Source organism: Lolium perenne, chromosome 3 (genome assembly GCF_019359855.2).
Source record: "Lolium perenne isolate Kyuss_39 chromosome 3, Kyuss_2.0, whole genome shotgun sequence".
Taxonomy (NCBI): Eukaryota; Viridiplantae; Streptophyta; class Magnoliopsida; order Poales; family Poaceae; genus Lolium; species Lolium perenne.
In genome coordinates, this window is record NC_067246.2 from 307,456,943 (window position 1) to 307,529,031 (window position 72,089).

The 72,089-nt window shown below is 41.3% G+C and overlaps 2 protein-coding genes and 1 pseudogene across 2 annotated transcripts; all 3 read left to right on the forward strand.

The window, feature by feature from the left end:
• Window positions 1-41,351: 41,351 nt before the first annotated feature.
• On the forward strand, window positions 41,352-42,220 carry LOC139838243 (uncharacterized; annotated as a pseudogene).
• Window positions 42,221-45,956: 3,736 nt separating this feature from the next.
• Window positions 45,957-51,947, forward strand: LOC127345365 (E3 ubiquitin-protein ligase complex slx8-rfp subunit slx8-like). Its single transcript, XM_051371843.2, has 5 exons — window positions 45,957-46,398; window positions 46,672-47,036; window positions 47,152-47,230; window positions 51,204-51,328; window positions 51,414-51,947. The coding sequence occupies exons 2-5, from the start codon at window positions 46,719-46,721 to the stop codon at window positions 51,648-51,650; spliced, it is 759 nt and encodes a 252-aa protein (XP_051227803.1). The 5' UTR covers window positions 45,957-46,398; window positions 46,672-46,718; the 3' UTR covers window positions 51,651-51,947.
• Window positions 51,948-53,703: 1,756 nt separating this feature from the next.
• Window positions 53,704-54,994, forward strand: LOC127340242 (probable histone acetyltransferase HAC-like 1). Its single transcript, XM_051366015.2, has 4 exons — window positions 53,704-53,846; window positions 54,081-54,186; window positions 54,307-54,556; window positions 54,768-54,994. Exons 1-4 carry the CDS (start codon window positions 53,704-53,706, stop codon window positions 54,992-54,994), a joined length of 726 nt encoding a protein of 241 aa, XP_051221975.2.
• The last annotated feature ends 17,095 nt before the right edge of the window (window positions 54,995-72,089 follow it).

A 72,089-nucleotide genomic window follows, 5' to 3' on the forward strand; every position in this document is an offset into this window, starting at 1 on the left:
AATTTGAACCCAATGAGTGCTGCAAATTTGTATTGTGATGATGAAATTACTCCTAATCAGCATGATGAACTCACTTTATTTTTGTGTTGTGAAGAGTTATCAAGGAAAATTTCTTTGTTAGATATTAATGATCTTGATATTGATGATGTCCTGCATGGGTGTTTTTCTTATTGCATTGATAATAGCCATACAAATACTTACATACAAAATATTTTAGAAGATGACACCTTGCCAAAATATGATAGGACCGCTGTGTGTTTTGAACTAATTAATGAAAAGGAGGAATCCTCCCAAGTTTCTTCTATTGTTTCTGAAAGTAAATCAGGTTATGCGGACAAGCCACCCTTCAAGCCTCTTCCTCCTAAAGAAGGGAATAAGGAGAAGGGAACGAAGAAGAAGAAGGAGAATAAAAAGAAAGAGGTAACGACATATCCCCGCGTGAATGAGATAACGCTAGGTAACCGTAAGTATGTTGCTCCTAATGATTATTATGATAATGAATCTGAATACGATGATCTTCCTATGCTCTTTACATACATTAGTGATCATGATTTGAATGAGCACACTACTTTTGATATTGCAAATCTCTGGGAAACTAATTCTGAAAATGAGGATGATAATAATTGCCATAGTATCAGTGCTATCTATGCTTCCTCCCATAATGATATAGAAAGCTCTAAGCTTGGGGAAAAGGTGTTTGAAAATCCTTTTGCTACTGATCATTATGTGTTTGATACATCTCCTTCTAATAACAATGATGGTATGGTCAAAGATAAACCGACTGTGAAAGATAACTATTCTATTTCTTATGATGACACTGTGCCTCCGACCTTTGATGATTATTATAAAGAATGCTATGATATAGGTTATAACTATCCTTATGAAACTTGTCATAGTCATGATTGGATTACCAAAAACAATTCCCTTAATATGCAACTTGTTTACCATGTTCAAATTCTTGATAATAATCTTGCTCCAATTACTATTAACGAGAAGAACTCTTCTTATGCTAAAATTAATGATACTTCTATGCATATGAACCATGATAAGAATGTTTTAAGTGATGGGTATATTGTGGATTTCATCAATGATGCTACTGAAAGTTATTATGAGAGAGGGAAACATGGTTATATGCATCTTAATAATATTAAGTTTCCCCTCTTTATGTTGAGAATCTTGAAGTTACTCGTGTTTTATCCTCTTATGCTTGTCACTTTGTTCTTCATGAATTCATTTGTGTACAAGATTCCTTTTCATAGGAAGCATGTTAGGCTTAAATTTGTTTTGAATTTGCCTCTTGATGCTCTCTTTTGCTTCAAATACTATTTCTTGCGAGTGCATCATTAAAACTATTGAGCCCATCTTAATGACTATAAAGAAAGAACTTCTTGGGAGATAACCCATGTGTTTAATTTGCTACAGTATTTTGTTTTATATTTGTGTCTTGGAAGTTGTTACTACTGTAACAACCTCTCCTTATCTTTATTTTGTTGCATTGTTGTGCCAAGTAAAGTCTTTGATAGAAAGGTTGATACTAGATTTGGATTACTGCGCAGAAACAGATTTCTGTCTGTCACGAATCTGGGCTGAATTCTCTGTAGGTAACTCAGAAAATTATGGCAATTTACGTGAGTGATCCTCAGATATGTACGCAACTTTCATTCAATTTGAGTATTTTCATTTGAGCAAGTCTGGTGCCTCAATAAAATTCGTCTTTACGGACTGTTCTGTTTTGACAGATTCTGCCTTTTATTTCGCATTGCCTCTTTTGCTATGTGGGATGGATTTCTTTGTTCCATTAACTTCCAATAGCTTTGAGCAATGTCCAGAAGTGTTAAGAATGATTGTGTCACCTCTGAACATGTGAGTTTTTGATTATGCACTAACCCTCTAATGAGTTTGTTTCGAGTTTGGTGTGGAGGAAGTTTTCAAGGGTCAAGAGAGGAGGATGATACAATATGATCAAGAAGAGTGAAAGCTCTAAGCTTGGGGATGCCCCGGTGGTTCATCCCTGCATATTTCAAGAAGACTCAAGCATCTAAGCTTGGGGATGCCCAAGGCATCCCCTTCTTCATCGACAAATTATCAGGTTCCTTCTCTTGAAACTATATTTTTATTCGGTCACATTTTATGTACTTTACTTTGAGCGTCTGTTTTTGTTTTTGTTTGAATAAATGTTTGTGTGGGAGAGAGAAACGCTCCGCTGGTTCATATGAACACATGTGTTCTTAGCTTTTAATGTTCATGGCTAAGGATGAAACTGCTTCGTTAATTGTTGTATGGTTGGAATCGGGAAATGCTACATGTAGTAATTGCTAAAATGTCTTGGATAATGTGATACTTGGCAATTGTTGTGCTCATGTTTAAGCTCTTGCATCATATACTTTGCACCTATTAATGAAGAAATACGTAGAGCTTGCTAAAATTTGGTTTGCATAGTTGGTCTCTCTAAGGTCTAGATAATTTCTAGTATTGAGTTTGAACAACAGGGAAGACGGTGTAGAGTCTTATAATATTTACAATATGTCTTTTATGTGAGTTTTGCTGCACCGGTTCATCCTTGTGTTTGTTTCAAATAAACCTTGCTATCCTAAGCCTTGTATCGAGAGGGAATACTTCTCATGCATCCAAAATCCTTGAGCCAACCACTATGCCATTTGTGTCCACCATACCTACCTACTACATGGTATTTCTCCGCCATTCCAAAGTAAATTTCTTGAGTGCTACCTTTAAACAATTCAAAATTTATTACCTCTGATTTGTGTCAATGTTTTATAGCTCATGAGGAAGTATGTGGTGTTTATCTTTCATTCTTGTTGGGCAACTTTCACCAATGGACTAGTGGCTTCATCCGCTTATCCAATAATTTTACAAAAAGAGCTGGCAATGGGATTCCCAGTCCCAAATTAATTAACAAAAATAGACACTCCTCCATGGTATGTGATTGTTGGACGGCACCCGAAGGATTCGGTTAGCCATGGCTTGAGAAAGCAAAGGTGGGGAGGAGTGTCATCTTAATAAAACTAAAATAAAAAGGCACTCCTTCATGGTATGAGATTGTTGGCAGGCACCCGAGGATTCGGTTAGCCATGGTTTGTGAAAGAAAGGTTGGAAGGAGTGCCACCCAAAAATAAAAATAAAATGGGAGCCGCTCTTTGAAGGTTTGTCTGGCAAGGGGGTTAGAGTGCCCACTACCATTCATTGACAACAACAAACACCTCTCAAAATTTTACTTTTATGCTCTCTATATGTTTTCAAAATCAAAGCTCTAGCACAAATATAGCAATCAATGCTTCCCTCTGCGAAGGGCCTTTCTTCTACTTTTATATTGAGTCAGTTCACCTATTTCTCTCCATCTCAAGAAGCAAACACTTGTGTGAACTGTGCATTGATTCTTACATACTTGCATATTGCACTTGTTATATTGCTTTCCATTGATAACTATCCATGAGATATACATGTTACAAGTTGAAAGCAACCGCCGAAACTTAATCTTCCTTTGTGTTGCTTCAATACCTCTACTATGAATTATTGCTTTATGAGTTAACTCTTATGCAAGACTTATTGATGCTTGTCTTGAAGTACTATTCATGAAAAGTCTTTGCTATATGATTCATTTGTTTACTCATGTCATTTACATTGTTTTGATCGCTGCATTCATTACATATGCTTACAATAGTATGATCAAGGTTATGATGGCATGTCACTCCAGAAATTATCTTTGTTATCGTTTACCTGCTCGGGACGAGCAGAAACTAAGCTTGGGGATGCTGATACGTCTCCGACGTATGGATAATTTCTTATGTTCCATGCCACATTATTGATGATATCTACATGTTTTATGCATACTTTATGTCATATTTATGCGTTTTCCGGAACTAACCTATTGACGAGATGCCGAAGGGCCAGTTGCTGTTTTCTGCTGTTTTTGGTTTCAGAAATCCTAGTAAGGAAATATTCTCGGAATCGGACGAAATCAACGCCCAGCATCTTAGAATCCCCGGAAGCATCCAGAACACCCGAGAGAGGCCAGAGGGGGGCCATAGGCCCACCAGATGGTAGGCCGGCGCGGCCTGGGGGTGGCCCGCGCCCCCCTAGCGTGTCGTCACCTCGTTGACCTTCCGACTCCGCCTCTTGGCCTATATAAAGGTCCCTGACCTAAAACTTCGATACGAAAAAACCACGGTACGAGAAACCTTCCAGAGCCGCTGCCATCGTGAAGCCAAGATCTGGGGGACAGGAGTCTCTGTTCCGGCACGCCGCCGGGATGGGGAAGTGCCCCCGGAAGGCTTCTCCATCGACACCGCTGCCATCTCCACCGCCATCTTCATCAACGCTGCTGTCTCCCATGAGGAGGGAGTAGTTCTCCATCGAGGCTCGGGGCTGTACCAGTAGCTATGTGGTTAATCTCTCTCCTATGTACTTCAATACAATGATCTCATGAGCTGCCTTACATGATTGAGATTCATATGAGTTTTGTATCACAATTCATCTATGTGCTACTCTAGTGATGTTATTAAAGTAGTCTATTCCTCCTGCACGGTGTAATGTTGGCAGTGTGTGCATCGTGTAGTACTTGGCGTATGCTATGATTGTGATCTCTTGTAGATTATGAAGTTAACTATTACTATGATGGTATTGATGTGATCTATTTGGTTATGTTGATCTATCTTGCACTCTAAGGTTATTTAAATATGAACATTGAATATTGTGGAGCTTGTTAACTCCGACATTGAGGGTTCGTGTAATCCTACACAATTAGTGGTGTTCATCATCCAACAAGAGGGTGTAGAGTCTAGCATCTATCTATTTATTCTGTTATGTGATCAATGTTGAGACTGTCCACTAGTGAAAGTATGATCCCTAGGCCTTGTTCCTAAATACTGCTATCGCTGCTTGTTTACTGTTCAACTGCATCTGTACTGCCCGCAATATTACCACCATCAACCACACGCCAGTCCTAGACAGCAAAGCACTTTTCTGGTGCCGTTGCTACTGCTCATATACATTCATACCACATGTATTTCACCATCTCTTCGCCGAACTAGTGCACCTATTAGGTGTGTTGGGGACACAAGAGACTTCTTGCTTTGTGGTTGCAGGGTTGCTTGAGCGGGATATCTTTGACCTCTTCCTCCCTGAGATCGATAAACCTTGGGTGATCCACTTAAGGGAAACTTGCTGCTGTTCTACAAACCTCTGCTCTTGGAGGCCCAACACTGTCTACAAGAATAGAAGCTCCCGTAGACATCAGGAGTCTCTCACACCCAATCTCTTTACTTTGTTCATTGTCTTGCTTTATTTTATTTTCTATCTTGTTTGCTTTCTTATATCAAAAACACAAAAAAAATAGTTACTTGTTTTACTTTATTTAATTCGGTTTTGCTTTATCTATTTTTATTATTGCTAAAATGAGTACTCCTGAGAACACTAAGTTGTGTGACTTCACTAGCACAAATAATAATGATTTCATATGCACTCCTATTGCTCCACCTGCTTCTACAGTAGAATTTTATGAAATTAAACCTGCTTTACTAAATCTTGTTATGAGAGAGCAATTTTCTGGTGTTAGTACTGAAGATGTTGCTGCCCATCTTAATAATTTTGTTGAACTTTGTGAAATGCAAATGTATAAGGATATAGATGGGGATATTATAAAACTGAAATTGTTTCCTTTCTCCTTGAGAGGAAGAGCTAAAGATTGGTTGCTATCTTTGCCTGAAAATAGTATTAGTTCATGGACTAAATGTAAAGATGCTTTCATTGTAAAATATTATCCTCCGGCTAAAATTATATCTTTGAGAAGTAGCATTATGAATTTTAAGCAATTGGATAATGAACATGTTGCCCAAGCATGGGAGAGAATGAAATCTTTGGTAAAGAATTGCCCTACCCATGGACTAACTACTTGGATGATCATCCAAACCTTTTATGCAGGATTAAATTTTTCTTCAAGGAACCTATTGGATTCAGCTGCTGGAGGTACTTTTATGTCCATCACTTTGGGTGCTGCAACAAAGCTTCTTGATGATATGATGATCAACTACTCTGAATGGCACACTGAAAGGACTCCTTAAGGTAAGAAGGTAAATTGTTGAAGAAACCTCTTCCTTGAGTGATAAGCTAGATTGATGTTATTATGTCTATGCTTGTTAATGGTAAATCTCATGTTGATCCTAATAATGTTCATTTAGCTTCATTGGTTGCTCAAGAAGAGCATGTTGATGTGAACTTCATTAAAAATAATAATTTCAACAACAATGATTATAGGAATAATTTTGGTAACAACTATAGGCCATATCCTTCTAATAGTGGTAATTCTTATGGTAGATCTGTTTTGCCTAGTGAGGAAAAGATGCTGGAAATTGAAAGAGCTACTAAGAGCTATATGCAATCACAATATGATAAAAATCAATTGTTTACTAAAACTATGAATGAACAATCTGCCTTGTTGAAAAATATAGGGAATCAACTTGAGAATTTGAATATGGAAATTTCTGGTTTGCAAACTAAGCTTTCAAATGCTGAAAACCGAATTTCATACATGTCTGAGTCACAAGCTTCTTTAATTAATAAAATGGATGCTAAACCTGAGGATAATGATAACAAAATTCTTGCTACAGCAAATGCTATCCAAGTTCGAATTAATGACAGTATTAAAATGATGGCTGAATTGCATGCTAGGTGGGAAAGAGAAGAAAAACTTGCTAAAGAGAATAATATAGCTAGAGTTTGGGCTATTACCACCACTAGTAATGTTGATGCTTCACATGTTGCTAAACCACCTACTATCAATGGTAAAATAATTGGTGTTGGCAATGTTTCTACTTCTACTACAAAGCGTGCAAAATTGCCTAAAACTGCTGAAACTATTTGTGATAAAAGTGCTGAAATTTTTCAAAGTGTTGGGGACAATGGTCCCATTGTTTTAGATCATAATGGTTTTGATTTTGATAATTGTCATATTTCTGAAGTTATTAAGTTCTTGCAAAAACTTGCTAGAAGTCCTAATGCTAGTGCTATAAACTTGGCCTTTACAAAGCATATTACAAATGCTCTCATTAAAGTTAGGGAAGAGGAATTAAAACTTGAAGCTTCTATCCCTAGGAAGTTGGAAGATGGTTGGGAGCCCAACATTAAAATGGAGGTCAATGATTTTGATTGTAATGCTTTATGTGATCTTGGTGCAAGTATTTCTGTTATGCCTAAGAAACTTTATGATATGCTTGACTTGCCACCTTTGGAATGTTGTTATTTGGATGTTAATATTGCTGATAATTCTATAAAGAAACCTTTGGGGAGAATTGACAATATTCACATTACGGTTAACAATAACCTTGTCCCCGTTGATTTTGTTGTTTTGGATATTGAATGCAATGCATCTTGTCCTATTGTTTTGGGAAGACCCTTTCTTCGAACCGTTGGTGCTATTATTGATATGAAAGAAGGAAATATTAAATATCAATTCCCTCTTAAGAAAGGTATGGAACACTTCCCTAGAAAGAGAATGAAGATGCATTTTGATTCTATTATTAGAACAAATTATGATGTTGATGCTTCTTCTCTTGATGTTACTTGATTTTCACTTTCTGCGCCTAGCTGAAAGGCGTTAAAGAAAAGCGCTTATGGGAGACAACCCATTATTTTATTTCTGCAATTTTTGTTTTATATTTGAGTCAAGGCGCTTGTTACTACTGTAGCAATACCTTTGTATCTTTATTTTCTTGCATTGTTGTGCCAAGTAAAGTCTTTGATAGAAAGTTGGTACTAGATTTGGATTTCCGCGCAGAAACAGATTTTTAGCTATCACGGTTTTGAGTTTTTCTCTCTGTAGAAAAATCTAAAAATCCTTAAAAAATTCATGAATAATCCTCAGATATGTACGCAACTTTCATTCAACTGTAGCTTTTCCATCTGAGCATGTTAAGTGCCTCGAAAAAATTTGTCTTTACGGACTGTTCTGTTTTGATAGATTCTGCCTTTTATTTCGCATTGCCTCTTTTACTGTGTTTGAGTGGGTTTCTTTGCTCCATTAAATTTCAGTAACCTTGGGTAATGTCCAGAAGTGTTGGGAATGATTGTTTCCTTGCTGAACATGTGAATTTTTTATTATGCACTAACCCTCTAATGAGATTGCTTTGAGTTTGGTGTGAAGGAAGTTTTCAAGGATCAAGAGAGGAGGATGATATAATATGATCAAGAAGAGTGAAAAGTCTAAGCTTGGGGATGCCCCCGTGGTTCATCCCTGCATATTTCGAGAAGACTCAAGCGTCTAAGCTTGGGGATGCCCAAAGCATCCCCTTCTTCATCAAAAACTTATCAGGTCAGCTCTAGTGAAACTATATTTTAATTCTGTCACATCTTATGTGCTTTACTTGGAGCGTCTGTGTGCTTTTATTTTTGTTTTGTTATCTCAGTTCTCTGAATAAATCGGATCCTAACATACTTGTGTGGGAGAGAGACACGCTCCGCTTTTTCATTTGAACACTGGCGTTCTTCGTTTTACTTTTAATGTTCATGGCAAAAGCTGAAAGCCGCAGCACTTATTGCTATTTGGTTGGAAACAGAAAATGCTTCATGTGGTAGTTGGTATATTGTCTTGAATAATTTGATACTTGGCAATTATTTTGAGCTCTCAAGTAGATCATGTTTAAGCTCTTGCATCATGTAGTTTAAACCTATTAGTGGAGAACTACCGTAGAGCTTGTTGAAATTTGGTTTGCATGATTGGTCTCTCTAAGGTCTAGATATTTTCTGGTAAAAGCGTTTGAGCAACAAGGAAGATAGTGTAGAGTCTTATAATGTTTGCAATATGTTCTTATGTAAGTTTTGCTGTACCGGTTTATACTTGTGTTTGCTTCAAATAACCTTGCTAGCCAAAGCCTTGTACTGAGAGGGAATGCTTCTCGTGCATCGCAAACCTTGAGCCAAAACCTATGCCATTTGTGTCCACCATAACTACCTACTATGTGGTATTTTTCTGCCATTCCAAATAAATACTTCATGTGCTACCTTTAAACAATTCAAAACTTTATTACTCCTTATTTGTGTCAATGTTTTATAGCTCATGAGGAAGTATGTGGTGTTTTATCTTTCAATCTTGTTGGGCAGACTTTCACCAATGGACTAGTGGCATATACATCCGCTTATCCAATAATTTTGAAAAAAGAGCTGGCAACGGGGTGCCCAGCCCCAATTAATTAACTTTCATTAATAATTCTCTTCACATGTTTTGCCCTGATTTATTAGTAAGCAACTTAATTTTGCAATAGACACTCCTCCATGGTATGTGAAATGTTGGAAGGCACCCGAGGATTCGGTTAGCCATGGCTTGTGAAAGCAAAAGGTTGGGAGGAGTGTCATCTATAAATAAAACTAAAATACATGTGAAACAAAAGAGAAGAGGGATGATCTACCTTGCTGGTAGAGATAACGTCCTTCACGGGAGCCGCTCTTTGAAAGTCTGTTTGACAAGGGGGTTAGAGTGCCCACTACCATTCGTTGACAACAACAAACACCTCTCAAAACTTTATTTTTATGCTCTCTATATGATTTCAAAACTTGAAAAGCTCTATCACATGATTTAATCCCTTCTTCCCTCTGCGAAGGGCCTTTCTTTTACTTTATGTTGAGTCAGTTTACCTACTTCTTTCTATCTTAGAAGCAAACACTTGTGTCAACTGTGTGCATTGATTCTTACATGCTTGCTTATTGCACTCATCATATTACTTTGTGTTGATAATTATCCATGAGATATACATGTCGAAAGTTGAAGGCAATTGCTGAAACTTAAATCTTCCTTTGTGTTGCTTCAAGACCTTTTATTAAGAATCTATTGCTTTATGAGTTAACTCTTATGCAAGAATTTTTGATGCTTGTCTTGAAAGTACTATTCATGAAAAGTTTTTTCTATATGATTCAGTTGTTTAGTCATTATCTTTTTGTGAGAAAACTATAGACCATTGCGTTGAGTCACTTCATTCATCTCATATGCCTTACAATAGTATTGATCAAGATTATGTTGGTAGCATGTCACATCAGAAATTGTTCTTTTTATCGTTTACCTACTCGAGGGCGAGTAGGAACTAAGCTTGGGGATGCTTGATACGTCTCCAACGTATCTATAATTTCTTATGTTCCATGCTAGTTTTATGACAATACCTACATGTTTTATTCACACTTTATAATGTTTTTATGCATTTTCTGGGACTAACCTATTAACAAGATGCCACAGTGCCAGTTCTTGTTTTCTGCTGTTTTTTATTTCAGAAAAGTTGGTTTACAAATATTCTCAGAATTGGACGAAACAAAAAGCCACGGCCCTATTTTCCACAGAGTGTTCCAGAAGACCGAAGAAGAGTCAAGGAAGGCCAGCAGGGGGCCCACCCCATAGGGCGGCGCGGCAGTGGGGCCCCCGCGCCGACATGTGGGGAGGGAGCCCCCTGGCTCCCCCGACGCTGCCCCTTCGCCTATTTATTCCTTCGTCTCCGAAAACCCTAGTACCGAGAGCCAAAATACCATAACAGTTCCAGAGACGCCGCCGCCGTCAACCCTATCTCGGGGGGGGGGGGGGTCAGAAGATCTCCTCCGGCACCCTGCCGGAGAGGGGAATCATCACCGGAGGGCTCTACATCACCATGCCCGCCTCCGGACTGATGCGTGAGTAGTTCATCCTTGGACTATGGGTCCATAGCAGTAGCTAGATGGTTGTCTTCTCCTATTATGCCATCATGTTTAGATCTTGTGAGCTGCCTATCATGATCAAGATCATCTATTTGTAATGCTACATGTTGTGTTTCTTGGGATCCGATGAATATGGAATACTATGTCAAGTTGATTATTGATCTATCATATATGTGTTGTTTATGATCTTGCATGCTCTCCGTTGCTAGTAGAGGCTCTGGCCAAGTTGATACTTGTAAATACAAGGGGGGTATTTATTCTAGATAGTGGGTTCATGCCTACATTGAATCTGGGACAGTGACAGAAAGTTCTAAGGTTGTGGATGTGTTGTTGCCACTAGGGATAAAACATCAATGCTTTGTCTAAGGATATTTGTATTGATTACATAACTCACAGTACTTAATGCAATTGTCTGTTGCTTGCAACTTAATACTGGAAGGGGTGCGGATGCTAACCCGAAGGTGGACTTTTTAGGCATAGATGCATGCTGGATGGCGGTCTATGTTCTTTGTCGTAATGCCCTAAGTAAATCTCATAGTAGTCATCATGATATGTATGTGCATTGTTATGCCCTCTCTATTTGTGAATTTCCCAACTGTAATTTGTTTACCCAACATGTTATTTATCTTATTGGAGAGACACCACTAGTGAACTGTGGACCCCGGTCCATTCTTTTACATCTGAAATAAAACCTACTGCAATCATTGTTCTCTTTTGTTTTCTGGAAGCAAACATCATTTTCCACACCATACGTTTAATCCTTTGTTTTCAGCAAGCCAGTGAGATTGACAACCTCACTGTTAAGTTGGGGCAAAGTAGTTTGATTGTGTTGTGCAGGTTCCACGTTGGCACCGGAATCCCTGGTGTTGCGCCGCACTACACTCCTTCACCAACAACCTTCACGTGATCTTCATCTCCTACTAGTTTGATAACCTTGGTTTCTTACTGAGGGAAAACTCGCTGCTGTACTCATCATACCTTCCTCTTGGGGTTCCCAACGGACGTGTGCTTTACCGTCACAAGCAACAGTAACTTTTAAGATTGTAGATGTGCTGTTGCTACTAGGGAGAAAACAACAATGTTTTATCCAAGGGTAATTCTATTGTTTACTTTACACACATTGCTTAGTGCGATAATCTGTTGCTCGCAACTTAATACTGGAAGGGGTTCGGACGATAACCGAAAGGTGTATTATTATTCATAGACGCAGTTGGATTACGGTCTATGTATTATGTTGTAATGCGTAAAAAATCTCCTAGTAATCATCTTGTCATGTATGGTCGATATTCTGTCAATTGCCCAACTGTTATTTGTTTACCCAGCATGATATTTATCTTTATGGAGAGACACCTCTAGTGAACTGTGGACCCCGGTCCTTTCCTTTACATTGATAAATTCAACCACTACAATCCTGCTCTGTTACTTACTGCAAAGCTCTGTTCTCTTTAATTACTGCAAACATCTCCTTCCACTCGATACATTTAATCCTTTGTGTTCAGCAAAACTAGTGAGATTGACAACCTCACTGTAAGTTGGAGCAAAGTATTTTGGTTGTGTTGTGTGTAGATTCCACGTTGTTGCTGACGCCGGTAGTGCGCCTGCCACTAGTCAGCTAGCAGCACCTTCAGAAGTCACGCATTTCTCCGACTGGTCGATTAAACCTTGGTTTCTTACTGAGGGGCAACTTGCTACTGTGCTCATCATACCTTCCTCTTGGGGTTCCCCAACAGTGTGAAGTCGGCGTTACGATAAGGACCATCAAGCTCTTTTTCTAGCGCCGTTGCCGGTGAGAATGAGGATTTCTGCAAGGGGAGTCTCTCATCTCCAATCTCTTTACTTTGTTATTGTTTTGCTTAGTTTATTTTATTTTCTTTTGTTTGCTTCATTATATCAAAAACATAAAAAAATTAGTTTCTTTCATAGTTGTCTTTATATGAAAAACACACAAAAATAGTTTCTATTATAGCTATTATTTATGTTGCTTAGTTTAAATTTTTCTAAAATTATATCCACTAATTATCTTGTCATTGAATGTGTAGTAAAAGGATGAATCACGCTTGGGCGATCACTGCTAAAACTCATGGGAGCAAGGATTGATGTTGGGGAACGTACCATGACTTTCACCTTCCTCACCAGGTACTTCTCATTGTTTGCCTAAGAAAAAGCGTAAAGGTAGGAGGCGCAGGCGCAAGGCTCCCGCCAATTATGATGTTGATGCTTCTTCACTTGATAATACTTGATGATCGCTCCTTTTCTGCGCCTAGTGATACGTCTCAAACGTATCTATAATTTCTTATGTTGCATGCTACTTTTATGACAATACTCACATGTTTTATACACACATTACATCATTATTATGCATTTTCCGGCACTAACCTATTGACAAGATGCCGAAGCGTCAGTTCCTGTTTTGTGATGTTTTTGGTTTCAGAAATCCTACAAAGGAAATATTCTCGGAATTGGACGAAATCAACGCCCAGGGTCTTATTTTTCCACGGAGCTTCCAGAAGACCGAAGAGCATACGAAGTGGGGCCACGAGGCACCCAGACCATAGGGCGGCGCGACCTGCATGGGGCCCGCGCCGGCCTATGGTGTGGGGCCCCTGCGCCGCCTCCAACTCTGCCCTTCCTCCTACTTAAACTCTCCGTCGCGAAAACCCTATCACCGAGAGCCACGATACGGAAAAAGTTCCAGAGACGCCGCCGCCGCCAATCCCATCTCGGGGGATTCAGGAGATCGCCTCCGGCACCCTGCCGGAGAGGGGAATCATCTCCCGGAGGACTCTACATCACCATGATCGCCTCCGGACTGATGTGTGAGTAGTTCATCCTTGGACTATGGGTCTATAGCAGTAGCTAGATGGTTGTCTTCTCCTCGTTGTGCTATCATGTTAAATCTTGTGAGCTGCCTATCATGATCAAGATCATCTATTTGTAATGCTACATGTTGTGTTTGTTGGGATCCGATGAATATGGAATACTATGTCAAGTTGATTATCAATCTATCATATGTGTTGTTTATGATCTTGCATGCTCTCCGTTGCTAGTAGAGGCTCTGGCCAAGTTGATACTTGTGACTCCAAGAGGGAGTATTTATGCTCGATAGTGGGTTCATGCCTCCATTGAATCTGGGACAGTGACAGAAAGTTCTAAGGTTGTGGATGTGCTGTTGCCACTAGGGATAAAACATCAATGCTTTGTCTAAGGATATTTGTGTTGATTACATTACGCACCATACTTAATGCAATTGTCTGTTGTTTGCAACTTAATACTGGAAGGGGTGCGGATGCTAACCCGAAGGTGGACTTTTTAGGCATAGATGCATGCTGGATAGCGGTCTATGTACTTTGTCGTAATGCCCAATTAAATCTCATATTACTCATCATGATATGTATGTGCATTGTTATGCCCTCTCTATTTGTCAATTGCCCAACTGTAATTTGTTCACCCAACATGCTATTTCTTATTGGAGAGACACCACTAGTGAACTGTAGACCCTGGTCCATTCTTTTACATCTGAATACAATCTACTGCAATCATTGTTCTCTACTGTTTTTTGCAAACAAACATCATTTTCCACACCATACATTTAATCCTTTGTTTACAGCAAGCCGGTGAGATTGACAACCTCACTGTTAAGTTGGGGCAAAGTATTTTGATTGTGTTGTGCATGTCCCACGTTGGCGCCGGAATCCCTGGTGTTGCGCCGCACTGCACTCCGCCACCAACAACCTTCACGTGGCCCTTGACTCCTACTGGTTCGATAACCTTGGTTTCTTACTGAGGGAAAACTTGCTGATGTACGCATCACACCTTCCTCTTGGGGTTCCCAACGGGCGTGTGCTTGACGCGTCATCAAGACTGTTTTCTGGCGCCGTTGCCGGGGAGATCAAAACACGCTGCAAGGGGAGTCTCCCACTTCCAATCTCTTTACTTTGTTATTGTCTTGCTTTACTTTATTTTATTTACTGCTTTGTTTGCTTTCTATATCAAAAATACAAAAAAATTAGTTACTTGCATTTACTTTATTTACTGTCTTGTTTGTTTTTTCTATATCAAAAACACAAAAAATTAGTTACTTTTATTTACTTTATTTAGTTTGCTTTATTTACTATTGCTAAAATGGGTACTCCTGAGAATACTAAGTTGTGTGACTTCACAAGCACAAATAATAATGATTTCTTATGCACACTTATTGCTCCACCTGCTGCTACAGCAGAATTTTATGAAATTAAACCTGCTTTACTAAATCTTGTTATGAGAGAGCAATTTTCTGGTGTTAGTTCTGATGATGCTGCTGCCCATCTTAATAATTTTGTTGAACTTTGTGAAATGCAAAAGTATAAGGATGTAGATGGTGACATTATAAAATTGAAATTGTTTCCTTTCTCCTTAAGAGGAAGAGCTAAAGATTGGTTGCTATCTTTGCCTAAGAATAGTATTGATTCATGGACTAAATGTAAGGATGCTTTCATTGGTAGATATTATCCTCCCGCTAAAATTATATCTTTGAGAAGTAGCATAATGAATTTTAAGCAATTGGATAATGAGCATGTTGCTCAAGCATGTGAAAGAATCAAATCTTTGGTTAAGAATTGCCCTACCCATGGACTGACTACTTGGATGATCATCCAAACCTTTTATGCAGGATTGAATTTTTCTTCGCGGAACCTATTGGATTCAGCTGCTGGAGGTACTTTTATGTCCATCACTCTTGGCGCCGCAACAAAGCTTCTTGATAATATGATGATCAACTACTCTGAATGGCACACTGAAAGGGCTCCACAAGGTAAGAAGAAACCTTTGGGGAGGATTGATAATGTTCGCATTACGGTTAACAATAACCTTGTCCCCGTTGATTTTGTTGTCTTGGATATTGAATGCAATGCATCTTGTCCCATTATTTTGGGAAAACCTTTTCTTCAAACTGTTGGTACTATTATTGATATGAAGGAAGGTAATATTAAGTATCAATTTCCTCTCAAGAAAGGTATGGAACACTTCCCTAGAAAGAGAATGAAGTTACCCTATGATTCTATTATTAGAACAAATTATGATGTTGATGCTTCATCTCTTGATAATACTTGATTCACACGTTCTGCGCCTAGCTGAAAGGCGTTAAAGAAAAGCGCTTATGGGAGACAACCCATTATTTTACTTCCGCACTTTTGTTTTATATTTGAGCCTTGGAAGTTGTTACTACTGTAGCAACCTCTCATTATATTTATTTTATTGCATTGTTGTGCCAAGTAAAGTCTTTGATGGTAAGGTTGATACTAGAATTAGATTACTGCGCAGAAACAGATTTCTTGTTGTCACGAATTTGAGCAGCCCCCTCTGTAGGTAACTCAGAAAAATCTGCCAATTTACGTGAATGATCCTCATATATGTACGCAACTTTCATTCAATTTTAGCTTTTTCATCTGAGCAAGTTAAGTGCCCCTAAAAAATTCGTATTTACGTACTGTTCTGTTTTGACAGATTCTTCCTTTTATTTCGCATTGCCTGTTTTGCTATGTTGGATGGATTTCTTTGTTCCATTAACTTTCAGTAGCTTTGTGCAATGTCCAGAAGTGTTAAGAATGATTATGTCACCTCTTAATATGTGAGTTTTTGATTATGCACTAACCCTCTAATGAGTTTGTTTTGAGTTTGGTGTGGAGGAAGTTTTCAAGGATCAAGAGAGGAGGATGATACAATATGATCAAGAAGAGTGAAAACTCTAAGCTTGGGGATACCCCCGTGGTTCATCCCTGCATATTTCAAGAAGACTCAAGCATCTAAGCTTGGGGATGCCCAAGGCATCCCCTTCTTCATCGACAACTTATCAGGTCACCTCTAGTGAAACTATATTTTTATTCCGTCACATCTTATGTGCTTTACTTGGAGCGTATGTATGTTTTTATTTTTGTTTTTGTTTGAATAAAATCGGATCCTAGCATTCTTTGTGTGGGAGCAAGACACGCTCCGCTGTTGCAGATGAATTCTTAGCTTTACTTTTAATGTTCATGGCGAATGTTGAAACTGCTTCGTTCATTGTTATTTGGTTGGAAACAGAAAATGCTTCATGTGGTAATTGGTATATTGTCTTGAATAATTTGATACTTGGCAATTGTTGTTCTCAAATAGATCATGTTTAAGCTCTTGCATCATGTACTTTGCACCTATTAATGAAGAACTACCATAGAGCTTGTTGAAATTTGGTTTGCATGATTGGTCTCTCTAAAGTCTAGATATTTTCTGGTGAGGTGTTTGAACAACAAGGAAGAGAGTGTAGAGTCTTGTAATGCTTGCAATATGTTCTTATGTAAGTTTTGCTGTACCGGTTCATACTTGAGTTTGCTTCAAACAACCTTGCTAGCCTAAAGCCTTGTATTGAGAGGGAATTCTTCTCGTGCATCCAAAACCTTGAGCCAAAAACTATGCCATTTGTGTCCACCATACCTACCTACTACATGGTATTTCTCTGCCATTTCAAAGTAAATTGCTTGAGTGCTACCTTTAAAATTCCATTCCTTGTCTTTGCAATATATAGCTCATGGGAAAATAGCCTTAAAAACTATTGTGGTAAAGAATATGTAGCTTATGTATCTTATTTCTTATAAGTTGCTTGTTGCGCGGTAACCATGTTTCTGGGGACGCCATCAACTATTACACCTTTGTTGAATATCTTGTGAGTTGCCATGCATGTTCGTCTTGTCTGAAGTAAGGGTGATTTATCATGATCAAATGGTTTGAGTATGCATATTGTTAGAGAAGAACATTGGGCCGCTAACTAAAGCCATGAATCATGGTGGAAGTTTCAGTTTGGACATCAATCCTCAATCTCTTATGAGAATATTATCTATTGTTGAATGCTTATGCATTAAAGAGGAGTCCATTATCTGTTTTCTATGTTGTCCCGATATGGATGTCCTAAGTTGAGATGTATCAAAAAAGAGAAATCAAATGCGATTTATCTCCTTGGACCTTTGTACAGGCGGCATAGAGGTACCCCTTTGTGACACTTGGTTGAAACATATGTTATGCAATGATAATCCATGTAAATCCAAGATAATTAGGACAAGGTGTGAGCACTATTGGTATTCTATGCATGAGGCTTGCAACTTATAGGATGTCTTATGCATAACACATATGAATTTTTACTACCGTTGACAAAATTGTTTCCATGTTTTCAAAATAAAAGCTCTAGCACAAATATAGCAATCCATGCTTCCCTCTGCGAAGGGCCTTTCTTTTACTTTATGTTGAGTCAGTTTACCTACTTCTTTCTGTCTTAGAAGCAAACACTTATGTCAACTGTGTGCATTGATTCCTACATACTCGCTTATTTGCATTCATCATATTACTTTGTGTTGACAATTATCCATGAGATATACATGTTGAAGTTGAAAGCAACTGCTGAAACTTATATCTTCCTTTGTGTTGCTTCAAAACTTTCTACTAAGAATTTATTGCTTTATGAGTTAACTCCTATGCAAGTCTTGTTGATGCTTGTCTTGAAAGTACTATTCATGAAAAGTCTTTGTTATATGATTCAGTTGTTTATTCATTATCTTTACCATTGCTTCAAATCACTTTATTCATCTCATACGCTTTACAATAGTATTGATCAAGATTATGATAGCATGTCACTTCATAAATTATCCTTGTTATCGTTTACCTACTCGAGGGCGAGTAGGAACTAAGCTTGGGGATGCTTGATACGTCTCAAACGTATCTATAATTTCTTATGTTCCATGCTACTTTTATGACAATACTCACATGTTTTATACACACATTACATCATTATTATGCATTTTCCGGCACTAACCTATTGACAAGATGCCGAAGCGCCAGTTCCTGTTTTGTGATGTTTTTGTTTTCAGAAATCCTACAAAGGAAATATTCTCGGAATTGGACGAAATCAACGCCCGGGGTCTTATTTTTCCACGGAGCTTCCAGAAGACCGAAGAGCATACGAAGTGGGGCCACGAGGCACCCAGACCATAGGGGGCCTGCATGGGGCCCGCGCCGGCCTATGGTGTGGGGCCCCTGCGCCGCCTCCAACTCTGCCCTTCCGCCTACTTAAACTCTCCGTCGCGAAAACCCTATCACCGAGAGCCACGATACGGAAAAAGTTCCAGAGACGCCGCCGCCGCCAATCCCATCTCGGGGGATTCAGGAGATCGCCTCGGGCACCCTGCCGGAGAGGGGAATCATCTCCCGGAGGACTCTACATCACCATGATCGCCTCCGGACTGATGTGTGAGTAGTTCATCCTTGGACTATGGGTCCATAGCAGTAGCTAGATGGTTGTCTTCTCCTCATTGTGCTATCATCTTAGATCTTGTGAGCTGCCTATCATGATCAAGATCATCTATTTGTAATGCTACATGTTGTGTTTGTTGGGATCCGATGAATATGGAATACTATGTCAAGTTGATTATCAATCTATCATATGTGTTGTTTAGGCCAAGTTGATACTTGTGACTCCAAGAGGGAGTATTTATGCTCGATAGTGGGTTCATGCCTCCATTGAATCTGGGACAGTGACAGAAAGTTCTAAGGTTGTGGATGTGCTATTGCCACTAGGGATAAAACATCAATGCTTTGTCTAAGGATATTTGTGTTGATTACATTACGCACCATACTTAATGTAATTGTCTGTTGTTTGCAACTTAATACTGGAAGGGGTGCGGATGCTAACCCGAAGGTGGAATTTTTAGGCATAGATGCATTATGGATAGCGGTCTATGTACTTTGTCGTAATGCCCAATTAAATCTCATATTACTCATCATGATATGTATGTGCATTGTTATGCCCTCTCTATTTGTCAATTGCCCAACTGTAATTTGTTCACCCAACATGCTATTTCTTATTGGAGAGACACCACTAGTGAACTGTGGCCCCGATCCATTCTTTTACATCTGAATACAATCTACTGCAATCATTGTTCTCTACTGTTCTTCGCAAACAAACATCATTTTCCACACCAGACATTTAATCCTTTGTTTACAGCAAGCCGGTGAGATTGACAACCTCACTGTTAAGTTGGGGCAAAGTATTTTGATTGTGTTGTGCAGGTCCCATGTTGGAGTCGGAATCCCTGGTGTTGCGCCGCACTACACTCCGCCACCAACAACCTTCACGTGGCCCTTGACTCCTACTGGTTCAATAACCTTGGTTTCTTACTGAGGGAAAACTTGCTGCTGTACGCATCACACCTTCCTCTTGGGGTTCCCAACGGGCGTGTGCTTGACGCGTCATCACCTAGCTGAAAGGCATTAAAAAAATCACTCTTGGGAGATAACCCATGTTTATTTTCTGTAATTCTTCTTTTTGTTGAGTCTTGGACGTTATTACCTATGTAATTACGTCTCCTTATCATTTTTATTTCGTTTTTGTGCCAAGAATAGCCTCTAATAGGAAGACAGTAAGATTTGGGGAACTTGTTGTCCTGAAAACAGATTCTTTGCAGTTACCATAAAAATTCATATAAAAGCTATAGCATAATTTTGAGGTATCATTTTTTATGTGTATGCCCCCAGGTTATTATGTAACTTTCGTTAGTTGACCACTTTTCGAGATGACCAACTGAGGATTTTCGAAAAATCGATCTTTACCTGCTGTCTGTTTTGACACATTTCTGCACTATTTGCATTTGCCTCTTAAATGTCTTTATTTTTGAGTTCTTTTGATCAAAGATCTTTTTTAAAGGTTGCTACAGTAGCTAATTCTTTAATAGATGTTTGATATATGTTAGAACTGAACCCAAGTGGATTTGTTTATTTTAATTGTACTAATGCTGCTAATAAAGAATTGTGTAAAGTTTTGTATGAAGGAAGTTTTCAAGTGTAGGGAGAGAAGAATGATGTGATGGGATGAAGAATGGACAAAAGCTCAAGTTTGGGGATGCCCCTGCACCCCAAGAAACATTTAAGAGGTACAAGCATCAAAGCATGGGGATACCTTGGGCATCCCCTCTTCATCAACAAAGCAACATGTCATCTCTCTATGCGCTATATTTTTATTACTTCATACGTTATGTGTTGTTCTTGGAGCATTTTTATTATTGTTTTTAGTTTAGTTTTATTTTGTTTGCTGTAACATATGTTGGATCCCGACACATTAGTTTTGGAGAAAGACCCGCTCCATTTTAATTGCATAAGACGCTGGTAGTGCGCCCTGTCACTAGTCAGCTAGCAACACCTTCAGAAGTCCCGCCTTTCTCCTACTGGTCAATTAAACCATGGTTTTTTACTGAGGGAAACTTGTTACTGTGTTCATCAAAACTTTCTCTTGGGGTTCCCAACAGTGTGAAGTCAGCGTTACGATAAGCACCATCAGTATGCTCCTATGATACCACGGTTGAAACATTTGTTCAAAAACAAAGAGCATGTAAAGTTGTTCAATGGCACAAACAAGACCGTAAGAAAGACGAGATATTGAGACACCCCGCTGATGGGTCAGAGTGGAGAAAAATTGAGAGAGTGTTCCCAGACTTTGCAGATGACGCAAGAAACTTAAGGTTTGGTCTAAGTACAAATGGCATGAATCCTTTCCGGGACCAGAGCTGCAGTCATAGCACATGGCTTGTAACTCTTTGTATATATAACCTTCCTCCTTGGTTGTGCATGAATTGAAAGTTCATTATGATGTCACTGCTCATCCAAGGCTCGAATAAACCCGTAAACGACATTGATGTGTACCTAAGGCAATTAATTGAAGAACTTTTACAGTTGTGGGGCAAAAATGGTGTACGTGTGTGGGATGAGCACAAACAAGAGTCATTTGACCTATGAGGTTGCTTTTCGTAACCATCAATGATTAGCCTTCTCTTAGCAACCTTTCAGGACATACAAACAATGGATACAATGCATGCACACATTGTTTAGATGAGACTGACAATATATATTTGGATAAATCTAGGAAGGTTGTGTATCTTGGGCATCGTCGATTTCTTCCGAACAATCATGCCGTAAGAAAGAAAGGCAAGCATTTCAAAGGTGAGGCAAATCACCGGAACAAGCTTATCGGCCGTACTGGTGATGAGGTATTTGCTATGGTCAAGGATCTAGAAGTAATCTTTGGAAAGGGTCCTGGCGGACAATCTGTTCCGAATGACGATACCGGACACGCGCCCATGTGGAAGAAAAAAAATATATTTTGGGAGCTACCCTATTGGGAAGTACTAGAGACCCGCTCTTCAATCAACGTGATGCACGCAACAAAGAATCTTTGAGTGACCCTGCTAGGCTTCCTGGGCCTGTATGGGAAGAAAAAAGATACATTGGAAGCACGTGATGACCCACAAGTATAGGGGATCGCAGCAGTCTTCGCGGGTAGTATAACCCAATTTATTGATTCGACACAAGGGGAGACAAAGAACACTTGGAATCCTTAACAGCGGAGTTGTCAATTCAGCTGCACTTGGAAACAGACTTGCTCGCAAGAGTTTATCAGTAGTAACAGTTTTATAGCGATAGTGATAGTGAAATAACGAGCAGAGTAACAAAGACAGCAGTAGTGATTTTAGTAAACAGCAGGATTAAAATACTGTAGGCACGGGGACGGATGACGGGCGTTGCATGGATGAGAGAAACTCATGTAACAATCATAGCAGGGCATTTGCAGATAATAATAAAACGGTGTCCAAGTACAAAGCAATCAATAGGCATGTGTTCCAATTATAGTAAATGCGTGCTCGCAATGAGAAACTTGCACAACATCTTTTGTCCTACCAGCCGGTGGCAGCCGGGCCTCAAGGGAAACTACTGGATATTAAGGTACTCCTTTTAATAGAGTACCGGAGCAAAGCATTAACACTCCGTGAACACATGTGATCCTCACATCACTACCATCCCCTCCGGTTGTCCCGATTTCTGTCACTTCGGGGCCATTGGTTCCGGACAGCGACATGTGTATACAACTTGCAGGTAAGATCAATAAACAATGAATATCATGATGAAACAATAACATGTTCAGATCTGAGATCATGGCACTCGGGCCCTAGTGACAAGCATTAAGCATAACAAGTTGCAACAATATCATCAAAGTACCAATTACGGACACTAGGCACTATGCCCTAACAATCTTATGCTATTACATGACCAATCTCATCCAATCCCTACCATCCCCTTCGGCCTACAGCGGGGAAATTACTCACACATGGATGGGGGAAACATGGCTGGTTGATGGAGAGGCGTCGGTGGTGATGATGGCGATGATCTCCTCCAATTCCCCGTCCCGGCGGAGTGCCAGAACGGAGACTTCTGGCTCCCGCGACGGAGTTTCGCGATGTGGCGGCGTTCTGGAGGCTTTCTGGCGACTTCGACTTCTCCCCCGTGCATTTTTAGGTCGAAGGCATTATATAGTCCGAAGGAGGGCGTCGGAGGCCGGCCGAGGGGGCCACACCATAGGGCCGCGCGGGCCCCCCCTAGGCTGCGCCGCCTTATGGTGTGGGGCCCTCGGGCCTCCACCTTACTTGTCCTTCTGGCTCCGTCAGTATTCTGGGAAAATAGGGCCTTCTGCATAAATTCCGAGGATTTTCCCGAAAGTTGGATTTCTGCACAAAAACGAGACACCATAACAGTTCTGCTGAAAACAGCGTTAGTCCGTGTTAGATGCATCCAAAATACACAAATTAGAGGCAAAACAATAGCAAAAGTGTTCGGGAAAGTAGATACGTTTTGGACGTATCAACTCCCCCCAAGCTTAGCTTATTGCTTGTCCTCAAGCAATTCAGTTAACAACTGAGCGATAAAAGAACTTTCACGAACACATTTGCTCATATGATGTATATATTCTCATGATATGGCTAATACTTAAGCAGTTCATAATAAGATACATGCAAATAAGATCATCTAACAGCTATGTCAATCATGAAGAGGTACCAACAATTAATAATAAGCATCATGAATCATGTATATAAGCAGGATTGCAATGTTCATAAGAGAGTATGATAAAGTGGTATCTCGCTTGCCCGTATTTGATCAGCAAAACATAAATGCCCAGGCACCTCCGGAGTTCATAGAAAGACTAGAAGTAGTGATTGTCAAAGATAAAAGCATCAAATTTATACCACAGTCAATCATATTTTGAGACAAGCATATTATACTAAGAATGACAATTGTGCTCTCAAGATAGTGCTCAAAGAAATAATGGAGACACAACATAAAAGTAAAAGATTGACCCTTCGCTGAGGGAAGCAGGGATTAACATGCGCTAGAGCTTTTCATTTTTGAAATCAGGAGTAAAATTATTTTGAGAAGTGTTTGTTGTTGTCAACGAATGGTAATGGGTACACTAACTACCTCGCCAACCGGACTCCCAAGAGCGGCTCCCATGAATTATTTGCATATTTATGTGGCACTCCTTCCAACCTTTCTTACACAAACCATGGCTAACCGAATCCTCGGGTGCCTGCCAACAATCACATACCATGAAGGAGTGCCTTTTTATTTTAGTTTTATTATGATGATGACACTCCCCCAACCTTTGCTTACACAAGCCATGGCTAACCGAATCCTTCGGGTGCCGTCCAACAATCACAAACCATGGAGGAGTGTCTATTTAAGTTAATTAATTTGGGACTGGGAATCCCATTGCCAGCTCTTTTTGCAAAATTATTGGATAAGCGGATGTGCCACTAGTCCATGTGAGAGTCCGTCAAAAGTAAATGACAAGGTTGAAAGCTAAACACCACATACTTCCTCATGAGCTATGAAACATTAACACAAATTGAGAAGCATTTTGAAGGTTTTAAAGGTAGCGCATGAGAATTTACTTGGAATGGTTTGAAATGCCATGCATAGGTATTTATAGTGGACACTTTGGAACAACTTGGTTTTCAGGTGTTTGGAAGCACGAGCAGCGTTCCCGCTCAGTACAAGTGAAGGCTAGCAATAGACTAGGGAGCGACAAATCAAGAGAGCAGTAACTGTCATAATCATGCTTGCGGCAAAATAAATTAACGGAGGCATAAAAGTGATACAAGAACTCTGAAGCAATATAAATCATCGAGGCTTAATTGACCTTGGTTCAGTCATATGCATGCGTGAGCATGTGCCAAGTCGATATAAATGAATTATTCAGAGGAGGATACCACAATGCCATACTTACTTATGAATAAAACAATGCAAGCAAACATCCATGACATGCTACTCATATTAATAAATTGGAGCTAAACATGAGAGATCATGAACTACTAGACTTTCTCAAATAACATATACCTCACATGAACCAACTAAGCATGCTCACATGGATGAGTATATGTACAAAAATGAAAACAAATAGAGTTCATACCAGCCTCTCACCACAATCCAATTGTCGTAGATCGTCATTATTGCCTTTCACTTGTGTAGCTTGGATAATATAAAATGAAAACCACGCTCCAGCCACCGAAGACCATTGAACTCATAATGAACTTTACAAACCAAAGAAGAATAGCAAATATTTTTGGTGTTTTCGAATTGGAAACAAGAACAAAAGGAAACAAGCAAACAAAGCCAAATCTTTTTGGGTTTTCTTATAGCAAACTAGCAATAGCAAATAAAGCGAAACAAATGCAAGAAACCAAAGCAAAAAATGGTGAAGAGAAACAACAGAAATATTTTTGGTATTTTTGTATTTTGGAAAGGAAACAAAGCAAAAACAAGAAACGGCAAACTAGAAAAGTCACATAAACACAAAGCAGCAGAAATTCGTCAAACTTGACAGCAGTACAGTACTCGATTTTTAATAAATTCTTCCACTGCTCAAATCGAAAAGTGTTCAACTAATGAAAGTTAGATAACAACCTGGGGAACATGCACAAAAATTGGCTTCGCAAAATACTGTTCTGGCTATTTTTGGGAATTTTTTCGGTAACAGTTCAGAATCTGTTTTCAGGCAGCACTTCCCCAAATATCATCTTCCTCTCATTAGAAAACCACTCAAACAAATCAAACAAGTATATACAAGTATCCAGCAACCATAATATGCAAAGAATGAGTGATGCCGGTATACCTCCCCCCAAGCTTAGGCTTTTGGCCTAAGTGGAGTTCAACCCCAACGAGGGTCGCTGTTCCTCGCCGGTGGATAATGCATGGCGTAATCATAGTAAGGTTCTTGTGCAGAAGAAAAGCGTGGAGGCTCCACATGTCCAACATGATGATGCGAGGAACTTGCTGCATCGGATGATGAGTCGAGGTGTTCCTTGGCCTCCTCCGTGTTGTCTCTTGCATGATGGCCTCCTCCCTCTATGTGTGCATTCAGTGCACCTTCTGTGACTGACCAATCCTCCCTGGAATCAAGGTTAAACAGAACAGGCGCAGGCAATCTTACTAGTTTCTCAGTTTTCTTAGTTATCCTCCAGACTTTCTTATAAAATGTCATCTTGTAAAACAGGTTACCCAAGTTAGACGAATCAGAAACAAATTCATGTCTAATCATAGAGACTATGTCAAGTTTTTCTATGGAAAGTGGAATGTCAAGATGATGAGGTTCTACATTATGCAAAGCTAGTAAACGAGAGGCGATGAGACCTCCACAAATTCCACCTTTCTCACGGTTAGTAGTAAGTCTATAAGCTATCAATGCCCCTAAATTATAAGTCCTACTACCTTGCAGTGCCGCAGCTAGAAAAGCTAAATCCGGGATAGATAGTTTACCACCAATCTTTCTAGCAAGAACGCATTTAGTAATGAAATAGGCAAAGTAGCGGATAGCCGGGAGCTGAATGCTAGTGATTTTACCACTATCCTCTGAGAAACTCCTTCCATAGCAAATCATCTTGAAGAGGCTTAAGAGTTCTTGCGGCGATCCCCTTATCTTCTCGCATGATCCCCATTGCGGTACTCTAATTGCTGCACAAAAATCACTGAATGGCAAGTTGACAGTTTTATTGTAAATCTTATATTGAACCATGGGGTTAGATCGCGACCAATTAAACTTAAAGTCTTGCACAACAGACATAGTTAGTTTTGCATATTGGCTTGGTTCTCCATCAACAAAATCACTCAGCCCTGCACGAGAAATTAGACTCTGAACATCTTCCAGTATTCCTGCGCTTCTCATGAAATCTGCGCACGGGTAGTAGGAGGGGTATACTCCCTCTTCATGGTTCACTCTCATGACTTGTTGGACCTCCAATTCTTGTTGGTTAAGTTGATATCTATTCCACTCCATTTTTTGAAATTTTCAACAAACAATATAAAATTTGATTTGGTGCATATAATCAAGGGGAACTACTATATATAGGAACTTGCTAGAGTACTAATCATGCATCAAAACTAGTTTATACAACTTAGAACAAGCATGCAAGCTCACTAAACATGTTACCTACAGCAGCAAAATATTCAAGATATACTCAACCAAACAAAATTCTACTTGGATAGGCGGAGGAGTCACATACCGGAGAGCAAATGTGCCAAATTTCAGGCAGAAATCTGGGCTGAGCAAAGAGATCGAAAAATCCTGAGCTCTTGATAAAAAACGCGAGTGAGAGAAAGCTGGTTCGAGTTTTTTCGGGAGAGAGAAGATGCTGGGAGAAAGAGATGAAGTAGTGGGGCAAGGAGGGGCCCACACCACAGGGTGGCGCGCCCCCCTCCTTGGCCGCGCCGGCTGGTGGTGTGGCACCCTGGGGTGCCCCACAGGTCATCCTCTGGTGCTCCCAGGTGCCTCTTCGAAAAATAGGACCAACGGTACAATTTTTGTAAATTTTTGAAAACTTTGAAAAATGCACATTTCTGGGTATTAAGTTTATTATTACTGGCCAGGAAATTTTTTGAAATCTCTAATTAACTAAGGAACTTTGCAAATCAAAAGTGCTACAGCAAATAAGACAAGTGGAGGAAGAAAGAGATGTTGTTTACCGCCTCTATGCATATAAAAGGTATTCATTAACAAGGTTGATCAAGTCTTGCCACCGAATAATTTTTACATAACATAAGAAGAAATAAACCTCAAATCAATCATGTTACCTTGAATTGTATTGATATGGATCCAATCATAAGATTTTGATATCCTTCTTTAGGCTCATATATTGGACAATCGATAGTTCCAACTTTGATAGTTCTCACATTAGAAATAGTATTGACTCCACATACTTTATCAATCTTCTTGGGGAAATAGACAGTATGCTCCTTATCATCAACATTGAAAGTAACCTTTCCTTTATTGCAATCAATAACAGCCCCTGCGGTGTTAATAAAAGGTCTCCCAAGAATAATGTACATATTATCATCTTCAGGCATTTCCAACACAACAAAATCAGTTAATATCAAGCAGTTAGTAGTAACTTGAACAGGAACATCCTCACATATACCAACAGGAATAGCAGTAGATTTATCAGCCATTTGCAAAGATATATCAGTGGGTATCAACTTATCTAAATAAAGTCTCTTATAAAGAGAAAAAGGCATAACACTAACACCGGCTCCCAAGTCACATAGAGCAGTTTTAACATAATTATTCTTGATAGAACAAGGAATAGTAGGTATACCTAGGTCGCCCAACTTCTTCAGCACTTTGCCATTGAAAGAGTAATTAGCAAGCATAGTGGAAATTTCCTCATTGGGGATTTTCCTTTTGTTAGTAACAATATCTTTCATATACTTTGAATAAGGAGGCAATTTAATAGCATCAGTCAAAGGGATTTGCAAGAATAAAGGTTTCATCCAATCGCAAAATTTATTATAGTGTTCTTCTTCCTTTGATTTTAGTTTCTTAGCAGGAAAAGGCATTTGCTTTTGTACCCAAGGTTCCCTTTCATTACCATGTTTCTTAGCAATAAAATCTTCTTTAGTATACTTTTTATTTTTATCATGCTTTTCAGGTTCATCTTCTACCTCTTCTTTATCAGAAGCATCATTCTTATCATTATCATTATCATGCTCATTTCCACTTTCAGTTTCAGCATCGGAAATAGAAATACTATTAGGATCGTTAGCAGGTTCAGAGGATTCTACAACATTTTTATGTTTCTTCTTCTTCTTTTTCTTAGAATGAGCATTAGGTTCAATTCGTTGAGAATCTTGTTCAATTCTTTTGGGATGCCCTTCAGGATATAGGATCCTGGGTAGAGACACCACCTCTAGTTGTTACTTCATAAGCATGTTTCTCTTTAGAATTATTATTTAGCAAGTCATTTTGCACTTTAGTGAGTTGATCAATTTGAGTTTGAATCATTTGAAAATGTTTAACAAGCATCTTAACATCATTGGAGGTTCTCTCCACAATATCATGCAAATTGCTAATAGCTTGAGAATTTTCCATTAGATGATTCTCTACTCTCATATTAAAATTTTCTTGCTTAACAATATAATTATCAAACTCATCTAAGCATTGAGCAGGAGGTTTTGAATACGGAATATCTTCCCTAGTAAAGCGTTGAAGGGAGTTTACCTCAATCATGGATGAAGGGGGAATCATCTCACATATATCTTCTATAGGAGGTAGATTCTTCACATCTTCGGATTTAATACCTTTCTCCTTGAGAGACTTCTTAGCTTCCCGCATATCTTCATTATTCAATTCAATTAAACCCCTCTTCTTCAATATTGGCATTGGAGTTGGTTTAGGTGTATCCCAATCATCATGATTCCAGCTTATTCTAGCCAATAAATCTTCAGCTTCGCCTGGAGTTCTTTTCCTGAAAACACAACCAGCACAACTATCCAAATATGCTCTAGATTCAATGGTTAGTCCACTATAAAATATATCAAGTAGATCATTCTTTTCTAAATCATGTCCAGGTCGAGCTCTGATAAGAGAACAAAATCTTGCCCATGCCGCAGGAAATTTCTCTTCATCTCCCTGATCAAATCTGTAAATTCTCTGTAAAGCAACATGTTGAGCACTAGCAGGAAAGTATTTTCGAAAGAAAACATCACGCAAATCAGATGGACTTTTAATAGAACCAGGAGGCAAATTATTATACCAAGTTTTAGCATCATCCTTTAATGAGAAAGGAAAATTTTTAATGACAAAGTAAGTACGCATCTTGATATCATCAGAAAACAAGCTACTCATAGAAGAAAGTTCATTCATGTGTTCTACAGCACTTTCTTTTTCAGTACCACAAAAGGGTGCTTTCTCTACAATAGCTATATGAGATAGATCAAGAGAAAAATCATAATCTTTATCCTTAATGCATATAGGAGATGTGGCAAATTCAGGATCAGGAGATAGCTTATGTCTAACAGTATATTGTGCGAGAAACTTTTTAATGTTTCTTGCATCAGTAATAGAATTGCATTTATCAATAAAATCATCATTAAGCTCCACATAATCTTCATCAGGATCATCACTAGAATAATCAAGTTCAGGTGAATTAACAGGCGTAGTGGCATTTTCATTAGGAGTTTCAGCATTTTCAATTTGTCTAGACCTAGCAATTGTAGCATCTAGAAAGGATCCCAATGAACCACTATCATCAAGCACAACAGAAACATTATCAATATTATGAGAGTTTTCAGATTCAGCAGACGTACCACCAAGCGAAGCTTGCGGCGGTGAAACAAGTTGACTTATCACAGATGGTGAATCAAGTGTAGCAGAGGTACTCAGAGTTGTACCTTTTCTTGTAGTGGATGGTAATATGGCGACTTTAGAATCGCGAGCTTTACCCATGATGGAGAATTTGCAGCGAACAATATCAATCCAAGTGAACTTCCAAATAAAGCTATGTTCCCCGGCAATGGCGCCAGAAAATAGTCTTGATGACCCACAAGTATAGGGGACCACAAGTATAGGGGATCGCAGCAGTCTTCGCGGGTAGTATAACCCAATTTATTGATTCGACACAAGGGGAGACAAAGAACACTTGGAAGCCTTAACAGCGGAGTTGTCAATTCAGCTGCACCTAGAAACAGACTTGCTCGCAAGAGTTTATCAGTAGTAACAGTTTTATAGCAGTAGCAGTAGTGAAATAACAGCAGCAGAGTAACAAAGACAGCAGTAGTGATTTTAGTAAACAACAGGATTAAAATACTGTAGGCACGGGGACGGATGACGGGCGTTGCATGGATGAGAGAAACTCATGTAACAATCATAGCAGGGAATTTGCAGATAATAATAAAACGGTGTCCAAGTACAAAGCAATCAATAGGCATGTGTTCCAATTATAGTCGTACGTGCTCGCAATGAGAAACTTGCACAACATCTTTTGTCCTACCAGCCGGTGGCAGCCGGGCCTCAAGGGAAACTACTGGATATTAAGGTACTCCTTTTAATAGAGTACCGGAGCAAAGCATTAACACTCCGTGAACACATGTGATCCTCACATCACTACCATCCCCTCCGGTTGTCCCGATTTCTGTCACTTCGGGGCCATTGGTTCCGGACAGCGACATGTGTATACAACTTGCAGGTAAGATCAATAAACAATGAATATCATGATGAAACAATAACATGTTCAGATCTGAGATCATGGCACTCGGGCCCTAGTGACAAGCATTAAGCATAACAAGTTGCAACAATATCATCAAAGTACCAATTACGGACACTAGGCACTATGCCCTAACAATCTTATGCTATTACATGACCAATCTCATCCAATCCCTACCATCCCCTTCGGCCTACAGCGGGGGAATTACTCACACATGGATGGGGGAAACATGGCTGGTTGATGGAGAGGCGTCGGTGGTGATGATGGCGATGATCTCCTCCAATTCCCCGTCCCGGCGGAGTGCCAGAACGGAGACTTCTGGCTCCCGCGACGGAGTTTCGCGATGTGGCGGCGTTCTGGAGGCTTTCTGGCGACTTCGACTTCTCCCCCGTGCATTTTTAGGTTGAAGGCATTATATAGTCCGAAGGAGGGCGTCGGAGGCCGGCCGAGGGGGCCACACCATAGGGCCGCGCGGGCCCCCCTAGGCCGCGCCGCCTTATGGTGTGGGGCCCTCGGGCCTCCACCTTACTTGTCCTTCTGGCTCCGTCAGTATTCTGGGAAAATAGGGCCTTCTGCATAAATTCCGAGGATTTTCCCGAAAGTTGGATTTCTGCACAAAAACGAGACACCATAACAGTTCTGCTGAAAACATCGTTAGTCCGTGTTAGATGCATCCAAAATACACAAATTAGAGGCAAAACAATAGCAAAAGTGTTCGGGAAAGTAGATACGTTTTGGACGTATTAGCACGGCATGACCAATAACGTATGAAAGCACAAGACGGCATGTATCCAGAGAATGATACGGATAAAGGACTTCATTACTCTAGCTACGCTCTTACCAAAGCAGAGAAGGAAATATTTTTTGAATGCCTAAGCAGTATCAAGGTCGCGTCTGGTTTCTCGTCGAATATAAAGGGAATAATAAATATGGCAGAGAAAAAGTTCCAAAACCTAAAGTCCATGACTGCCACATGATTATGACGCAATTGCTTCCGGTTGCATTGAGGGGGCTTCTGCCGGAAAATTTCCGAGTACCCATTGTGAAGTTATGTGCATTCCTCAATGCAATTTCTCAGAAGGTAATCGATCCAGAAAGTTTACCAAGGTTGTAGAATGATGTGGTTCAATGTCTTGTCAGTTTCGATGGTGTTCCCACCGTCCTTCTTCAATATTATGATGCCCCTCCTGGTTCACTTAATCGAAGAGATTAAAGTTCTCGGTCTTGTATTTCCACACAATATGTTCCCTTTCGAGAGGTTCATGAAAGTCTTAAAGAAATATTTCGTAACCTTGCTAGTCCATAAGGAAGCATCTGCAAGGGCTATGGAATAGAGGAGGTCATTGAGTTCTGTGTTGACTTTATTCCTAACCTTAAGCCGATTGGTGTTTCTGAATCGCGGTATGAGGGGAAGAAATTAATGATAAGTATGGACAACAATTCTTTCACTCAAGCACGCTACACTGTTCTCCAAATTTCCACCTTGGATATTGTACGCTCCGAAAACCCAGGGCAGTCAAACGATTGGATTACTGATACGTCTCAAACGTATCTATAATTTCTTATGTTCCATGCTACTTTTATGATGATACTCACATATTTTATACACACTTGATGTCATTATTATGCATTTTCCGGCACTAACCTATTGACGAGATGCCGAAGAGCCGATTCTTGTTTCTGCTGTTTTTGGTTTCAGAAATCCTACAAAGGAAATATTCTCGGAATTGGACGAAATCAACGCCCAGGGTCTTATTTTTCTACGGAGCTTCCAGAAGACCGAAGGGGATACGAAGTGGGGCGACGAGGCACCCAGACCACAGGGCCGCGCGGCCAAGGGTGGGCCCGCGCCGCCCTATGGTGTGGGGCCCTCGTGCCTCCACCGACCTTGCCATTCCGCCTATTTATTCCCTCCGTCGCGAAAACCCTTTTACCGAGAGCCACGATACGGAAAACCTTCCAGAGACGCCGCCGCCGCCAATCCCATCTCGGGGGATTCAGGAGATTGCCTCCGGCACCCTGCCGGAGAGGGGAATCATCTCCCGGAGGACTCTACATCACCATGATCGCCTCCGGACTGATGTGTGAGTAGTTCATCCCTGGACTATGGGTCCATAGCAGTAGCTAGATGGTTGTCTTCTCCTCATTGTGCTATCATGTTAGATCTTGTGAGCTGCCTATCATGATCAAGATCATCTATTTGTAATGCTACATGTTGTGTTTGTTGGGATCCGGTGAATATGGAATACTATGTCAAGTTGATTATCAATCTATCATATATGTGTTGTTTATGATCTTGCATGCTCTCCGTTGCTAGTAGAGGCTCTGGCCAAGTTGATACTTGTAACTCCAAGAGGGAGTATTTATTCTCGATAGTGGGTTCATGCCTCCATTAAATCTGGGACAGTGACAGAAAGTTCTAAGGTTGTGGATGTGCTGTTGCTACTAGGGATAAAACATCGATGCTTTGTCTAAGGATATTTGTGTTGATTACATTACGCACCATACTTAATGCAATTGTCTGCTGTTTGCAACTTAATACTGGAAGGGGTGCAGATGCTAACCCGAAGGTGGACTTTTTAGGCATAGATGCATGCTGGATAGAGGTCTATGTACTTTGTCGTAATGCCCGATTAAATCTCATAGTAGTCATCATGATATGTATGTGCATTGTTATGCCCTCTTTATTTGTCAATTGCCCAACTATAATTTGTTCACCCAACATGCTATTTCTTATTGGAGAGACACCACTAGTGAACTGTGGACCCCGGTCCATTCTTTTACATCTGAATACAATCTACTGCAAACATTGTTCTTTACTGTTCTTCGCAAACAAACATCATTTTCCACACCATACATTTAATCCTTTGTTTACAGCAAGCCGGTGAGATTGACAACCTCACGGTTAAGTTGGGGCAAAGTATTTGGATTGTGTTGTGCAGGTTCCATGTTGGCGCCGAAATCCCTGGTGTTGCGCTGCACTACACTCCGTCACCAACAACCTTCACGTGCTCCTTGACTCCTACTGGTTCGATAACCTTGGTTTCTTACTGAGGGAAAACTTGCTGCTGTATGCATCACACCTTCCTCTTGGGGTTCCCAACGGGCGTGTGCTTTACGTGTCAACAATTACACGTGAAGACATGGCGACTTTCGCTCGTTGGTTGCAAGCACATCTCATGAATGACAACACTGTTGGAGATCAGCTATACATGTTAGCCAGGACACCATCTTCGACTATATTGACTTACCAAGATACGAGATAAATAGGAATATATTTTACACGACCGCCCAAGATAAAAAGAGCACCAACCAAAATAGTGGTGTCTGCATTGATGCAACAAACCATCATGGCCAAAAGGACATGTATTATGGCTACATAGAGGAGATATGTGAACTCGACTATGAACCTTCTTTTAAGGTCCCTTTGTTTTAGTGCAAATGGGTCAAGTTGACAGGAGGCGGGGTTCAGATAGACAAGTTGTACGGAATGACAATAATATGTCTCAACAATTTTGGGTATAGAGACAAACCATTCTTCCTAGCCAAAGATGTGGCTCAGGTTTTCTATGTGAAGGACATGTCTACCAAACCGAGTAAAAGGAAAAATAAGAAAATAGATACATCATACGATGAGCCAAAGAGCCACATAGTTCTTTAAGGGAAAAGAAACATCATGGGAGTGGAGGACAAAACAAACATGTGTGAAGATTACAATATGCTTAATGAAATTCCACCTTTCACAGTGAACAGTGACCCAAGCATCCTGTTAAATAAGGAAGATGCTTCATGGTTACGACGCAGAGGAAAACACCAACACTAGATGGGATGTTGGTGATGTGTAATGTATTATACGTTTTATGTAAGTGTATGTAATGTATTAAACCTTTATACTAGGAGCATGCTTTCCGAGGAAACCACCAAGAAGGCTTCATAACCTTTATGTAACTGTATGTAATGGGAGGAGAACCGACACCCTAAACCTTAAATCCTAACCCTAAAACCTAATCTTCACCACCAACTCTCGCTTCCCCTTCTTCCTCTTTGCCAACTCAGGCAACCCAAATTCAAATTCGAACACTTTTCATGTTATAAGTTTAGTTATATTATAAAAAATGCAAAAGATATGAGTTAATGCATTTTTTACTGAAAATGGAAAAGTAGATAATAGTTTGAATAGTTAGAACAATTATTTTAGAAAACATAAAATGTTTTTGGATTACTTATCCAATGTCAAACACTTTTCATGTTGAAAGTTTTGTAAGATTATAAAATATGCAAAAGATATGATTTAATGCATTTTTAACTGAACATTGAAAAATAGTTAATAGTTTGAATAGTTATAATAACTATTTTAGAAAATAGAAAATGTTTTTTGATTACTTATCCAAATTCAAACACTTTTCATGTTAAAAGTTTTGTCAGATTCAAAAGTATGCATAAGTTATTTAAAAATTCATATACAAAACACTTCTTAAATATTTAAAAGGATGGTAGATAAGAAAATACTAAACCAAAAAAAGTATCTTTGCTTTTGGTTGGTTCCACTAACCGGGACTAAAGGTCTTTTGGCGCGCGAATTGTAGCGGAGGCCGAAAAAGGCCCCATTGCTTTCCACCGCGATCGCAAAAGCATTTGTAAGTCAATATGGAGTTGTTGTCAGGGACAAGATCCCGATAACTGTTCGAGAATGGAATGAGCCATCAAAGCTGGAAGATGGAGTTAGTATTGCCCACATCAGATCTAAAAAAGGCCTTTGGGAATCGCTCATGTCACATTTTACCCTACTGGTCTTGGAGACTGAAGCGCCCACATAAGTCATGAGGTTGAAAGTCAAGGAGTGGACTCTTAAGAAGATTGCCACCCAATTCCAGAACTTCAAGAAAATATTATATCAAAGAAAAAAATCTCCAAAATTCACTGGACCACTAGAGAAGCAACGGGGTCACTGGGACGAATTTGTGAAGTACAAGGAATCGGAAGAAGCTAAGGAACGGTCAGAAAAGAATAAGAAAAATGCTGCGAAAAGGTACTTTACCATAATCTGGGGACAGTTGGCTACAAGACTTCCATTCCTAAGTGGGATGAAGCTAAGGCTACCATGCGCGCTGAAGGGATCACTCCGGCTACAGATGGTTGGTCCAGAGGATAAGAAATTTCCGACTTGCGCATGGGTCATCGTCTGACCCAAAAACAAGGTAGCTTATACACAATAAGGAAACAATTGTTGTAGCAATCAAACAAGTTCAGGAGGGGTTGTTCCATCCTGACAGAGCGAATGCCGAGCTGACAAAGGCCCTGAAGAATAAGGAACACCAGGACGAAAACGAGGCTTTGGACCTTCTGTTCCGTGGAAGATTGGGTTTTCCGGGAACGATGACACTTATAGAAGCCGTTCGAGATCAAAGAAGTAGCAGACAGACTGGCTGCACAAGTTAGAAAGGGATGACTTGGAAATGTATGACATGGTAAAGGAGTTAAAGAAGCACATGGGCAAGCAAGGGGCAACTGTTCAGCTGCAGCAAGATCATGGGTTCGATAGTGCCGGAAACCCATCTCAGCTGAAAAGCAGCGTGGCTTCCACGGGCTCAACGTGATAATGCACATGTTGATGATGCACCGATGTATCGCTATCCCATGGATGATACCTGTGAGAAGACAAATTGTGAGCTACATCGGCCAATGAAGAATATATCCATGAGGGTGGCGACCGGATTTGCTTTAGCTTGTGAACCTTCGGCTTCAGAAATTAATTCCGTTTTCCAAGATACCTCTGGATCTTGAATTGTACATTGTCAATTTATTGACATGTTTCTCTCCTATTTTCCTTGTTTCTTCTTGTCCGTCACTTTCACAGAAGGGCTAAATTTTTTTCATCCTCTATATAAACACTCTGGTTGAGTTGGGGACACAAAACCATTTCTCTTCACATTACATGTTGCTTGTAGAGGATAGGAAGATTAAACCACTTAATTCTCTGAGAGTTCGATCTAAACCCTCAAGTCACTCTTGTGGAAAAAATCACCATTGCTGCATTACTCTGCACTTGGAGTCCCAACACGTTGGTATATATATGTATGCGGTTCCGTTGCAACCAATAGCCTCTCCATACGAAGACGGAGATCTGGTGTGCCAACAAGTTGAAATCTGGTAAACAAATTGGTTTCTTTCTTCATCTCTTTTACTTTCATCACTTATTCAGTTTTGTTTATCTGATATAACTACCATCAGTATTGTACGTCTTGAGGCTCTAGACTTACTCTTCTCTTGTTGACTATATTATTTTTCTCAACATGTTCTTTCTTTACTGCTCTATTTACTCGTTTGAAGACTTAGATTGATCTATGTAGCTCTGTTTTTCCATGGTCATCAATCTTATGGTTTACTCATCATGTTCATACTTTGAATATAAAGTGTCTGCTTGAAGCTTCCGCATTTGTTTATTAATTTGCATATTTTTTTCTCAACTCCTAGTAACCCCCACTACAGTCGTCATATCTGATCTTTCAGTTAAGGTACATGAAGAGAACTCTAAGGATGATCATGTTAATGTGCTTAAGGTATCATTTGTCAACAATCATCAATGAGCATTATACTTTAATATAATTCAACCATCATCAAAGACTTGTCGGTGTAATTTCATTAAAATAGGTGATACTTTATAAAATAAGATCAAAGTATATTAAGTAACAATTGAAATATACATGATGAAATGTTGGTTTTGCGATGCAAATGTGAATATCATGCATTGATACCTGTTAGTATGGACATCATTTTACATCTATATGGATATCTTCTTGGGTAGTCGGCAGTCACCTTTATGGGTATGGATATTACATTGTTCAATTTGTGTGTAACCTGACCTATTGCCATATTTGCACGAGGCTCTACGTTATTTCGCATCGTAGAATTAAACGTTCGGTCAAACCTATAATTAGAAAGATATAATACTCAAACGTTGAGATATATATTTGGCGAGCACATGCGTCGCGCATGAGACTCCAGCATAAGGCATACCGCCCCTCCCCTTTCAGTATAAAACGCGCATCGATGTAGTCCATCGGCTCTCCAACCCCTCCCCCCTCTCAAGAGCTTGATGTTGGTGTACCGCAGTCGTTCAGCCCCCTCTCGGCTCTCCAACCCCTCCCTCCTCCCCCCCGCCCCCACCCACCCTCTCAATAGATTCCTACCGGTCTAGTCAGCCCCCTCCCCTTGCTCCGCACCAGCATCGTTGGCAGCCTTTGCACCTCTCGCATGGACGATCGGTTGCGTTGTTGGCTACCACCATCACCCTGGCGTAAGAGAAAATGGTGAGTCGGCTAGATCTAGAGTTTCACTTTGTTATTTTTGTGCATTTTTAAGTGCTAAGATGAAGTTCAAAATTTCTATACTTGGAATTGGTTTGAATTAAAATCACATGACAAATTTGATGCATAATTGGTTCACGTTAAGTTTAGAGATCTGTAATTATTGTATAAATGTCGCAACTCTTTCATGTTGGAAGAGCTAGTAATAGATGTAACTTGACCAATGGAGAACTGCTCGAGACACGGTCACTACAAGTGGACCCTTTCGTGGCCCCACTTATATTGTTTGATCACCGAAGGATAAGTAGAGGCATACATAATTATATCTTAGTCACCAATATTGCGGAATTAATTCCTGCCAAACAATAGTTTTTAAATCATTTGCTGCCATCACACAATAATGTTGGAAAGTTATTTTCTTACAAACAATGTTGCAGAATTAATTTCACGATATTGTTTGGCATAAAATAATTGTACAACATTACTATTTGGTAGCCTCGGTTGATTTCACAACAATTGTTTGGCAGAAAGTAATTCCGCTCTAAGTGGATAATGATGTGGAATAATCTGTACAAAAAACAAATTGTGAAAATATTTGCTACTGCTGAAAAATAATGTTGCAAAGTTAGTTTCTTCCAAACAATGTTTCATATAAATTGCACAACATTCTTTGGCTGAAAAAATTATGCAAATATATTTTTTGGTAATAGGGAGTAATTTTGCATCTTTTTTTGGTAGTAAGTAATTTCACATCATTATCTTCAAAGAGCGGAATTAATCTGTACCAAAGAATTGTTGTGATATTAATTGCTACTACCAAATAATAATGATGCACAATTATTTTCTACCAAACAATATTACAAATTTTATTTTATAACATTTTTTGGTAGAAAGTAATTGTGCAACACTAATGTTTGATAGCAGAAAATAAATTTGCAAGGGTTATTTGGTAGGAATTAATTTCGCAAAATTAGTGATTAAGAGGTAATTAAGTCTGCATCTACTTATCCTTTGGTGATTAGATTATATAAGTGGGACCACGAGGGCTCCACAATTCGTGACTTTGGGTCGAGGAGTCCGCCATTAGTCAAGTCACATCCTTCCTCCTCCCGACATTTCCACCATCCCAACCCTACCGCCTCTAGATACCAGAGCAGGTGAAGCTGATGGATCAAGTTGGTGGCAGTGACATTGGCCGTGCTGACACTATGCCACTGCAGCATCAGCAGACACACAATGCGGTTGGCCTGGCTGCAGAGTTTGATCATGAGTTCGTGATGTTGCGCCACGATACCCGAGAGAAGATGTAAGCTCTTGTTTCTTTCATGTGCTTCAATTCGTATGAATAGAAGTTCATTAAAAATTGATAGTTTTGAGTGATCGAATGAACATTAGTACAGTAATAAATCATTGGTTAGTGGTTTTAATTACATGCTATAAATATTAGCGGTATCAAGTTTTATTGCTTCGGCATTTCATTCCAAAAATTACGTAAGTGGTCTACATACTATCGAAGTTAATAATAACTCCCATGAAGTTCATTATGGATTACATATGAATTCTGGAAAATGGAGGGTGAACTTCAATTATCTTCTATGTTCCAACATGTTATTTAAGTTGTTTGTCTGAAGGTAATATGAAGTAAGAGGATAATTTTCTAATTTGGTACTTGTTGTTGAATTGATAGATTTGAGTATTTAGGAAGGAGAACAACGGATCCTACGTGGTGGCCAAGACTGCCGGATCTAGCGAGGCGGCTCGAGGAAATCTTGTTTAGAAGATACCCAAACAAGGTGTTGCTCTCTTCCTTCTAGTAGTAATATTTTAGATTCGGTTTTCAAGCAATCAAGTCCCTTCTCTGAGCAAAGTAAATATTTCCGTCTAATCATTTTAGCTATTGATATTTTGTGGTTGTTTGGGCAGAGGGATTACCACAATATGAAGAAGGAATCAAGTGAGCTACACTTTCTGTTTGCTCTCACGATCTTGAGTGCTCAGCACCAAGAAGTTGAAGAAAACCAGCAATTATTAAGGCATATAGCATTTTCCGGTGGGTATGGGACGATGACTCTGACACAAGGTGTCACGCAAGGTGCAAGTGAAAATTCTGGAATGTCTTACGTACCATACAACATGGGTCCTTCAGTTGGTGCAAGCTTGGTTCCACCGAGTACTAACATGGGCACCTCCCAGTCAGGTACGTATGGTTTTACTGAAATTGTGCTTATATCATGTACTTAGGAATGTGTGACTAATCTTGATAATATTTTTGTAGCCATTAAATAGAGCTGTAATCCAATAGCCAGCATAATATTTTCCCTTTTACTAACTTAGTTTCTTTTGCCTTGTTTTCTTTCTACAAGCTCACAATGAGCATGTGAACACAGAGTTATCTTTGGGAATGAACCCTACACATCACAGCTCGAGAGTGTCCAACAACAATCATGTAACAAGAATGGTAGACACATCTGAAACCAACAGAATTTTGGTAAGGACTCTACGCTATATATACATTACCAATACCATATGTAGTGGGTACCAGCCCCCTAAGGCTCCACTTAAAAACTGCAGTCCATGGTGTCGCCGCCACCTCCTGTAACTGTGGAGGAGGTCCCAAACGAACCGAAGTTCATTTGCCCAGTCTGCTTACACGAAATTGTGGACGCTTCATCGACTATCTGTGGCCACATCTTCTGCAAGGAGTGCATTAGGGCCTCCATCAAGGCTCAGAAGAAGTGGAAAATCCTCGGATGAACCGGCTGGCATATGCTCCGGCCAGAACTCGGTCTACCATTGGCTAGCACAAAGATGGGCCTGCCACAGCAGGTTGGAATTTTTACGATGAAGTCAACAATACAGACATGAATACACATAGATGGGACCCATCACAGAGGAGAGAGACGGGTGGGGGGGACTAGTTTTCCCGTACCAGCTAAGGCAATCTCCCTCGCCAGTGACGTCCAACCCGCGGCCATCGGTGTCGGAGATGGCGTTCGAGCCCCAAGATCGGTCGGAGTATGTACAAAGCGGCGGCGACGGCACCGCGGAGGCGCTGGACCGTGCGAATGGAGGCGTGGACCACACACAGTCCTCGCTGGAGCGCGCGACCAGATGCGCTGCCGTCAGCTGGTGCGAGCAGGAGGCCGTGGTGCTCTGCTGCGGCCGCGCCGACCTGCTCGCGCACGCCGTGCGCCACAGCGACTCTCCCCGTCGCTGCGGACCAGGGTGTCGACGACCCTCCGTCTTCAACGACGCCGCCTCCCGTCGCTGAAGCGGGTCCGGCTGCAAAGGCAGCAACAACACCGGTCGTCGTCATCCTCGACGAGGAGGAAGAGGTCGCCGCGGCGCATGCGTCGTCCGTCGTCAAGCACGTTGCTGAATCAAGCCACAGCTCCCAGTCTAGCGACGCCCTGCCGGATTTCTCGTGGCAGGGCATGTCCGCCTTCGACGAGGTCGCGGCGCACCCCACCATCCCCGTCCCAAAATTCGAAGCTGAGCAGGTGGCAGCGCCACGAAGCGGCCAAGGACGAAGGCACGGAGCCACATGACACCGACGTGTTGTTCGACGTTCTCCTCTTCTCTGAGCAGTTCCCCTTCTTCTTCGACGATGGCGCCTACGAATCCCTCGACAGCCTCTTCAGCGAGCGGGGCGCCGGCACGTTGGAGGAGCAGTTGTGCGCGGACGCGCGGGAGGAGAGGCGGCGTGACCTGACCCGATGCGACGCAGAGGAGGCGACCTGCGACGGGCGGCACGAATCGGCTGTGCCAACCACCAGCTCTGGTTTGCAAGATCAATCGGTACATCACTGGAGCATCGACAGGCTGATCTTGCTTCTGCTGCTTTCGAAGCTCAGGGCGGCGAGCAGTAGCCTGATGTAGCTGTTACTGTTACGGCTGTGGAGAAAGACGAGAGCTCGAGGAGAGAGAGAGGTGGGAAGGGGACGTACGGGTGTCACCATTGAATTTCTCGTGCGGGGACCAGGTTGTTGCCCATTTTTTTACACACTCTCTGCCCACAAACAGGGCCCACACTCATGTATTCAGCTCTGATTACTTTCATGGTACACAGAATACCTACCTTTAGTTGTAGACCCCACACATATTTCTGCACCAATCACATAACGACTTGACGCAGGTTCATATGTCGCCAGGTTCTATTCGTCCACTCTCCAGAAGAAGTGCCCTACCTGCAGGACGAAGCTGAACCTGAGAAACATCCACCGGGTCCACCTTCCGACGATGGACTGAACTGATCCAGCCATTCTGGACACAGTGGAGCCTCAGCACCCGGCCCTTTTCCTTGCTGCCATCGTGATGATGTTGTATTGCTATCTGATTTGTTCTCCACAGGGTTATCATCACCTTTTAGTGTCCCCTCAGTAGTATAACAAGCGATGTTGCTGCTAGAAGCTTTGAGACGTTGTTACCATACAAATGCCCGTAGTGTTTTGTTGTGGAAGCCTGTGCTTGCTACTTTGTAATTCGTGCGCAAAGAAATATCCAATATTTTTTCTGATGTTGGGAGTTTGTAAGGACTTTTCTTACATGAGTTTGTAATGCATTTTGTGATGTCAGTTTCCATATATCGTACAGAATTTGGATCGTATGGGTGGTCATGCACCTAAATTCAAGTGAATGTCACACCTTCGCGAGCCTTAATATGCGCAACACTGCCATATGGATCTGTGGATGTCACAACTCACACCTTCATGGGTTTTGAACTAATCACCTAAATCCAGGCTAAATTCTGTTTGGGGCCAATAAAATAAATTATGACTTTATCAAAGGAACCCTAGTACCAATACGGCGTCCATTTGAATCCGAATGGCATATGCAACCTCCCCTTCATACAGAATGAAAACATAATTTGACTATTTCTTAATGCTATCTCTAACAATTAATATTTGTATGCTTTAAAAATATTTGGTGATTAAATAAAACTAGGGAAAAAAATCTAAGAGAAACATCTTGTACGTTGGAGAATATCATATATTTGTTGGTGCTTCTTGAGCACCGAGTCGCGATTTTCAGGATGAAGCCTAAAGTTTGATCTTCATTGGTTGTACCTGACAATGACCTTAGTTATGCCATTGTTTTGGAAACTCGGCCCTTCTTCAGGATAAAAACTCAAGATCTTCGATCAGACGACGATAACGCTTGTGCATCGTAAAAAGATCGTATATAGTACAAAATTATAGAGATAACACGTCACTTGACTAAGAATTAATTAATTCTCATTTGACTGAGAATTATACATACCCTATATAATAGATATTTTTATAATTATCTTTGATAGTTAATACTTTCATTATGTTATGAACCATTGGTACTATTCACTAAGTAAACATGCGGTGAACAATTAAAAAAAAGTATGTTCATCGATGTGAAAATACCATCTAGAGACCGACAAAAAGCATACATCTTTTTTTACCCTCTTTTCCAACAAGAAATTATAAAAGGTGATTTCCGTAAAAAGACTAATATGTGGTAAATAATAAAATGCTAAGAAATATTACCTCCCTTCCGAAACTTAAACCTTATTAGAAATTAGCTTTCAAAAAAGGATTTTATTTCAAAATGGAGGTAGTATGTGGCAAAATGTACTAACTAAAAAAGTGAAAAATTTAAAAATATAAAAGCATCTTTAGTCGCGTCCTCAAAACGAGCCAGCTTCGCTTTCGTCCCCCTTCATCCTCTGGTGCTCGCGTGCCCTCTGCTCCTTCCGAAGCACAAAATCATGCGCCGGGCATTCTAGCACCTCTTCAAGGGAGCCTCTACCGCTCGGCCTCCATGAAGAGGCGACCCCCTCCTCAATAGGCGCCTCTTCGACAGAGATTCCGACGATGCGGTCATCCTGGAGCTTCTTCAATGACTCATGACTAAATGATGGTCTTCTGCTCCGCCGACTGCTCCTCTGGTTCCGGCCCGTCACTCCAGTCATCCAGGTCATCGTCCCCCTCACACTCTTCCTCCTCCACTGCTACATTTTCCTCTGCCACTTGCTCCGCATCAGCCATGAACTGCACGTCGAGGTCGATGATCTCCTCTATGTCAGCTCCGACTCTCCCCCGCATTCGATGTTCGGCAGAGCCGTTTTGCCGACCGTATGATCTCCAAACGACCTCCCAAACGGCCATAAATGGCAATATAAAATCATAGTTTTGCATTAAAAAGTTCAACAAAGGAAGCTGGTAAAATAGTTTTTGAACACATAAAACTAGGCCCCTCCTTTGAGCATCTACAAATGATCCACTAGATCGTCTTGCAGTTGGTGATGAGTAGTTGAGTCTCAGATTTCTTGACGCATGGCAAACGAAGTAGGTGTCGTACTCCCTGGCGGCCAACACAATCTTCATAAACATCCTCCACTTCATCCTGAAACGGCGCCAAATGTCACTTTGTCGTGCAACGGTCATGAGAAAAGTAGTCGGCATACAACATGCCGTAGCCCTCCAGCCTCTGCCTCGGCTTGCTCTTGCGCTGCCCTAGGCTCGAGCCTCTACGCCACGGCTTCAAATCCCGGGCGTACATGGCTAGGAGACAAGAGATAATCTTCATATTGGCCTCTTCCTCCAGCAGAGCGGCGACCATGTCCTCGTCGTCCGAATCCATGCCAAGGCAAAACGCCGAGCACCACACGGGTAGATGACCACGAGGGGCTGGAACTATTGGCAGACTCCTCTAGACAGTGGAACTAGGGCCGATGGTCGGCGAGGAAGTCGGTTGCTCGACGGCCCAGCCTTCTCCAACGGTGGGAAATGGCGGAGGCGAAGATGCGTGGTGCGGGCGGGGATCTGGTGGGGTGGGTGGGGAGAGGGGCGAAATGGAGTTTTTCTCTACCATCGCCGACAACATTGGCCGCCCGCTTTTCTATTCCATCTCCCCACCTTGTGGGTTGGATGCGGCCCGCGAGCCAAAAATAGGCTTTGGGAGAGGCGACTGGACAAAATCGGCTTGGCTCCCCCGTGCACGCCAATTACCCATGCACAACTAGGTTCGGGCTAGTGAGCGAGGGTTGGGTGCGGCCCGCGAGCCGGAAATAGGCTTTGGGAGTGGCGACGGGACAAAATCGGCTTGGCTCCCCCGTCCCCGCAAAGCCGTTTAGGGGGCTTTGGGGTGGGTGTGTGGGTATGTGGGGAGCGAAGATGATCTAATGTTTGAATTATTTATACCCCCTGTGACACAAAGACGATTAACTAAATATATATACGTCTACGTTTTTTTTAATTGATCTTATAACTTAAATAGGTATGCCCAAGAATATTTGTGGTAGACAATAATTTTCACAGTCCGTACCCAATGGATCTAATATCTGATCATGGATATTATTGCTATATGTAATATAACATATGTTCTGAAAAATGTGATATGTCTCGGTCAATTTAGAACTTTTAAAATTCCAGAAATGATTTCGGTTGCACTTTGTTGGCAAAACAATATAATTATACTTATTTGGCTAATCCTAATTTTATCTAACACACTAAGATATGTTTAGATATATTTTATATCAGATAAAGTTGGGATATATCCAGACAGGGTGAGAAAGTAGCAAATCTCACAAATTAGCTGCCCCATTTGGAAGTTTTACCGTGTGAACTAAAAAGGGTCCGGCAGCAGAGCGTGCGGCAACTCCAAAGATTTTCAGGAAATAGGCCACCCTTGGTCAAGTCTCCTCCCTTCTTCCTAGTTCCTCCCGCCTTCCTTCCCCAATTCCCCAACCTCAAGTCCCAACCCTCGCTTACCACCGTCTCCCGCCGCCGTTCGCCGCCGTTCGTTGTCCGCCTTTGGATTCACCCGCTCTCCTCCTCACTCACTAGCCCGAACCTCGTTTCTGGGGTGCCCAGCCCCACTGCCCTCTGGAACCTTCCCTGTGAACGGCCGCCGCGTGGCGTGCCTGTACGGGCGGGGAGGCAAGCGGTACGGATGGATCGTGCCAGCGGCGTTGGCGGCGGCGGCGGCGGGATTACTCCGCTCCAGCAGATGCCTGATGCCGTGGGCCTCGCCGCAGCGGCTGATCCCCAGTTCGTTCTGATGCGCAACACTATGCGCGAGAAGATGTAAGTGGTCATTTCTTTTATCTTCACTAGTTGAACCGAATAGAAACTTACCACCTATAAAACTTACTAGTATATGGAGTGAAATCGTTAATTGTACGCCCTAAACAATAGTACCGAGTATTATTACTGCTTATTGAACCGTTATGTTGTGGTAGATTGGTGGAGCTGGGCCTTTTCAGGAATTATATGACATCTCCTTAATTATTATTCATTAAAAACAGCTGGGATTCTGTCTGTATTTGATCTCTGATTTTTTTTGAAACATACTTACAGGGGGTTCTATTGGCTTTGCTCTAGCCTCTAGCTTTCACTGCAACAGCATGAGCTCCCTTGGTTTCGCAAGGAGGATACCGAAGAGGCGGCGGATTACCAAGACGCCACCGCAGCAGCAAGTGGAGCGACAACTTCTGGACCTGAACTCATTTCCAGCTTTTGAAGGAGCTGGTAATGGGGGTTCAATATCCATCCAGGAGCCTGCCTCACACAGTGGGACCTCTGGTACGGTGGTTGCCGAGACCTCACAGCTCTTGGTGCCACCTGCTGCTGCAGAGTCAAACATTGGCATGAATAGTTTCGCCATCGATGTGGAAGTCATCGATGATGATGTTGTGATTTATTCTTCAAGACCACTTCCTCAAGTATGCTCCACATGCTTGGTTCTAGCTTATGTTTTGCGCTTGCCAATTTCATTTACTTCGTGATTGTATGAGAAGAAGGCCAGCTAATGCTATTTCTGTCTATTTTATGTCTCAGGCTAGGCATCAATCAGCCAGAGAGAGACCTGTCACTGTGATAATAGATGATGATTCTGAAACTCCGGATGGACCAACAGGTATCTCACAAATTGTTTGGCCCATACTGTTGCATTTGGATGTAAACGTGTATGCATATTTTATATGAAATTGATTCATACTATTACGATATCGGCATGCAGCTTTTGATACATGTTGATGCATAGGCGGCGCATGTTTTCATTTGTTCGTAGATGGATTCATGTCTCAACCTTGTGTGACCCGTGAGTTGTAATGGATGTTGGAACGTTAATAAGTTAATATGCATCAGCCGATGCAGAGGCCAGGGGATGTCCCTGTTTCAAAAAAAAATGCAGCTTTTCTTTATCTCATATGAGGTTATCATGATAAATTTGCAAGTCACCAGAATTCGAATGTTTACTGTGCAAAGTAGTGTCCATCATCTCCTGTGGGAAATGAATGATTGTGCTTGGTACAATGTGTCATCTCATATGTTTACTCGTGAAGCCTATATTTAGAGTATCAGCCAAAATGGAGGTAGGATCTTGCAATATGCCAGTATATTCCATATCTAGGGTAGTTTTCATCTGCCTTTAAGGCAGACTCTAGTATTGAGATTGTATTTTACAAACATCTAAAGCGATTGGTCTAAGATTTTACACCTAAGTGAGACAGCTTCTAGCTGTATGACAATTTGCCCTGGGTATCATTAAAAAAGGCCCTCGCTAACTATAACACAGTTACTCCGTTGCGGTGCAATTTTGAAGGCTCAAGTTTTAATTGTGCCTAACAGTAAAAACTAACTAGGTAATATGGGAAATATTTTCCATGTATGCTTCAGTTTGCAGCATAGCACAGCTCCATAATAAAGAAAAACTCAAGTCTTCACATGAGCTCTCTATCTGAGTAAGACTTGAGACCTGACATACACAAGCTTGTGTGTTAGAACATAATTTTGGGCCATCTTAGGCCAAGGAAAGGCCCTGGACGCCGGCTCCACCCGCTACGGCGGTGCAATGGGTGACCTAACACGCACTGGGCCTTTCATGTGAGAACCAGGGCTCGAGCCGTGGTAAGTACCCTCGTGGTATTACCACCGTTCGAGACACGCTTTCTTGATCATAGATAACAAACAAAGAAACAAATCACACAATTAATATTATTTTTAGGGCAAAGTAGTATGTACTATGTAGAGAAATCAATGATGACTTCAAGTTTATGCTGGGAAAACAATCTTGTTTTGGAAAGAATTGGACCCCACCAAGATCACTGGGACTCCTGCTGTATAGAAATTGTCAAAACTACGTCCCAGTTTTATCCAAACCATAGCTTTGCAAACAGAAGACGTGCTTGTTTCTGTCTTGTTACAGAATCTGCTTATAATTTACTAGCTTTGAATGAGGGCAAGAAAAATAATCTAAACTTGGGCAACATGGTCTTCAATCCTAGGCCACCAAAACATGCATATCTTAGCACTAAGATGTGTTCTACTCTTGTTTCAATGGTATTGCCCGATAAATTCATAATCATATAAAAAATACTTTATCAATGCAATTTCGCTACCACCAACCTACGGACATTTCCCTACTTTTGCTAAGACTCATGGAGATTTATTTCCCTGGTGGTCATCACATCCATGGCCGGTCCTGAGATTTTGGGGGCCGGCGAAAGTAGAAAATAGGACCTATAACCATCAAAATAGTTATTTATAGATGTAGGTATGTAATGTTATCAATAATACTGATATCAACTACTCCCTCGATCCATAATAAGTGTTGTGGGTTTATTTCAAATTTAACTAAAAATGAACTAAAACCACGACACTTGTTATGGATCGGAGGGAGTAGTATATATTTGTAGTATCTTAAATTTTTAGATGCAAGGTCACTTATGAGTATGGCAATACGAACCTTACCGATCATCACGTCGACTCTGGCCATGTCCATGGCCATGGTGCGGTCTCCCATTGACCTAATCAGCATGTAGCCCTTGTTATGGAAACTGCTTATAATTTACTAGCTTTGAATGAGGGCAAGAAAATTAATCTAAACTTGGGCAACATGGTCTTCAATCCTTGGCCACTAAAACATGCATATCTTAGCACTAAGATGTCTTCTACTCTTGTTTCAATGGTATTGCCCGATAAATTCATAATCATATAAAAATACTTTATCAATGCAATTTCGCTACCACCAACCTACGGACATTTGCCTACTTTTGCTAAGACTCATGGAGATTTATTTCCCTGGTGGTCATCACATCCATTGCCGGGCCGGTCCTAAGATTTCGGGGGCCGGGGCGAAAGTAGAAAATAGGACCTATAACCATCAAAATAGTTATTTATATATGTAGGTATGTAATGTTATCAATAAACACAAAAGCAATACTGATATCAACTACTCCCTCTGATCCATGATAAGTGTTGTGGGTTTATTTCAAATTTAACTAAAAATGAACTAAAACGATGACACTTATTATGGATCGGAGGGATTACTATATATTTATAGTATCTTAATTAACTTAACAGAAGGGAAAAAAAAGGCCCACGCTAACCAAAGTGGGAAAAGCCAAATAAGAAAGAAAAAAGGAGCAGGTTCAGCCGCCAGAAAACATCGACCGTATCTCTTCGTCCTCGTCCATGTACGAAAGAAAAGCTTCGAAACAGCTCTAATGGCACCGCCGCAGCCACATAAGTTCCGCCGCCGATGCGTATGCCTTGGCTAGTTTGGGTTTGGGGCCCCTTGGCTTCCCAAACTCGCCGATGCGTATGCCTTGGCTAGTTTGGGTTTGGGGCCCCTTGGCTTCCCAAACTTGGCACTACAACCCCCTATGCCTTAAGTTCGACTCCCCACGTTTTCGCATGTTCCTATCCCATGCCATGTTCTATATATAGGAGGTCATCCTACCCAAACTTGGGCACTGCATCCCCTATGTGTTAAGTTTGACTACTGACATCATCTGTTTTCATGTGTTTTTATTGCATCCCACGTTCTATATATATGATAAGTATTATGTTAATCCCCTTTACAATAAAGATGAGTATAGCGCAGCTGGCTAGCAAGCATGCTGCTTTATGGAGGTTACGCGTTCGACTTCACCATATCACATTAGGGGAAGAAATATTTTTCGCCTGTTTCCCCTTCTCTGGTTTACTTACCAGACTGACCGGGCCCAACTGTTGGTTCCTTTTTTGTTAGATTGGTGGTTTTGTGATGTTTCTTAAGCAATGTTTATAACGAACTTATTGCAAAAATTAATATTTTTTCAGTTCCTTATAATGTAAGCTTCCACATCAACAGTCGGTTAGGATCGATATGAAAAGAGCTTGATAGAAAATTATTTACAATTTTTTTTTGCGAATAGTAAATTATTTACAATAATATACATGGAAGCTAACATTCTTCTCTTTTTTGCACGGTTTGCACTTGTCACTGCATTAAATCGATACAGAATGTCAGGAATCCAATGTTCAATAAATTCTATTGAAATCTTTCCTTTTTTTTGGCATATCTTCATAATTTGAGGCATGCCGCCGTGTTAGACAATTCTACTACTCATCTTCATGTTGAACGGCTGTGATATGGGATCATCTGACCTGTTGTACCATAAAAGGGCTCCAAGTATTATACTCCCTCCGATCCATAAAAAGTGTCGGAAACGTAGTACAAAAATTGTACTAACCTTAACCTAGTACCAAATATCCGACACTTACTATGGATCGGAGGGAGTACTTTTTTTTGCCATCGTGGCAATCTTTATTAGTTCTAAGCATTATGCTGCCTGAAAGTCGTAACCTTTGCTTCAGACTTAATGCTGAGTATTCCTTTTGTTTGCTTCAGACTTCTGAGTATCAATTAGATATGTGATATGACAATGTTCAGTTTCACAGCATTTCCCAATAGTGATTTATGAACTTTTCCAAATTAAGATATACTAAAACTATTGCGTCTTAGATGCTGTAGACGGGTGTATATTTTGTTCTTTTATTTCCTAGTTTGCCTTCTTTTCCATGTTTCCCATCTAATAACATGGTATGTACATCTTTTGTTCCAGGGGAAGGGCTTGATGAGCATGTGAACACACTATTGTCTCTGGGGATGAACCCTAGGCACAGTTGCTCGAGAGCACCGAACAGCCTTGTAATAAACATAGAAGACACACCTGAAACCAACATCTTGGTGAGAATCGTACACTGTACTTCACCAGTACCACGAATTATCTAGTAGTTATATCTGTTTTCTAAGGCTTTCTTGAACACTCTAGCCCAAGGCGGTGCAGGCTCTCCCTGAACCTGTGAGGGAGGTCCCAAAGGAGCCAAAGTTCAGCTGCCCAGTCTGCATGAATGAGCTGGTTGAACCATCGTCAACCATCTGTGGTCACATCTTCTGCCAGAAGTGCATCAGGGCTGCCATCCAGGCTAATAAGAAGTGCCCCAACTGCCGGAGGAAGCTGCAAATGAACAACTTCCACCGGGTGTACCTCCCAACGACAGATCATTAGACTGATCCAGCCATCCAGGGAGCATTAGAGCAGGGGTACCTGACCCTTTTTTGGCATCGGCAATTGTGGACTGTATCAGAACTATTCTTCACAGGGTTTATCATCCACACTCAGTTCGCCCCAACAATTTAACAAGTGCTTGAAACGTGGTAACTAATCTGCATCCTTGCTGGTAAAGGACCCATAGTCTTTTAAGTGAAAACCTGTGCTTGGTATCGTGAGCTTCATTAGCTAAGAAATATTTAACACATTTCCTGCTTGTTGGAGTATATTATATTGCGTGGGCACTCTAGAGTATGGCTCTGCTCTGTGTCTGCAATGCCTTGGTAGATTTTAGCTTTACGCTGTCGCCTAAATTTAGGCCCATTGAGACTAAAATCTTGTCACGTACAGCTTCAAAGTCTTATGCTCCTGTTGGGCTCAGAAATCAAGTTATGTGGTCACCCTGGGCCAGTCACTGCCTAGGCAAGAATCTTCCTGGGCGTGATAAGCTGGACATGCACTTAGGTTGTTTTTGGTTTACAACCAATGTCTACCTTGCCAAATAATTGGCTAGCCCACAAAATTTGGCTGTTGTTTTGATGGGTAGAGGATTTTGTCTCGTCCAGCCAACGATGCCCGTGCCTGTGCTAGTCCTGGCCAAATCATTGACCACTTGAGGGCGGTGGAAAATTGGCAGCTTTCCCTAGGTCCAGTTTCAGTCCGTTCTTTCTTTTTCTTTGGCAAGCCAGTCAGTATCCAGCAGGCCTTCTGTGGCTTCGTGTCAAGTTTGAAAACTTCAAAAGAGTAACTGTAGTGCAACACTGGAGTGTACGATAATACTGTATTTTGAATTGTAACACTTTCTGCTATTTTCAGTTTCTTAATAACTTTCTACGTATTTATAACCAAACCATCCAAGACAATCCCACCCAAAAAATTGTTTTTCCACAAAATAGCTCCACAACTGGCGGATAATTCATATCTTTAGGCTTCTACGCGATGGGGGTTCTTTAGGTGTTGCTCTAGGTGTTGAACAGTGCTGGGCTGACATGTTGGTCAGTCCACTGCGCCGTGTATGGGCCGAACACCAGTGGGGGTTGTGTCTGACGACCTTGTCACCTTTGGCGGCCAAGATTCAGACAGTCTGGGTGTTTGAAGAGCCACCATCTGCCATGCCACCTCTTCCTTCACTTCCACACTTATTCACGTGCTTCCTCAACATTCAACCTAACAATGCAATGGCAAGGAGGTTCAAGTAGTATTTAGTCCAAGAGAATAGGAGATGGACACACATAAAGGAGAAGGAGAAGATTCACGTCTGAAGGCCATGTTGTCATGTCACAAGTTGGAGCGCTTGATATGGTAATGTCCAGGAAACCAACCATTTCACATCTCCTCGGTTTAACTCTTCCCTATTTTTTGAAGAGTAAACTATCAAGTTAGGCTCGTGATTGAACCTATGCAAGAATCTTCTTGGGCTTACTTAGATAAGCATGTCATTTGGTACAATGCACGAATATCCTCAGAATGTGTTGTTCTTATGGAAAGAAAGACGCGTTAGAATGCACCAACCGAAATTCATTAACTACATTGCGATAAAGTAGTTGTTGCTCCGTAGATGTGAATGGATCATCTCATACCAACGAGACATCTCTCTCGTTTCCTTGCTCTTTTGTATCATCAGCTATTTAACATAGTTTTGGTTTGAGAGGACAAACGACATACCCGTGGTACATGCTTGAACAAGCACACCACATCTGTTTGCTTACAATATGAAGTTCTTTAGCATGTTGAGCCATGAGACCTTGGTAGGCTTGAGTTTTGACTTTGTAAGAAAATGATTGACCGGTCAAAGTTACGGTTACAAACACGCAATATTGAAACGTTTGTCACGTGCAGAAATTTCGAAAGATTTCTCTGGCTGGAATTAATTCTATCACACTCTTTTGGCCGAACGTAATTGTAGAAAATATGAAAGAGTAGACAATTATTAATGTCCTTAATTATCGTTTCCATCATCTGGCTATATAGTATCTGTGCGATATGCGTTTGGCATCACTTGGCGGCGCAGATGAATCAGGTGAGCTCCAGCGCCATTGGCGGGTCTGATGTGCCGCCACCACCAGAACAGCAACAGATGCTGGATGCGGTAGGCCTCACCATGGGGGTGGATACCGTGTTGGCGATGAGGCGCAGCATTAACCGAGACAGGATGTAAGCATTCATTACTTTTATTCGCTCCGATTGGGATGACTAGAATGTATACTATGTAGTTTATTCACTAACTAATTTAATGGCTAAGGGTTTTGATTGCATACCTGAAACAGTAGTGTTGTATACGAGGCCTTTGCGCAGAAATTATGAAACTTTTGTGATGTAATTGAACCTTCCCCGTTCTTGTCCTCTGCCGCAGATTTTGATCTGATACCTTGTTCTTGAAAATCACAGATCCGAGCATATAGAGAGTAAGAAATACTTGGCTAACTTGCAAGGGATGCTGCCAGACCTTGCGACACAGCTCGAGGAAATATTGTTTAAAGTTCATGGATGCAAGGTGTTGCTCTTTTTTTTTTCCTTTTGTGATTCGATTTTCAAACAATCAAGTTAATCTCCAAGCAAAAAAATATATACTGTTTCACCATTTTAGTTACTGGTATTTATGTTTTTTGGGCAGAGGGAGTACTACAATATGGTGGAGCGACTGTTTGAGCCAGAATTGCAGCTTGCTATCCAGCTCTTGAGTGTCCAGAACCCACAAAATCAAGAACTGTCAAGGAATATCCAAACTTTCCCTGCAAAAGGAACAGATTTTTGGGCACCTGGTAGTATCAAGGGCGAAAGTGGAAATCCTATGATGTATTCTGATGTGACATATAAGATGGGACTTGCTTCTTCATCTCTAACAGGCATGGTGCTTCCACAGAGTGCACATAATTTAACAAAAAATGCTGCTCATACCATATCCTTAGGCGCTTTCAAATATTCAGCTATTGCACTTCAAAATTATGCTCCATATACTATTGGTTCTTACAGATTTATATATGATCCGCACATGTATATTTGTTTTCTTTTTCTAGTTTGTATAATAGACCATGTTTCCCATTTACTAAGTTGCTTGTGCTCCCTTCTTTCCAGGAAAACATCCTAAGGTGATGGAGGCGAAGGAGGTCCCAACGGAACTAAAGTTCAGCTGCCCAGTCTGCATGAACGAGCTGGTGGATGCGTCGTCCACCATATGCGGCCACATCTTCTGCGAGAACTGCATCAAGGCCTCTATCCAGGCTCAGAGAAAGTGCCCTACCTGCCGGAAGAAGCTGACCCTGCGCGGTTTCCACCGGCTCTACCTCCCGGCGACAAACTAGAGCCGCTGCGCCAATCTGAACTTTCTCCCCACCAGCATTTTGGGATTGTATCTGAATTAGTCTTCACAAGGTTATCGTTACCATTTAGTTTTTTCCCAAAAATTTGAGAACCATGTTTCCATGGCACTTGAGACGTCGTTAAAAATAAGTACCTGTAGCTGGTTAAGAATACAGATATCTCAAGACTGTTGTTGCCTTTTCCTTTGGCATGTCAAAGCCCGTGCCTGGTATTGTGAACTCCGTGTGCGATGAAATATTTGATATATATTTTTTCTGTTTCTTAGGGTATATGATGTTGTCTGCAAACTCCAGAATACAGATTTGTTCAGGTCACAGGTTTGAAGATTTGGTTATTTTCAAGGCTAACCCCGCTTTATTAATAATTATATGGAGATTCCTCCTAGCGATCGATGTAGGGTCTACTATCCACCGCTGGTATCACTACTGCCGTTGCAGTGCCACTGGGAAAAGCCCAAATAGGGGAGGGTGGCGGCGGCAGCGTGGCTTTCCTCGGCTCGGTGTGTGAGCTGTCCGACATCAGTGGCTCAATGATGTGGCCTCCGCCACCATTAACGGCTCACCTAGGCAGTGCGGGCCGGATCCTGGCTTTGGCTGTACGCAGGTACTTCCCGGCAGCGGTTCAGACGCTCTAGTGAGGGCATGCTAGCGAGTATGGGTCCGGTGGTTCGGCTGGTAACGGTTGGTGCAAGTATGCCAGCGAAAGCTTATTTTGGCATTGGCCGGGACCGTCGACGACAACACCCACCTGGGAGTATCATCTTTGGAGTCGTATATCGACCGGAGGGTTTAGTGGATGGCTTTGGTAATGGGTACATATCTTTGCTTGCTCTCATGAGGTGGCCAAGGTGTGGAGCGGCGTGGCATCTACCACCACTAGTAGAAAATGGGTCTTTTGTTAGGGGCTGCAAGGAGCATTAGTTCGGGCCATGTTTTGAATTGAGACTATTGCTAAGAATAGTCTCGGTTCCAACGGCTAGGACACACAACTACCTCTAGTCCTGGTTAGATCGGGGCCTTTAGTCCCGGTTGGTGATACCAACCGGGACTAAAGGAAATTCGGTGGGTGCAGCAGGCCGTGATCACCTTTAGTCCCGGTTATATATACCCCAGCCCTGCCCAGGGTTGTGAGCCACACTTAGTTTTTTTTCCTTTCCAAGCACAAGAGGTGTATGTTGGTTTGCTTTCTCTTATTATGCACAAGACCTGTTTGATGAAATGGCTCAAAGCATGTTGCCACTTGGGTTCACACAAAACAAATATGATATGAAGTGCCCGAGCCACACTTAAGGTTCTCCTTCTTTTTTCCTTCTCGATCGAGGTTAACAACTTTATCCTTTCATCCGTTATTGATAAAATCCATGTGTCGATGTACATCGCTTCATTATTCATGATGTTCTGTAAAGGTTTTTGATGTACTTAATTGTATAATGCAGATGAGCCGACAATGGATGTACGTTGACCGACACAGTGACGAGTACATTGAGGGCCTGAAAAGTTTTCTCCGTGTGGCTGTGGAAAACAAACGGGGAGGTTTTATGTGTTGTATGTCAGAATAAGAAGGATTACTCTTCCTCAAACACCCTTCACATCCACCTACTTAAGTCTGGTTTCATGCCCAGCTATAATTGTTGGACCAAACATGGAGAAAGAGGGGTTATGGTGGAAGAAAATGGAGAAGAAGAAGAGGATGATGACACATATCATATGTTCCCTGAATACGGTGATACTGAAATGTGGAAGCAGAAGATCAGGAGACACCAGATGATCCCACTGATGATCTTGGTCGGGCCATTGCTGATGCAAAGAGAGATTGTGAAACTGAAAAGGAGAGGTTGAAGTTCGAGCAGATGTTAGAGGATCACAAGAAATTGTTATACCCAACTTGCGAAGATGGCCAGAAGAAGCTGTACATGTTGGCTAGGACACCATCTTCGAATATATTGACTTACCAAGCGTACGAGATAAATGGGAATACATTTTACGCGATCGCAAGATAAAAAGTGCACCAACCAAAATAGTGGTATCTGCATTGATGCAACAAACGACAATGGCCAAAAGGACACATATTATGGCTACATAGAGGAGATATGGAAACTCGACTATGAACCTTCTTTAGGTCCCTTTGTTTTAGTGTAAATGGGTCAAGCTGACAGGAGGCGGGGTTCAGATAGACTAGCTGTACAGAATGACAACAGTGGATCTCAATAATTTTGGGTACAGAGACGAACCATTCGTCCTAGCCAAAGATGTGGCTCAGGTTTTCTATGTGAAGTACATGTATACCAAACCGAGTAAAAGGAAAAATAAGAAAATATATACATCATACGATGAGCCAAAGAGCCACATAGTTCTTTCAGGGAAAAGAAACATCGTAGGAGTGGAGAACAAAACCATGGGCGGACACACAGGGTGGGCCGGGTGGGCAGTGGCCCACCCTAAAATCTGAGAATTGTTTTACTACCCCAAATAATTTTCTGGTCCAGAGTCGTGAACTCCTTGCTCGTCACCTCCCCTTTCCCAGGTCGCCGCCTCCCTCGATCCCTGTCGCCTTGCCCGTCACCGTCTCCCACTCTCCCAGGTCGCCTCCTTGGCTTGGCCGGCCCCCCACCGGAACCGGCCCACCCAACCTCCCTCCACTCCCACCGTGACGCCGCCCCGCTGGCCTATGGAGATCCAACGGACGGCCCTTCGCCGCTTCGGCTCGGGCGATGACCGCCTCGCTGATCGCTGCACCTTTTCCGCCCAGCCTCTCCCGCCGGTCGCCGCCCAACGCCATATGTCGCCTAGTTCGGTATCTACCAGACTACCACGCCATCACAATATATGTTTCTCTGATTGCCTAGGAATCAGATTCAATTTATACTTGTTGTGTGTTGATTGCAGTGTAGACCATTTTATTTCCTAGAAATAAGATTCAATTGATACTTGATGTAATTTTCTATTTACACTATTCGTCATGCAAGATTTTTTTCATATTTTTTCATATTTGTATTGCAACCTTGCACATTTGATATGTACTCCCTCAATTCTGTTTTAGTTTACATTCTAGAAAAAATCAGATAAATTGGTACTGCATTTATTAGTACTACTTAAATAGGTAAAGAACCAATCTGAACTACATTAAAAATAGTGTCATCCAATAGATAAAGGAGGACTTCTTCGTTTTCCGTGTTCTTGTTAACTAAAAGCTAAAATGTAGAGTATTTGAAAACAAATTTTCAGCCTAAAATGTAGAGTACTTCCGAACGGAGGGAATATTGTAACGAATTTCAATGTCGATAAGCTATTGGCTATATATTACTCATTTGGCAAACTTTTATCAAAATTGGGGAAACACAAAAAATAAATTTTATTGTGTGCCCACCCTCCAATTTTTTTCTGCGTCCGCCAGTGGACAAAACAGACATGTCTGAAGATTACAATATGCTTGATGAAATTCCACCTTTCACAGTGAACAGTGACCCAAGCATCATGTTAAATAAGAAGATGCTTCATGGTTACGGCGCAGAGGAAAACACCAACACTAGATGGGGATGTTGATGATGTGTAATGTATTCTACGGTTTTATGTAACTGTATGTAATATATAAACCTTTATGTCAGGAGCATGCTTTCCGAGCAAACCACCAAGAAGGCTTCATAACCTTTATGTAACTGTATGTAATGGGAGGAGAACTGGCACCCTAAACCTTGAATCCTAACCCTAATCCTAAAACCTAATCTTCACCACCAACTCTCGCTTCCCCTTCTTCCTCTTCGCCAACTCTGGCAACCCAAATTCAAATTCGAACACTTTTCATGTTATAAGTTTAGTTAGATTATAAAAAATGCAAAAGATATGAGTTAATGCATTTTTAACTGAAAATGGAAAAGTAGATAATAGTTTGAATAGTTAGAATAATTATTTTAGAAAACAGAAAATGTTTTTGGATTACTTATCCAAATTCAAATACTTTTCATGTTGAAAGTTTCGTAAGATTATAAAATATGCAAAAGATATGAGTTAATGCATTTTTAACTGAAAATTGAAAAATAGTTAATAGTTTGAATAGTTAGAATAATTATTTTAGAAAATAGAAAATGTTTTTGGATTACTTATCCAAATTCAAACACTTTTCATTTAAAAGTGTTGTCAGATTCAAAAGTATGCAGAAGTTATTTAAATTCATATACAAAACACTTTTTAAATATTTAAAAGGATGCTAGATAAGAAAATAGTAAACAAAAAAAAGTATCTTTGCTTCTGGTTGGTTCCACCAACCGGGACTAAAGGTCTTTTGGCGCGCGAATTATAGCGGCAGCCAAAAAGGCCATTGCTTTCCACCGCGATCGCAAAAGCATTTGTAAGTCAATGTGGAGTTGTTGTTAGAGACAAGATCCCGATAATTGTTCGAGAATGGAATAAGCCATCAAAGCTGGAAGATGGAGTTAGTTTTGCCCACGACAGATCCAAAAAAGGCTTTTAGGAATCTTTCATGTCACATTTTACCGTACTGGTCTTGGAGACTGAAGCGCTCACAGAAGCCATGAGGTTGAAAGTCAAGGAGTGGCCTCTTAAGAAGATTGCCACCCAATTCCAGACCTTCAAGAAAAGATTATATAAAGATTATATCAAAGAGAAAAAAGCTCCATAATTCACTGGACCACTAGAGAAGCAACGGGATCACTGGGACGAGTTTGTGAAGTACAAGGAATCGAAAGAAAGCTAAGGAAAGGTCGGAAAGAATAAGAAAAGTGCAGCAAAAAAGGTACTTTACCATAATCTGGGGACAGTTGGCTACAAGACTGTCATTCCTAAGTGGGATGAAGCTGAGGCTACCATGCGCTCTGAAGGGATCACTCCAACTACATATGGTTGGTCCAGAGGATAAGAAATTTCCTACTTGCGCACGGGTCATCGTATGACCCAAAAATAGGGCTTCTTATACACAATAAGGAAACAATTGTTGTAGCCTACAAAAACCTTGTTGAAGCAATCAAACAGGTTCAAGAGGGGTTGTTCCATCCCGATAGAGAAAATGATGAGCTGACAAAGGCCCTGAAGAATAAGGAACACCATGACGAAAACGAGGCTTTGGACCTTCTGCTCCGTGGAAGACTGGGTTTTCCGAGGTCGATGACACTTATAGAAGCCGTTCGAGATCAAAGAAGCAGCAGGCAGACTGGCTGCACAAGTTAGAAAGGGATGGCTTGGAAATGTATGACATGGTAAAATAGTTAAAGCAACACATGGGCAAGCAAGGGACAACTGTTCAGCTGCAGCAAGATCCTGGGTTCGATAGTGTCAGAAACCCATCTCAGCTGAAAAGCAGCGTGGCTTCCACGGGGGCTCAACGTGATGATGCACATGTTGATGATGCACTGAAGCAGCAGGCAGACTGGCTGCACAAGTTAGAAAGGGATGGCTTGGAAATGTATGACATGGTAAAATAGTTAAAGCAGCACATGGGCAAGCAAGGGACAACTGTTCAGCTGCAGCAAGATCCTGGGTTCGATAGTGTCAGAAACCCATCTCAGCTAAAAAGCAGCGTGGCTTCCACGGGGGCTCAACGTGATGATGCACATGTTGATGATGCACTGATGGATCACTACCCCATGGATGATACAAGTGAGAAGACATCAGCTAATGAAGAATATATCCATGAGGGTGGCGACAAGCTTTGCTTTAGCTTGTGAATCTTCGGCTTCAGAAATTAATTCCATTTTCCAAGATACCTCTGGATCTTGAATTGTACATTGTCAATTTGTAGACATGTTTCTCTCCTATTTTCTTTGTTTCTGTTGCGGTCAAAAACCCACCGGCGAGTATCGACGGGCAACACCGTAGAGCCGGGAGGCTCCCAGGATTGCGGTGGACCCTGGTCCCTCGGGCGACGGCCCGCAATGCCTTCTGGCACACGTCCTGGTGCTTACGAGGGCGTGCCACCTGACCTATACCTGGTCAGGAAGGTGATGGATTGCTTCGACTAGCTTCCTGCATGGCAAACACGTAAACATTAAATACGAGCCCCGATCGGCTCTTAAGTTGTTCTGTGGATTGGCTCAAAGAGCCGATTGCCCCATGGTTCATGTTAGATTTATAAGGACATGGGGATCATGCTTTGTCAATATCAAGCTAAACTAATCTACGATAGTCTAGGGTTTTCACCGTATAATCGGAACATCCCATGCGTAGTTGAGCCTAACAGATACGTAAGATAATGGAAAACCAGCCCTAAAGAGGCCTAAAAACCAACGTGAAGTTGATCCCCGGAACAATCCCTCTAGAGCTTAATAAACCACACCTTACGCACTACCGGATCGTTCAACCCGTTTATAAGGCCTAACCATACGGATATCAAACCAATCCTTGAAGAACAAGGAGCAACTATAACGGATTAGATCTACTAGATAAAGATCAAGCAAGATGCTGCCCTTACACCTAAAATAGGTGTAAGGGCAGCTAGATATCGAGGGGCAGCGTAGCTAAATAAGTACATCGTAAAAGCATCGACGTCAGCCCCAAAACACCTAAGATAAGGGTGTTGCTCGCCATCAAAAAGGCTTCAGCACGAACAACACCAATGACGAATAAACTGATACTGCCTAGATCGTAAGATGCGATCTAGGCAGCATGTTGTTTACCCGGGAGAAACCCTCGAAACAAGGGGTGGCGATGCGCCTAGATTGATTTATTGTGAACGTGATCGTCCTTCTTTCTCAATAACCCTAGATACATATTTATAGTCCGTAGACTTTCTAACTTGGGAATAAACCCAACCGTGTACGAGCTAAACTCTATCTCTTTAATTCTAAACCGACACGTATCCTACTATAATTTACAGATACACGGGCAATCTTGCCCAAACTTCTTGTACAAGGCCGGTTCGGGAATATTTTCCGTGCATATCCTCTAAGCCCATTTAATCACGGCCCATCTCCAGACTTGGTTAAATTCTGGTGATAACACATGCCCCCCTGGTTTTGGCAATGATAATTCCAAAACCACTCCGTTTTTTCTTTCTTCGTAGGGTCACGTCGTGGCAGAGCAGAACCGTCGCAGTATCCTTCATCATGATGCCTTGCCTTCTCAACTTCTCTGCACGATTTGACAGTTCTTTGGCACCACTTCCTCGGAAACTGCTGTAACATTAACTCTCCCCCATACCCCTTTATTTAACCGCGCCGAGCAGTTCGCCTCTTCACCCTCTTGCTCCATACTAGCCATCGGCAAAAAACCCCCTTCCTCTGTAGCCATGTCTTCCTCCTCCTCCTCTGCCTCATCAGGTCTTTCCGACGTATCTTCTCCCTTCCGCGAGCCCACGCTGGAGTGGGACCCGCTGGCGGCGTACAACCTCCGCGCCCCGGAGGAGTGGGACATCGAGTCTCATAATTCCTCTGTTTGGTCCGAGGACGACAAGTCCTTGACCGACGGAGAAGATGACTTCCAGTTCCTCGTCGACGGGGAACTGGAGGCGGCGAGCGAAGACGACCTCCTCTCATGGGAGGCGGACTTCTCCTCCGACGAGGAGGAAGAAGAGGCGGAGGAGACGGACGAAGACTCCTCCTCCGCGGAATACCCACCGGCCAAGCGCTTCCGTGGCTGGGCCTGGTCGGATGATGATGACGACGATGATGACGAGGAGGATGAAGCCCCCGCTGGCGGCTTCATCAGCAGCGACGAGGAGCCCGCCGGCAGCAGCGCCGACGGCAGCTACGACGGCGACGACGAGGGCAGCGACGGCCCTTAGATTAGGAAGTAATGTAGGGCTAGTAGTAGTAGTGCATTTAGGCATCGGATGATCCTTTTGAGAGCCATCAGCTCTTTCTTGTAAAGTCGCTCCTTTGAATCAATGAAAATTGTTCTTCTAATTTGATTCTCCATTTATCCAATTTCAATTCTTCCGATTGCCGCACCAAGAACCGATAGCAACGTATCGGTTTTTTCCCCTCAAACGCCCATAAGGCCAAACTCACACACCAAATCAGACATACATCCAAGCAAACACTCCTCAAATTCAGACTGTAATTTGATATCTGACCATAATACTTTGCAACTCTAAAGTCGATGGCTGTACATCGGCTGTTTTGTTCTCAAGTCGATGTCTGTGCAATGGATGATTTTTTTTACCGGCCGATTTCGTGCATCGGCCTCCATATTTTACTGCTCCAGTTGATGAAAAAAGTTTTTTACTGGCCGATCTAAAAATCGGCCCCCGTATCTCACTGCCCATCATCCCACATACTTGGGAAATACTTCTTGAGATGCTGGCCATTGACGGCCACTGGGAACTTCACACCATCCAACTGCTCGAGTGATGACCCACAAGTATAGGGGATCGCAGCAGTCTTCGCGGGTAGTAAAACCCAATTTATTGATTCGACACAAAGGGAGACAAAGAATACTTGAAAGCCTTAACAGCGGAGTTGTCAATTCAGCTGCACCTGGAAACCGACTTGCTCGCAAGAGTTTATCAGTAGTAACAGTTTTATAGCAGTAGCAGTAGTGAAATAACAAAGAAGAAGTAACAAAGACAGCAGCAGTGATTATAGTAAACAGCAGGATTAAAATACTGTAGGCACGGGGACGGATGAACGGGCGTTGCATGGATGAGAGAAACTCATGTAACAATCAAGCAGGGCATTTGCAGATAATAATAAAACGGTGTCTAAGTACAAAGCAATCAATAGGCATGTGTTCCAATTATAGTCGTACGTGCTCGCAATGAGAAACTTGCACAACATCTTTTGTCCTACCAGCCGGTGGCAGCCGGGCCTCAAGGGAATCTACTGGATATTAAGGTACTCCTTTTAATAGAGTACCGGAGCAAAGCATTAACACTCCGTGAACACATGTGATCCTCACATCACTACCATCCCCTCCGGTTGTCCCGATTTCTGTCACTTCGGGGCCATTGGTTCCGGACAGTGACATGTGTATACAACTTGCAGGTAAGACCATAAACAATGAATATCATGATGAAATAATAACATGTTCAGATCTGAGATCATGGCACTCGGGCCCTAGTGACAAGCATTAAGCATAACAAGTTGCAACAATATCATCAAAGTACCAATTACGGACACTAGGCACTATGCCATAACAATCTTATACTATTACATGACCAATCTCATCCAATCCCTACCATCCCCTTCAGCCTACAGCGGGGGAATTACTCACACATGGATGGGGGAAACATGGCTGGTCGATGGAGAGGCGTCGGTGGTGATGATGGCGATGATCTCCTCCAATTCCCCATCCCGGCGGAGTGCCAGAACGGAGACTTCTGGCTCCTCAGACGGAGTTTCGCGATGTGGCGGCGTTCTGGAGGGTTTCTGGCGACTTCGACTTCCTCCCGTGCGTTTTTAGGTCAAAGGCAATAAGTAGTCCGAAAGAGGGCGTCGGGGGCCAGCCGAGGCCGCCACACACTAGGGCCGCGCGGGCCCCTCCTGGGCCGCGCCGGCCTAGTGTGTGGGGCCCTCGTGCCCCCACCTGGCTTGCCCTTCTGGCTCCGCCAATATTCTGGGAAAATAGGACCTTCTACATAAATTCCGAGGATTTTCCTGAAAGTTGGATTTCTGCACAAAAACGAGACACCAGAACAGTTCTGCTGAAAACAGCGTTAGTCCGTGTTAGTTGTATCCAAAATACACAAATTAGAGGCAAAACAATAGCAAAAATGTTCGGGAAAGTAGATACGTTTTGGACGTATCAACTCCCCCCAAGCTTAGCTTATTGCTTGTCCTCAAGCAATTCAGTTAACAACTGAGCGATAAAAGAACTTTCACGAACACATTTGTTCATATGATGTAAATATTCTCATGCTATGGCTAACACTTAGGCAGTTCATAATAAGATACATGCAAATAAGATCATCCAATAGCTATGTCAATCATGGAAAAGTACCAACAATTAATAATAAGCATCATGAATCATGTATATAAGCAGGATTGCAATGTTCATAAAAGAGTATGATAGAGTGGTATCTCGCTTGCCCATATTTGATCAGCAAAACATAAATGCTCAGGCACCTCTGAAGTTCATAGAAAGACTAGAAATAGTGATTGTCAAAGATAAAAGCATCAAAGTTATACCACAATCAATCATATTTTGAGACAAGCATATTACACTAAGAATGACAGTTGTGCTCTCAAGAAAGTACTCAAAGAAAGGATGGAGACTCAATGTAAAAGTAAAAGATTGACCCTTCGCAGAGGGAAGCAGGGATTAACATGCGCTAGAGCTTTTCATTTTTATAAAGACAGAAGTAAAATGGTTTTGAGAGGTGTTTGTTGTTGTCAACGAATGGTAATGGGCACTCTAACTACCTCATCAACCGGACTTTCAAGAGCGGCTCCCATGAAATTTTATTTTTGGGTGGCACTCCTTCCAACCTTGCTTTCACAAACCATGGCTAACCGAATCCTCGGGTGCCTGTCAACAATCTCATACCATGAAGGAGTGCCTTTTTATTTTAGTTTTATTTAGATGACACTCCTCCCCACCTTTGCTTTCTCAAGCCATGGCTAACCGAATCCTCGGGTGCCTGCCAACAATCTCATACCATGGAGTAGTGTCTATTTGTAAATTTATGAAAGTTAGTTAATTGGGGCTGGGAACCCCGTTGCCAGCTCTTTTTGCAAATTTATTGGATAAGTGGATGTGCCACTAGTCCATTGGTGAAAGTCCGTCCGGAGTAAATGACAAGATCGAAAGATAAACACCACATACTTCCTCATGAGCTATAAAACATTAACACAAATTGAGAAGCATTTTGAAGGGTTTTAAAGGTAGCACATGAGAATTTACTTGGAATGGTTTGAAATGCCATGCATAGGTATTTATGGTGGACACTCTGGAATAACTTGGTTTTCATGTGTTTGGAGGCACGAGCAGTGTTCCCGCTCAGTACAAGTGAAGGCTAGCAAAAGACTAGGGAGCGACAAATCAAGAGAGCAGTAACTGTCATAATCATGCTTGCGGCAAAATAAATTAACTGAGGCATAAGAGTGATACAAGAACTCTGAAGCAATGTAAATCATTGAGGCTTAATTGACTTTTGTTCAGTCATATGCATACGTGAGCATGTGCCAAGTTAATTCAAATGAATTATTCAGAGGAGGATACCACAATATCATACCTATTTATGAATAAAACAATTCAAGCAAACATCCATGACATGCTACTCATATTAATAAATTGGAGCTTAACATGAGAGATCATGAACTACTAGACTTTCTTAAGTGACATATACCTCACATGAACCAACCAAGCATGCTCACATGGATGAGTATATGTACAAAAATGAAAACAAATAGAGTTCATACCAGCCTCTCACCACAATCAGATTGTCGTAGATCGTCATTATTGCCTTTTCACTTGTGTAGCTTGAATAATATGGAATGAAAACCACGCTCCAGCCACCGAAGACCATTGAATTCATAAAGAACTTTACAAAACCAAAGAAGAACATCAAATATTTTTGGTGTTTTCGAATTTGAAACAAGAACAAAAGGAAACAAGCAAACAAAGCAAAATCTTTTTGGGTTTTCTTATAGCAAACTAACGATAGCAAATAAAGCAAAATGAAAGCAAGAAACCAAAATAACAAATGGTAAAGAGAAACAACAGAAATATTTTTGGTCTTTTTGTGTTTTAGGAAATAAACAAAACAAAAACAAGAGAATGAAGACTAGAAGAAACACATAAAAGCAGGATGACAGAAATCTGCCAAAACCTGACAGCAGTACAGAAATCGATTTTTGAAAAAATCTTCCGTAGCTCAGATCGAAAAGTGTTCAAATAATGAAAGTTAGATAACAACCTGGGGAACATGCACAAAAATTGGCAGCTCAAAATAACGTTCTGGGTGTGCGCACGAATTTTTCTAGTAACAGTCCAGAATCTGTTTTCAGGCAGCACCTCCCCAAATATCATCTCCCTCTCATTAGAAAACCACTCAAAGAAACTAAACAAGTATATACAAGTATCCAGCAACCATAATATGCAAAGAATGAGTGATGCCGGTATACCTCCCCCCAAGCTTAGGCTTTTGCCTAAGTGGAGATCAATCCCATGGTGCCCATGAAGTAGCACCTTCGTAGTACGACGAAGATGGATCATATTCCGGGTATGTGCTGGAAGAAGCACCCGGATACGTGACGGTGTAGTTATAAGAGGGCTCGGCATCCTCGGAGTCATGCTACTGGTGGAAGCCTTGTATCTTCAATTGCTCATCCACCTCCTCCTTAGAGCGCGACCATGGTTTCCTGTCAATACTGAACAAATCTGGCTGCGGCAAAAGGATTTCCCTTTCTTCCCCATCAGCAAACAATATTCTATAGACAATGTTATCTAAACTAGAGTCGGCCGTAACAAATTGGTGACTCTTCATAGCAGCAATATCGAGCCTCACAGGGGTTATTTTTACATCAGTAGGGTCAAGAGGAAGCTCTAAATATGCTAAAATGCGCGAAGCAATAATTCCTCCAAATATAGGCCCCTTGTTAGACAAGCGGCGAGCAACAAGAGCACCAAGATGATAAGGTGTGTCCCCAGTCAGTGCAGCAATTAAGAAACCAATGTGATAGCTAGATATGTTACTAGTGTTCTCCCTACCAAGGATGCTAGTGCCAATGTAATAAGCAAAATACTTAATGGCGGGGAGTTGAATGTTTCTTATCTTGCCGCGCTGAATGGTGCGACAGTCATCATTGGTGATCCCTCGATAGAGCTCCAGCAATTCCTTGGGGTTGTCCTCGATCCTCCTTGCTGTACCTACAGGGACAATACCTAATGCAGCACAAAAAATTTCCAACTTCATAGTAATAGGTTTACCATAGATCTTGAATGAAACTGCCGGGTGAAAGTGCTTATTGTTGAACTTGAAGCTCTCCACAAAGATTTTAGTGAGCGTGTAGTATTGCTCACTCTCATCTCCCACATAGGTGGTTAAACCTGCCTTACCGACAAGGGTCAAGAAATCCTCCAACAAACCTGCATTTCTCAAAAAGTCATAACATGGGAAGGATGAAGCATTAGGGACTCCATTGTCCTCCTCGGGTGCGAAGCTTGGTGCGATGAGATCCTTATTGTAGGATTGCCTGAATCGGGTGGATGACCTCGAGGGCCTCCCCGTGCTTGTTGTCTCCCCGTGGAACACTTCTCCAAAGTTAAAGTTGTCCATCCCCCTTTTCTGAAATTTTTCAACAAACAATATAAAATCTGATTTGGTGACATATAATTGAGGGAAACTACCATAGGAACTTGCTAGAGTACTAATCATGCATCAAAACTAGTTTCTATCATTTAGAACAAGCATGCAAGCTCACTAAACATGTTACCTACAGCAGCAAAATATTCAAGATATACTCCACCAAATAAAATTCTACTTGGATAATTGAAGGAGTCACATACCGGAGAGCAAATGTGCCAAATTTCAGACAGAAATCTGGGCTGAGCAAAGAGATCGAGAAATCTGGAGCTCTTGAGCAAAAACGCGAGTGAGAGGAACCTGGTGCGAGTTTTTTCGGGAGAGAGAAGAAAGTGGGAGGAAGGGATGATGAAGTGGGGCAAAGGGGGACCCACACACCAGGGTGGCGCGCCCCCCTTGCTGGCCGCGCCGGCCTGTGGGGTGCCACCCTGAGGTGCCCCACTGGTCATCCCCAGGTGCTCCCAGGTGCCTCGTCGAAAAATAGGACCAACAGTATAATTTTTGTGAATTTTTGAAAACTTTGAAAAATGCACATTTCTGGGTATTAAGTTTATTATTACTGGCTAGGAAATTTTTTGAAATCTCTAACTAACTAAGGAACTTTACAAAACAAGAGTGCTACAGCAAGTAGAACAAGTGGAGGAAGAAAGAGATGTTGTTTACCTCCTCTATGCATATAAAAAGTATTTGTTAACAAGGTTGATCAAGTCTTGCCACCAAATAAATTTTACATAGCATAAGAAGAAATAAACCTCAAATCAATCATGTTACCTTGAATTTTATTGATATGGATCCAATCACAAGAGTTTGATATTCTTCTTTAGGCTCATATATAGGACAATCGATAGTTCCAACTTTGATAGTTCTCACATTTGAAATTGTATTAACTCCACATGCTTTCTCAATCCTCTTGGGAAAATAAACGGTATGCTCCTTGTCATCAACATTGAAAGTAACTTTTCCTTTATTGCAATCAATAACAGCCCCTGCGGTGTTAAGAAAAGGTCTCCCAAGAATAATAGACATATTATCATCTTCAGGCATTTCCAACACAACAAAATCAGTTAATATCAAGCAGTTATTAGTAACTTGAACAGGAACATCCTCACATATACCAATAGGAATAGCAGTAGATTTATCAGCCATTTGCAAAGATATATCAGTAGGTATCAACTTATCTAAGTAAAGTCTCTTATAAAGAGAAAAAGGCATAACACTAACACCGGCTCCCAAGTCACATAGAGCAGTTTTAACATAATTATTCTTAATAGAACAAGGAATAGTCGGAATACCTGGGTCGCCAAGCTTCTTTGGAACCTTACCATTGAAAGAGTAATTAGCAAGCATAGTGGAAATCTCCTTATTAGGAATTTCGGATGAACCTCGCTCCAATCTTAGGAATTTTCCTTTTGTTAGTGACAATATCTTTCATATACTTTGAATAAGGAGGCAATTTAATAGCATCAGTCAAAGGGATTTGCAAGAATAAAGGTTTCATCCAATCACAAAATTTATTATAGTGTTCTTCTTCCTTTGATTTTAATTTCTTAGCAGGAAAAGGCATTTGCTTTTGAACCCAAGGTTCTCTTTCATTACCATGTTTCTCAGCAATAAAATCTTCTTTAGTATACTTTTTGTTTTTAACATGCTTTTCAGGTTCTTCTTCAACCTCTTCTTTATCAGGAGTATCATTCTATATCATGTTCATTACCACTTTCAGTTTCAGCATCAGAAATAGAAATACTATTAGGATCATTAACAGGTTCAGAGGATTCTACAACATTCTTATGTTTCTTTTTCTTTTTCTTAGATGGAGCACTAGTTTTAGTTCGTTGAGAATCTTGTTCAACTCTTTTGGGATGTCCTTCAGGATATAGTGGATCCTGGGTAGAAACACCACCTCTAGTTGTTACTTCATAAGCATGTTTTTCTTTAGAATTATTTCCCAACAAGTCATTTTGCACTTTAGTGAGTTGATCAATTTGAGTTTGAACCATATGAAAATGTTTAACAAGCATCTTAACATCATTGGAGGTTCTCTCCACAATACCATGCAATTCACTAATAGCTCGAGAATTTTCCATTAAATGATTCTCTACTCTCATATTAAAATTTTCTTGCTTAACAATATAATTATCAAACTCATCTAAGCATTGAGCAGGAGGTTTCGAATACGGAATATCTTTCCTAGTAAAGCGTTGAAGAGAGTGTACCTCAATCATTGATGAAGGGGGAGTTATCTTACATAAATCTTCTATAGGAGGTAAATTCTTCACGTCTTCAGGTTTAATACCCTTCTCCTTAAGAGACTTCTTGGCTTCCCTCATATCTTCATCATTTAATTTAATCATACCCCTCTTCTTCAATATCGGTGTCGGGGTTGGTTCAGGTGTAGTCCAATCATCATGATTCCGGCCTATTTTAGCCAATAATTCTTCAGCGTCGTCTGGAGTTCTTTTCCTGAAAACACAACCAGCACAACTATCCAGGTATGCCCTAGACTCAATGGTTAGTCCACTATAAAATATATCAAGTAAATCATGCTTTTCCAAATCATGTTCAGGCCGAGCTCTAATAAGAGAGCAAAATCTCGCCCAAGCTTCAGGCAATTTCTCTCCATCTTCCTGGTCAAAATTATAAATTCTCTGCAAAGCAATATGTTGAGCACTAGCAGGAAAGTATTTCCGGAAGAAAACATCAAGCAATTCTTTTGGACTTTTAATAGAATCAGGTGGCAAACTATTATACCAAGTTTTAGCGTCATCCTTTAATGAGAATGGAAAGATTTTAGCAACAAAGTAAGTACGCTTCTTAACATCATCAGAAAACAAGCTACTCAGAGTAGATAGCTCAATCATGTGTTCAACAGCACTTTCTTTTTCAGTACCACAAAAGGGTGTTTTCTCAACAATAGCTATATGAGATAGATCAAGAGAAAAATAAAATCCTTATCCTTAATGTTTATAGGAGATGTGGCAAATTTAGGATCAGGAGACAGTTTATATCTAACAGCATGTTCTGCAAGCAACTTTTTAATTTTTCTTGCATCAGTAGTAGCATTGCATTTTTCAATAAAATCATCATCAAGTTCCACATAATCTTCATCAAGATCATCACTAGAATATTCAATAGACTCAGGTGAATTAACAGGTGTAGCAGCATTTTCATTAGGAGTTTCAGTATTTTCAATTTGTCTAGACTTAGCAATTGTAGCATCTAGAAAAGATCCTAACGAACCATCATTATCAAGCACAGCAGAAGCATCATCAAAATTATAAGAGGAATTTTCAGATTCAGCAGAAGTATCAGCATTTGAAGCATGTGGTGGTGAAACAAGTTTACTTATCACAGATGGTGAATCAAGAGCAGCAGAGGTACTCAGAGTTGTACCTTTTCTTGTAGTGGATGGTAATATGGCGACTTTAGTATCGCGAGGTTTACCCATGATGGAGAATTTGCAGCGAACAATATCAATCCAAGTGAACTTCCAAATAAAGCTATGCTCCCCGGCAACGGCGCCAGAAAACAGTCTTGATGACCCACAAGTATAGGGGATCGCAGCAGTCTTCGCGGGTAGTAAAACCCAATTTATTGATTCGACACAAGGGGAGACAAAGAATACTTGAAAGCCTTAACAGCGGAGTTGTCAATTCAGCTGCACCTGGAAACAGACTTGCTCGCAAGAGTTTATCAGTAGTAACAGTTTTATAGCAGTAGTGAAATAACAGCAGCAGAGTAACAAAGACAGCAGCAGTGATTATAGTAAACAGCAGGATTAAAATACTGTAGGCACGGGGACGGATGAACGGGCGTTGCATGGATGAGAGAAACTCATGTAACAATCAAGCAGGGCATTTGCAGATAATAATAAAACGGTGTCTA

Coding starts and splice junctions, on each gene's coding strand:
- LOC127340242 (XM_051366015.2), top strand. CDS start 53,704: ATGAATCAGGTGAGCTCCAGCGCCATTGGCGGGTCTGATGTGCCGCCA. Junction 53,847..54,080: donor AGCATTAACCGAGACAGGAT/GTAAGCATTCAT, acceptor TGAAAATCACAG/ATCCGAGCATATAGAGAGTA. Junction 54,187..54,306: donor TTAAAGTTCATGGATGCAAG/GTGTTGCTCTTT, acceptor TTTTTTGGGCAG/AGGGAGTACTACAATATGGT.
- LOC127345365 (XM_051371843.2), top strand. CDS start 46,719: ATGAGCTCCCTTGGTTTCGCAAGGAGGATACCGAAGAGGCGGCGGATT. Junction 47,037..47,151: donor CTTCAAGACCACTTCCTCAA/GTATGCTCCACA, acceptor TTTATGTCTCAG/GCTAGGCATCAATCAGCCAG. Junction 47,231..51,203: donor AACTCCGGATGGACCAACAG/GTATCTCACAAA, acceptor CTTTTGTTCCAG/GGGAAGGGCTTGATGAGCAT.